Source organism: Bufo gargarizans, chromosome 3 (assembly GCF_014858855.1).
Source record: "Bufo gargarizans isolate SCDJY-AF-19 chromosome 3, ASM1485885v1, whole genome shotgun sequence".
NCBI lineage: Eukaryota > Metazoa > Chordata > Amphibia > Anura > Bufonidae > Bufo > Bufo gargarizans.
Genome location: NC_058082.1, coordinates 163,612,925 through 163,678,202, shown reverse-complemented (window position 1 = coordinate 163,678,202; position 65,278 = coordinate 163,612,925). Strand labels below are relative to the sequence as shown.

The 65,278-nt window shown below is 43.2% G+C and overlaps 1 protein-coding gene across 1 annotated transcript; it reads left to right on the top strand.

Moving 5' to 3' along the window:
* Positions 1–4,920: 4,920 nt before the first annotated feature.
* TEX49 (testis expressed 49) lies at positions 4,921–32,681 on the top strand. Its single transcript, XM_044287567.1, has 4 exons — positions 4,921–5,034; positions 11,016–11,114; positions 16,211–16,355; positions 31,787–32,681. Exons 1-4 carry the CDS (start codon positions 4,956–4,958, stop codon positions 31,833–31,835), a joined length of 372 nt encoding a protein of 123 aa, XP_044143502.1. The 5' UTR covers positions 4,921–4,955; the 3' UTR covers positions 31,836–32,681.
* Positions 32,682–65,278: the final 32,597 nt, after the last annotated feature.

Here is a 65,278-nt window from a genome sequence, read left to right as displayed (position 1 = left end):
ATATTAATGTTCTAGCCAGTGCAGTAAAGTGTGTTTTTAGTGCAGTTTTCATGTGGTATGTGGTGCAGAAAAATGTCATATTAAGGCCTCATGCACACGGCCGTTGTTTTGGTCCGCATCCGAGCCGCCCACTTCAATGGGGCCGCAAAAGATGCTGACAGCACTCCGTGTGCTGTCCGCATCCGTTGCTCCGTTCCGTGGTCCACCCAAAAAAATATAACATGTCCTATTCTTGTCTGCGCTTTGCGGACAAGAATAAGCAGTTATATTAAAGGCTGTCTGTGCTGTTCTGCAAATTGCAGAACGCACACGGGCGCCATCCGCGGTTTGCGGACCTCAAAACATACAACGGTCGTGTGCATGAGGCCTAACAGGTGTGAATGTGATAATTGAATACTACACTCCACTATCTTCACATCCCCTTCCAGGTTTACACTAGGAAGAAAGCATGAATATACACGCAAAACATGAAGAAAGAAAATATGGATCAACACACAATTAATGAAATACATACTATATATAACATGACAATGGGGGAGAATGGTGCATCTAACCATTTCTCAATATTACATTTGATTACCTTAGATTTCACTAAAAATAAACCGCACCAAGAAACGCACAGCACAGTATAACACATATCACTACTACAAGACCCTGTAGTATTCAATTATCACATTCATCACATTCACACCAGTAAATATAAAATATTCCTGCACCATATTATTTTTGATTCCATTACAACAAACACCGCAAAAGTAAAACCGCACCAAGAAACCCACAGCACGATATAAAACATTATTATAAAAACCTGTAGTATTCAATTATCACATTTATCACATTCACACCAGTTAATATAAAATTTATCGGTGCATTTATTGGTAGATACAAAAGTTTTGGATCCAAACCATAGCACCTTCCTATTACTCAAGCAGCAATCGGCTGAAACCTCACATGAATCTTATAATAGGATTATTAATTATACCAATATAGGAGGACTTTACTATTCAACACCAGTCAATTAAGGATCAATATGAATTAATACCTACAATCAGATGTCATGTTATTCCAACCACTTCACACCCTTCGATTTGAGAGCTACAGCGCCATCTACTGAACATAAGTAAAAAGACCATTATCCCATAGTATCAGCGGAAGGGAAATTCCCATGAAGTGGCTTCTTTATGAAATGACTTTTTCTCCAAATCAATAATTCATCTATTTTTTAAAATATTTTTTTATCTTTTTACATTTTTTTCATTTTACTATTAAGGAAATAGGTTTTAATTTTTTTCATAACAATTATAATTGTACCTTTTGATGATATGCGCATGGCACCTTTTTTTTAGCAGCTTGAAAAATAAATTTATATTGTATTAAGACATATCTCTATTGTCATATACAATTCTAGTTTGTACTATATACACCGTTATCATCACATACAGCCAGGGATATCAGAGTGCCCCCCACATCCATTATCAATTATTGCCAATTCTGTTTTGCGACATTGGGGTGAATCGCGGGGAGAGCACCGAACTATAGTTTCACAAATTGGTGCAGACACAAAAACAGAAATTCTGTCATTGTTTTTAACATTATTTTTTTATGGCGGGATTAGTAACATGATACCTTTTAATGATCAGGTCATTACGGACGCAGCGATACCAATTATGTGTATTTTTTTTTATATGACTGAAATGAAATTTGAGTAGATTGAGTAGTAATGGTGATTTTGGTTAAAACTTAACTTTTAATTCTTAAGGATAGAATATGTCCCTAGGTGTGATATTAGATACAAGGAATGTGTACAATAGCACAAGGGATGCAAAATATACTTGGTGCACGGCGGCACCTTTTAGATTCACAATAACTTAGTGCACGGCGGCACCTTAAATAACCGGTGGTCTTACCGTTACCGCCACGGTCTTCTGGTTTTTGGTGATGTCCAACGCTAGCAGGTGTGCTATGGAAAAAGTGCGATTGGGGCCCGGCAGGGGTGTTATATATTGGAGGGTTCCTAGACAGCCCTAACTAGTGGGTGCTATCTTGGCCCTAGCGTCCTATTACGGAGCACCCGTTCTAATAAGAACGACCCCGTCCGGAACCTAACCCTTTCGCTACTTGGCCCTATTGTGCCCTAGTGCAGCTAGTCCCTACACGCATGTTTCGTTTTATGCATGCATCATCACAGCCTCTGGACATGCCGCTGAGCTCCATACGAGGGAACGGGCCACCATCAGGCAACCCCCTCCACTTTGCCTGCACATCACTAAGGCAAGTACCCAGCCCTGATACACGAATGGAGCCCGAACCGAAAGGCTGCCACTTCTAAGTATCAAACTGTGTCATTTTGTGCATTATCTAAACTGCATTTACATATGTGTTGCTAATCGATTAAGGATACCAATACTATATGTCGCCACATTACACTGCCCCCCTCTATGTGCCTAAATTCCCCTGAAGAGTTCTTAAAACGAAACATGCGTGTAGGGACTAGCTGCACTAGGGCACAATAGGGCCAAGTAGCGAAAGGGTTAGGTTCCGGACGGGGTCGTTCTTATTAGAACGGGTGCTCCGTAATAGGACGCTAGGGCCAAGATAGCACCCACTAGTTAGGGCTGTCTAGGAACCCTCCAATATATAACACCCCTGCCGGGCCCCAATCGCACTTTTTCCACAGCACACCTGCTAGCGTTGGACATCACCAAAAACCAGAAGACCGTGGCGGTAACGGTAAGACCACCGGTTATTTAAGGTGCCGCCGTGCACTAAGTTATTGTGAATCTAAAAGGTGCCGCCGTGCACCACGTATATTTTGCATCCCTTGTGCTATTGTACACATTCCTTGTATCTAATATCACACCTAGGGACATATTCTATCCTTAAGAATTAAAAGTTACGTTTTAACCAAAATCACCATTACTACTCAATCTACTCAAATTTCTAAACATATTGGTGATTAAGTCATCATTTCAGCATATAGCTCCCCCTAGCTATGACTGAAATGAACAGATATGAGAAAAAACTATTTTTAGTTTATTTTAATTAAAATTTTTAGTTTTTTTTTTTGACACTTTTTTTTTTATTAAGACCCATCTGGATCTTGAAGATCCAGTGGGCCTGATGGCTATACAGTGCATTGCAATAGTCATCTATTGCAATGCACTGTATAGTCAGTGCTACAATTACACTGAGGCCTCATGCACACGGCCGTTCTGTGCATTGAGACCGCAATTTGCAGTCCCCAATGCACGGGCAACCTCTGTGCGGTGGCCGGGACGGATCGAGACCCATTTAACTTGAATGGGTCCGTGATCAGTCCGCACCGCAAAAAAATAGAACATGTTCTATTTTTTGCGGTCCAGAGGCACAGACAGAAACACCATGGAAGCACCAATGGCAGGTGGGGAAGGGCCTCGTCCCCATCTGCCATTGGCTGCTCCCCCACCCCCGACACTGGATGTTTTTATCCCTGTGCAGGGAGAAACGGCAGTGCCAGGACCAGCGCCGGGAGCGGGTTAAGAATATTACCAGTGAGGGGCCCGGCACATGTGGGGGGGATTTTGAGAAATTGGATAATCCCTTTAAGCCACGATCCCTTATTACTGCCGCAGACTCCCATTATTGTGGAAGCATGCCCCTCAATGTACGTTTAATTACTTGGCACCCTGGCATCACATGCCATTTCCTGGAGACAGCAGCGCTCCATGGGGAGCCTGGGAGTTATGGCCGCTCTTCCAGGAGGCTTGGCCATAGACCGTACAGGGAAAATGTCCAGGGGGCTGCCCGAGCCCTCCCCGTGGCTGCCGGCCAGGAACATAATGATCTGATGCTCTCAGCTTTAAGTAATGCTAGGAGCATCAGATACAGCAGCCGCAGGTTTCCTCCCAAACTCAACTGTATCGCCATCCCCAGGACAGTGATATAGTTGAATACTGAGGCAAGGGCGGCAGTATTTTGTACTGCACTGTGGTGTTTGGTTCTGCTGGGGCGGTATTATGTGCTGATCTAAGGTGTTGCTGGCCCCGCGACCCTTCTAGAACATGGGACCACATATTTTTTTCTTCTCCAGGGCCACTATAGGTTCCCAGTCCACCCCTGCCAGGAGGTCTCCCATTTTCCCCAGACCTTCGGAGAGAGTTGAAATGTGAGTGACAGAAATGTGATCGTATCCTAACTGTATATAAAATCCACTGTCCTGCATGTACGTTGCCAACAGTCCCTGCAAATTCGGGCTGCCACTGCCCAAATGGTTTCGGGCTTTCTAAAGGGCAGGGCAGATTTGTCCAAAGTTAGTAAGTCCGCATCCCCCCCATTAAATCTTGAGGGTATGGTCACACGGCAGAAATCCACCGCAGAAAACTGACTTTTCGACAGTATAATCCCCGATCAAAATGCCAACAGCTTCCAGTCGACTACCATGTGCACTCGGTGATGGCGGTGTTCTTATTCACCGCTGATTTGCCGTCCATTGTACTTCTTCATCATTGCCGTCAGTAGGGAGCGGCTAACGGATGGAGTTTTTGTGCATGTATTTGGCAGTGTTTCTGCTGCCCAAAACCTACCGGAAGTTTTTTTAACCTGTAGATTTTTGTGATGTGAACATATCCTGCGGATTGTAGTGCGGATTTCCTACTGTGGCATTTTCTCAGGATTCTGCAAAATCTTCTGGTGGAAAAAAAAGCACAGCATTTCCATCTTGTGTGAATTTACCCTTATGTGGTTGCGTTTTTTGTTTTACCATGATGGCATTGATAAAGCACACACTGTGAGGAGGATAATTTGCCTCGGGAGCTCCGCTCGGCCCTGATGCCAGACTATACTTCTAGCTACAGCCATGAGCAGGCGCCGTATCCTATGGACTGCTCCTCGGTCTCCATGGTTACGGCTCTTTCCCGCGTTTGCGCGCCTCCCGCGCTCACCATGGCAACCGGCGACGCTTCCTTGTTGCTCTCGGCATGGCGTTCTTCGGAATCACGGGCCTCGGTTATCAGGCTCCTCTGCGGGCCGCCCAGATCCCCAGAGATGAGATCGCAGGTGAGAGGCACACGGTCCTCATAGTTGTGGTAACTTGTGCGGATCCATCTGCATGTCAGTGCTGTTTTGTGCTGGCGTTCCTTCATGCTTTCCAGGGGGTAACAGCACAGCCACTAGCTGATCTCCAATGTGATCATTATCACACCTGCTGGGTATTAATCTGATCACTATTAACCCTCCAGGCCTTGTTCACACTGCAGCTTCGGTGCCGTTATTTAGCCAAAAGCAGGAAAGGCTTCTAAAGAGACCAGTGGATTTAAAGGGAGTCAGTCAATAGGAAATTCACTGATAAACCTGGCTCAGCTGTATGTAATTATACCTTTCCCTTGCTTCATTTTGGAGAAAAAATAATTTTTATCTTCATGCAAATGAGCAGTTAAGTGCACTGAGGGCGGGGCCAAGCCACTCTGCATCCTTGCTCCTCCAGATTCCTCTTCCAGACCTTACCTCTCTTGATTCACAGAACCAGGAGAGCTCACTGTAAGGGAACCTTGCCCTGTCAATCAAGAAGGAGGGGGAGGGGCCAGCAGAGGACCAATGGGTGTATAGAATGTCTTGGCACCGCCCTCAGTGCACTTAGCTGCTCACTTCCAGGCTTCTTACCTGCATCCTCAGCCTAGCTGAAAGATACTGAGCTGCAATTCTTATTTTGGACATTAGGTGGCAGGCCAACATAAGAAATGATCAATCCTAAGCAATGGAGGTTAAAAATCCATGATTGTTCAGAATAAAAACATTTTGGGGGATTTTGTAGGCTCAAATACAAGCTTCAAAATCATTACAAAAAAGTAAAAAAAACGTATATAAAAAATATATATATTTTTATATAAAACTTTATATTAAATCACCCGCCTTTCCATATAATAAAAAAAAAATACATACATAAAAAATAAACATCATGGCTATCACCGTGACCGAAAATGCCCATACTATTAAAATATAAAAATATTTTTCCAATACAGTGAATAGCGTAACGGAAAAAAGGGTCAAAATGGCCAATTTGCAATTTTTTTCATTGCTTCTCTTACCTCAAAAAATTTAATAAAATGTGACCAAAAAGTCACACACACTCCAAAATGGTATCACTAAAGATTGTCCCGCAAAAAATTAGCCCCCACACAGCTCAGTAGATATAACTAAAAAAAAGTTATGGGGGGTCAGAAAATGGTTGGGGAATAGCGTTTCCCCCCCCCCCCCCCCCATTCCATCCCATTTTGAATTTTTTTACCGCTTCCCACTACATTGTGTGCCATAGTAAATGGTGGCGTTAGAAAGTACAACTTGTTCCTCAAAATTAAGCCCTCATATGGATATGTGAACGGAAAAATTAAAAAGTTATGTCTCAAGGAAGAAAAATGAAAAAACGTCCGTAATCCTAAGGGTTAAATGAACATTTTCTCCACAATGAAGCAATAGATCACAAAGTGCAAGGTATCATTACATTCAGCTGAGCTAACCCTACAAGACACTGTGGCAAGTTTATCAGTGAATTTCCTGATATGCAGCATGTGAATACAGCCTTAGGCCTCCTGCACATAAACGTCGGCACCCAGTGGTTGTGCTGCGGCCCGCAATGCATGAACACCGTCCGTGGGGCAGCCGTAGCGGATCGCGGACCCATCCACTTTAATGGGTCTGCTATCCGGCTGTTCTGCAAAAAGATAGGACATGTTCTATCTTTTTGCGGAACTGAAGTACGGGATAAAACCCCACGGAAGCACTCCGTAGTGATGCCGTAGGGTTCTGTTCTGTGCTTCCATTCTGCACCATTCCGCAGCTCCGGATTTGCGGACCCATTGAAGTGAATATGTCCGCATCCGTGATGCGGAATGCACACGGAACTGTCCCCTGTGTATTGCGGATACGCAAATGTGGTCCGCAATATGGCAACGGGAAGCACACGTTCGTGTGCATGAGGCCTTATGGATAGACTTAGGATACATTCACATGAGTGGTTTGTAAGTGCATCTTCTGGACCAGTCCTGACTTTGGGGGGAAAAAATGAATAACAGATAAATTTTGTAAACTGGAATTCATAAAACGTAACATTTACTAGATCATTTAAAATAATGTTTCACACTGGGTGAGAGACGACAATAACAACAAACTACCTCCATTATATCAAATCATCTACTCTTGAATGAATGAAAAAGGGTGGATCTCACCTCATCTGAGCAGGATCCACGACTGTGGAGGAAGGTCCTGGCAGTTGGTAGTACCTGGGACCGGTGTGACCAGGGTGCTTGTGTCGTGGTTGGCACCAAATACGCTCCTAATACACCCTATTATGGCTTTCCTACCTTCCTAGGGGTAAGGGGCTGTTCTTATAGCCTGCCTACCACACATGGAGCACCCGCCCCCACAGGGGCGACCCCACACCGAACCTTTCCCTCAGTATGGGTCTAGTGTTCTATATAGCCCTAATTACAACGCCCTACATGCCATGTTTCTGTCTTTCTTTCCAGACATCATCAGGGCAGGGCCGGATTAACGTAGGGGCTGATGGAGCTGCAGCTCCAGGCCCCTATCATAAAATAGGCCCGTCCGCCAGCCAAAAGGCCGTCGGGAACGGCCGGCGCTAAAAGTCCTCTGTTAGTTTGTACACAGCGCAGTGTGCAGGAGGGATAACCGCGGGCGCACTGAGTTCATATCCGCCGGGCCGCGGCATTACAGGAACAGCACCAGCTGCTCTGACGTCCTGCCGCCGGATATACGTCACAGGATATCCGGCGGCAGGACGTCAGAGCAGCTGGTGCGGTTCCTGTAATGCCGGCCCACCAGATATGAACTCAGTGCGCCCACAGTTATCCCTCCTGCACCACAGCAGTTTCGACCAGGCCAACACATGGACGGTGACGGCCCACAGCGCTCGGCCACACGGAGACAGGCAGCAGCAGGAGCTTCTAGAGGCTGCAGGTATCAGACAAACTCATCTAGTTGGAAGGGAGGGAAATCATAGTGCTGTTATGATTTATGGACACAGCTCTCAGCATGCTTAGCCAGCCTTCTATCTGGCTTTGCATCTTGAGAGTCACAGTCCACAGGCTGTTTCTGAGCCTGTGGACTATGACTCTCAAGAAGCACAGCCAGATAGAAGGCTGGCTAAGCATGCTGAGAGCTGTGTCCATAAATCATAACAGCACTATGAAAATTACTGACTGGCTAAGCATGCTGAGAGCTCAGTCTAAATAACATAACACATAAAGAAATTACTGTTTCTAGCTGCTAGTCCACAGCAGCTAGAAACAGTAATTTCTTTAAAGGGATTCTGTCACCAGGTTTCACCCCTCAGCTAAAAATATGCTGATGTTAAGGGCATCTTCACGATTTCTAATGTGGGCTTATAAATGTCATCTGTGGGCTTATTTAGCTAAGAAAAACAGCTACTACTAACCTGTCAGTCAAACAAATAAGGTGCCCAAGGGGATGTAAACGGATGCAAGGTGCCATCTGCACCCGCCGCCGTTTGTGCCCATCGCCGCCTTTCCGGACTTCTGCGCCGCCTCCTAATCCTCTGTGCCGCCTCTCGACCTCCCTCCCCTCTCCTTCTGCTGTAAGATTTTGCGCACAGGGCTCTGCCTGATGCGCCGTGCGGACTTCTCCATTTGGCTTCTTACAGCGAAGTGCTCATGCGCCGGCACTTCGCTCAACCCCTGTATGCGTGAGATCTTACAGCAGGAGGAGGGGGGAGGGAGGGAGGGCGAGAGGCGGCACAGAAGTCTGGAAAGGCGGCGCTGGGCACGAACGGCGGAGGGTGCAGACGGCACCTTGCATCCATTAACATCCCCTTGGGCACCTTATTTGTTTGACTGACAGGTTAGTAAAAGCTGTTTTTTAGCTAAATAAGCCCACAGATGACATTTATAAGCCCACATTAGGAATCGTGAAGACGCCCTGAACATCAGCATATTTTTAGCTGACAGGGGTGAAACCTGGTGACAGAATCCCTTTAATGTGTTATGTTATTTAAACACAGCTCTCAGCCTTCTATCTGACTGGCTAAGCATGCTGAGTGCTGTGTCCATAAATCATAACACAGCTCTATGAAAATTACTGTTTCTAGCTGCTGTTGTCCACAGTCCACAGCAGCTAGAAAACAGTAATCTTCATAGTCATGTTAAATGATCACTATAGTGTCAGGAAAACAAAGTGATTTTCCTGACACTATAGTGCCCTGAGGGTGGCCCCACCCTCAGGGTCGTCCTCCCGTGGTCCCCCTCCATGTTGCCAAGATAGACGCCAAATGAAGGGGTAGTTGCAGGAACCAAATACTTTAATGGCATTGATAAAATATATATGTAATTAAGACACTGAGTGCGGTTCCATAAAAAGGCCCAGCAAAATCCTCAGCACCAGGCCCATGATGCTCTTAATCCGGCCCTGCATCAGGGGACTTCGCACATTTATTCAAGGGCAACTACAAATAAAAATTACAGACATACACTAAATACAGGTCACATATATTTCTGAGTACCGCATGTACAATAGCTTATCAACAGACTCAGTGTACTTACTAGAGATCAAGGTGGTTCTTGGCCTCGTATCATCAATCAGGATAGTGGGTAATTCTTATCCTCTCTGTAGCATGGGAAGTGTCCCATGTCAGTCAGTGTCTCACCACAAATGGCAGTGATTTGGGTGAGCCATTTACTGCCATTTGTGGTGAGACACTGACTGACATGGGACACTTCCCATGCTACAGAGAGGATAAGAATTACCCACTATCCTGATTGATGATACGAGGCTAAAACCACCTTGATCTCTATTGCCCTTGAATACATGTGCGAAGTCCCCTGATGATGTCTGGAAAGAAAGACAGAAACATGGCATGTAGGGTGTTGTAATTAGGGCTATATAGAACACTAGACCCATACTGAGGGAAAGGTTCGGTGTGGGGTCTTCCCTGTCGGGGCGGGTGCTCCTTGTGTGGTAGGCAGGCTATAAGAACAGCCCCTTGCCCCTAGGAAGGTAGGAAAGCCATAATAGGGTGTATTAGGAGCGTATTTGGTGCCAACCACGACACAAGCACCCTGGTCACACCGGTCCCAGGTACTACCAACTGCCAGGACCTTCCTCCACGGTCGTGGATCCTGCTCAGATGAGGTGAGATCCACCCTTTTTCATTCATTCAAGAGTAGATGATTTGATATAATGGAGGTAGTTTGTTGTTATTGTCGCTCTCTCACCCAGTGTGAAACATTATTTTAAATGACCTAGTAAATGTTACGTTTTAGGAATCCCAGTTTACAAAATGTATCTGTTATATTTGGGTGTAACTAGATACCACTGCACACATACCTGAAGTGGTATAACTAATATTATTATTGGAAAAAATGAATACACAGTGCATATAAGGCTACTTTCACACCTTCTCTGAGATCTGACTGAGGGTCTCAAAACCGGAGGAAAACGCTTCCGTTTTGTCTCCATTTACTGGCAATGCGGAAAAAAATGAACAGACCGGAGCGGAGTGCACCAGAATGCATTCCGTTCCGGTTTGTTGCGGTCTGTGACTGGACACAAAACTGCTGCAAACTGCGCTTTTGTGTCCGGCTCTCAAAACTAAACAAGCCGCATCCGGTACTAAAACCATGTAAGTCAATGGTGCCAGATCCATTTTTTTCTGGGCAGGAAAAAACCACATCCAGCGCCCATTGACTTATGATAGTGTTAGGGCCGGATCTGGTTTGTTCACTAACGGAACGGATGCAGCCGGTTCTATTAAATCAAACTGACGCGTATCCTCAAAACTGAAAGGAAATCGCATATGTGAAAGTAGCTTTATATGTGGTTGTCTGCATTATTACCGCCCATGTGAATGTACCTTTACATGCCTTTTTCAACCCCAAACTGTCCTATGTGAAGAACGCCCTCTGGATTCATAGAGGATAGGGTTAATAAAAATACCTGCGCATGTGAATTCTGTAAATGTAACCTGTGGTTCTACCGTTTATATTGATAGCTTACCATTGATTTTGTAGGAGAAAATGGAACCAGTCTTCCTCCGCTTGTTCCCGCTTCTCCATATATCAGTTATGGGAAGTATCAAGATATAGTAAGACGTCACCAACGCCTAAGAAGTAAGTATTTAATGAGAGGTGCGGCAGATGGCTGGGGAGGCGCATAACGGATATATCCCACATCTGCTGAGGATGTCCCCTATAACGTAACGTTTTTACGTTATAAATTTTACGGCGTCCATTTTTCGGTATAAATAACATAATATCTTCTCTGGGTCAGTACGATTACAGTGATACCAAATACATATAGTATTTTTTTTTACATTTTACAACTTTTTTGCAAAAAAAACCTTTTTTTTAAAGAAAAAAATGTTTTTTGCATTGCTGCTTCTCAAGACCCATAACTTTTTATTTTTCTTTCTATGGAGTTGTATGAGGGCTTGATTTTTGCGGGATGACTTGTATTTTTCATTGGTTTCATTTTGGAGTAAATGGAGCTTTTTGATCGCTTGTTATTATGTTTTTTTCGTGGCAACTAAGAATAAAATAGCAATTCTGTCTGTTTTTTTTTTTTTACGGCGTTCACTGTATGGGATAATTTACATGATATTTATGTAGTCCGAGTGGTTACGAACGCGGCAATACCAAATATATGGTAAATTTATTGTAATTTTTTTCATTGAAAAAAAGCGTCATTTTTTTAATGGGATTTTTTGATTGAATGAATTAGTTTTCTTTTTTTTTTTTACCACTTAATAGTCCCACAAGGGGACTATAACAGACAGCTTTTCGATTTCTTTTAAAATGCAATGCACTATTCCTATAGTGCATTGCATTTTAATGGCAATTCTATTCTAACATTGACCAGCAGGCTGCGCCAGAGAGGCACAGCCTGCTGGAAATTGCTGAAGGCTGGTCTGGGGCCTACATCAGACCCCGGGAAGCCTTCACACACATTGGCACCCCACAATCACATTTGCGGGGTGTGATGGGAGACAGAGGTAGTCCGCTCCCTCTGTCAACACTTTATATCCGGCAGGCACCATTGTCCGCGGCATGTAAAGTGTTAAAAAGCCCGGATCGGCACTCCTGCCGGTCCGGGCTGTTAGAGCAGAGCCACGGCTCTCATGTGAGAGCCGCTTAGACTGGGCCACCGTAAAAAAGCGGTGGCCCAGTCTAAGGCCCCTTAGTGACCGCCGTAAAAACACGTATGGGTGGTCACTAAGGGGTTAAATGGGTTTTCTGGGTGTACAATATTGATGACCTAGCCTCAAGATCTGTTTGTTTTCTGAAGAAGCTGCGCCACTCCGGTCATCTTTACCGGTCATTGGTGAATGGGCTTTGGCTGCAATACCAAGCACAGCTGTTATATAATGTATGGGCCTCTTCATACAGCTGATCGGCGGGGGTGCCAGGAGTCGGACCCCTACTGTTTAGATATTGATGACTTGTCCTGAGTAGAGTGTATGCAATATATCGATCGGCACTGCGGAAAATAGAGTGGCAGTGCGCGTGTCCCAGGGCAGGCGTCCCATGTAGATAGAAGGAAAAAAGGACCGGTGGAAACGTCATATCCGGTGCAGCGGGAAGTGACGAGGGTAGGGAAATTTTATAGAACACCGGCACTCGCTGTTAGTATAAAATCTTGATGTGAATTATTGTCACGTTCCAGTGACGCATTTCGGCATACAATCTGCTTCATCAAACAGTTGACAGACCGAACTGGATGGACAAATGTCTTTTTTTGGCCTTATGTTACTATGTTACCTACTACACAGTGGACAGAGCCTTCAGCCTCCAGCTCCATCCACTGTTTTGTTCCGGACGCCGGAGGCTGCTTAGAACAGCTGATCAGTGGGGGGTGCCGGGCTTCGGACCCCCACCATTCTGATATTGATGACCTATCCTGAGGCTAGGTCTTCAATATCTACAGACTGAAAGACCCTTAAAGGGGAGGTCTGCCTTTTGTTATATTGATGATCTATCCACAGGATAGGTCATCATTATCAGATCTGCGGTGGGCCCAACCGCTGCCACCCCCACTGATCAGCTGAATGCAGTGCTCATATGAGTGCTGTTCTCTTCTCTGTTTACCTGCTACCCATCGACATTGCAGTGGCGATCAGGTGTAATGTTACAGCTTCTCTGTCCCAAGTGAATAGGATGGAGTCATCTGATTGAAGTGAATGGCACGGCGGAGTTGTAATTACACCTGCTCACCACTGCAATGTCGACAGGCAGCAGGTAAACAGAGAAGAGGACACAGCGCTCTTCAAACAGCTGATCGGCGGAAGTGCCGGCAGTCGGACCCCCGCCGATCTGATATTGATATCTTATTCTAAGGACAGGTCATCAATATAACAAAAGTGGACAACCCCTTTAAAGCATGCACCCTGGGCATATTGAATTTTAACTAGTGCCAGTGTAAATAGACAGTTTTTGCTGTCGCAGGCACCATTGTGACTGTCACGTTTTTTTGCATCATTGACCTAAGGACACTTGTTAAAACTGTTTTATAGATTAATATTGAGGCTGTCATACCTATTACCCAAAAGAAGGTGTATGCAGCCTGCATTCAGGGAGAAGCTACATTCCCTTTTCTACAGTGAACTTAAGATCAGAGCGGGAAAGGGAACGAGTCAGTGACTGCGTTTTGAACAGAACGCATTATTGTGATTGGGAATACACAATGTCAGACTGGGGAGCCTAGGACCACCAGAAAAAAAATCATTCTTGGGGCCCAGTGTACAGCTACATGCAAATACTAACTGCTGACATAGTGGGAGGCATCAGCCGGACGCTCAAGATTATGGCGTCCCTGCAGCGACTTCGGGAAGGCATGGAGGACACTGTCTGGCCTGCCTCTGTACCTAGAAGTCATCTCAGCCGCCCGATGTAATAATTACCCGGATAGTTTGCTAAATAATCTACCCAGGTTTTTTTTTTAAGAACATAGGCTGGTTGAGGTCTGGTATGCTGCCTGTCTATATGTAGTGCAGTCAGTCTACACTGCCTTGTGTCACCTGTGCAGAGGGTGGGTGGACTTTATAGTGATTGTTAAATTCCATTCTAAAAGACCCCTATATATTGATTTTATTGGATCAAGTCTGTTAAAGGCTACATTCATAAAACTGTTAAAAAAAAATGGCAGTTAAAAATGGCCCATTTTTAAAGGCCGTTTTTCTAATGGGTGGTTTTTTAAATATGGCCATTAAAAATGTCCCCCTTCAATCATATGGGGGCCATCGATTTGTGAAAATTGGCAAAATTGGGCATGTTGTAATTTTTGACTTTGCCATTTTTCACAGGCTATTAAGAAAACACAAGTTAATAGGCCAATAGGCCCCAATGGCTCGGAAAACGTCCGCCATGTCGTGTGAATGTAGCCTTAGTGTACATAGGCGCTTGAGCTCCTGTCAGCTTCTCCCAGCTATACTGGTGACAGCTTAACATGGTCAGTGGACTATAGTGCAAATCTATCAGTCATTTCAACACTAAAGTTTTCTGCTATTTGACATGTTCAGTGGAGGGGGCATTAGAACTACTGGGGGTATTGTACTTAGTGGGAGAACAATAGGGGGTCATTAGAACTACTATGGGGATATTAACTACTGGGGGTATTGTACTTACTGGGAGAACAATAGGGGGCATTATATCTACTGGTGATACTAGAGCAGGTATATCTACTGGTGGCACTAGAGGGGGCATTGTATCTACTAGTGGTACTACAGCAGGCATTATATTTACTGCTGGTACTAGAGGGGTATTATATATATTAGTGGCACTATATGGGGCAGTGTATCTATTAGTGGTACTACAGCAGGCAGTGTATCTACTGCTGGTACTAGAGGGGTATTATATCTATTAGTGGCACTATATGGGGCATTGTATCTGTTAGTGGTACTAGAGCATGCATTATATCTACTGCTGGTACTAGAGGGGTATTATATCTATTAGTGGCACTATATGGGGCTTGTATCTGTTAGTGGTACTAGAGCATGCATTATATCTACTGCTGGTACTAGAGGGGTATTATATCTATTAGTGGCACTATATGGGGCATTGTATCTGTTAGTGGTACTAGAGCATGCATTATATCTACTGCTGGTACTAGAGGGGTATTATATCTATTAGTGGCACTATATGGGGCAGTGTATCTATTAGTGGTACTAGAGCAGGCATTATATCTACTGCTGGTACTAAAGGGGGAGTTATATCTATTAGTGGCACTATATGGGTCAGTGTATCTACTAGTGGTACTAGAGTTTTCATTATAACCACTGGGATGACTATAGGGGACATTATAACCACTGGGAGCACTATAGGGGGTACTATCACTGCTGGGGGCACTACAAGGTAATCTGGATTTCAGCCATCAAAATATTAAGTTAGTCTACTTTCACACTGGCTTTTTGGCTTTCCATTTGAGATCCGTTCAGGGCTCTCACAAGCCGTCCAAAACGGATCAGTTTGCATTCTAATGCATTCTGAATGGAAAAGGATCCTCTCAGAATGCATCAGTTGAGTCTCCATTCCGCTTTGGAGACAGACACCAAAATGCTGCTTGCAGCGTTTTGGTGTCCGTCTGATGAAACTGAGCCAAACTGATCCGTCCTGGCACACAATGTAAGTCAATGGGGATAGATCCATTTTCACTGGCACAATAGAAAACTGATCCGTCCTCCATTGACTTTTAATTGTGTTCAAGACGGATCCGTCTTGGCTATGTTACAGATAATACAAACGGATCTGTTCTGAACGGATGCAGACGGCTCTATTATCTGAACGGATCCGTCCGTGACAGATCCGCACAAAACACGAGTGTGAAAGTAGCCTGGGTGACTTCATGCAAATGGCTGTCACTAACGATAATCCAGATTTTGAAAGACTAGCAGAAAATATGCAGCGCCAAGTCTCTCACTGGACTCCATTATTATTTGGGACCGTTTCCTATTGGTTATATGGCTTCTACCATCTATCATGTCCAGGCTCGTGACCATCTCTCAGCACTGAATGTGGCTCTCAAGGTAAGAAAGGTTGGGGACCACTGATGTAGACACTTTTGTCTTGCACAGGTGTCTATCTTTGTAAGGACAGAAGCACAAACATCAGAGAGGACAGATTGTGTCTTCAGCACACATCCTAGTTAGTTTGTGTCACTACTCTTGTAATTAGAGTGTTACTGTATTATAAGAAAATAAAAATTTATGTTTCAGCCCCCAAACAAACTCAGAGAATCCCACTGACCGCCGCTCAACAGTATGGCTGGTGGCTGCCGCAAGACCCCAAGGAAAAACTTGAAAATGTTTATCCTTGGATACAGAGCACCCGATACCCCATGATCAACAGTCCTATGACAAGGTAAGTCACGGTTTGTCCTGTCATAAAGATAGAGGGAAAAAAAAGAAAATAAATAGTCCTTATATGTGTGAAAGATCTCTGATCGGAAATGTCACCCATGGTGGGTAGGGCAAGTTGTCAATCCTCTGTTCCAGTGCCAATGTTATCTGTCATAACAAGTGCCACCCACTGATGTCAGTAGTCTCATCTTCCAAGTATGCATCTTTCCCAAATCAACTAGAATGGAGCAGCGACTGTTCTGCTGAGGCATTCATTCCCTGAACTTTATTTACTCAGTGGTGGACGACCTGACATGTCGTGGAGCTTTAAATGCAGCTCTGACTTCATGAAAGGGTCACACATCACATTCAGGCTGGTCAGATGGTAGGCACACACACCCCTGGGCATGTATTACACAGCTTTATTTTTCTCCCAAAAACTGATTTTGAGAGATTTTTTTTTCTTGTTTTTGGTAAAATACATATAGCGAGAACATAGACTTCAGCCACATAAAAAGCCCACTCATAAATACAAATACATAAAACATAAAGACAACCCTGCACTGCTTTAGAAAGGCTTCTGCACTTATTTGGGCCTAAGGCTGAGGCTACGCAACAGCGACCAAATACATTTGTACGACTTGTCTGCATCTTGCATATTAAAAAAAACTAAACGAGGATGACAGGCAAATTTACAAGATTAGGCATAGAGAGGCCAAACAAGTTATAAGAGCTTCTAAAGCACAGGCAGAAGAGAAATTAGCTCAGTCAGTGAAAAAAGGCGATAAGGCATTCTTCAGATACAAAATGAAAAAAGGAAACTAAAACAAGGAATTACCAAATTAAAAACAAAAGAAGGAAGGTATATGGAAGAAGACAAAGAACTAGCTGACTGCCTCAATGAATACTTCTGTTCAGTTTTTGCAAAGGAAAATGAAGGAAAAGGACCTCAGTTAGGAAAGAAGACTAATGAATCTTTTGATGCATGTGTCTTTACAGAGGAAGAGGTTCTAAGTCAGCTGTCTAAAATTAATACAAATAAGTCACAGGGGCCTGATGGGATACACCCAAAGCTATTAAAAGAGCTCAGCGGTGAACTAGCAGAACCATTAACAGATTTATTTAACCAATCACTGGCAACAGGAGTCGTCCTAGAAGATTGGAAATTGGCAAATGTTGTGCCCATTCACAAGAAAGGTAGTAGAGGGGAATCGGGCAACTATAGGCCAGTAAGCCTGACATCAATAGTGGGGAAATTAATGGAAACCATACTTAAGGAGAGGATTGTGGACCATCTAAAATCCCATGGATTGAAAGATGAAAAACAGCATGGGTTTACTCAGGGCCGGCGTCACCACCTGGCATACCCGGGCAAGTGCCGGGGCCCGCTGTGGAAGCCACTGCTTCGGGCCCTGAGGGCAGAAAGGGCCCGGGAGCAGTAGCAGGGCCTCAGCGTCAGAATGGAGCAAGGGAGCTTTAACAGCATGCAGAAGCCGGCTGCTGCTGTCCCCCTTACAAGCTCCTGTGCTGCGGAGCTTCAGACAGGTCCCCTCTTCACTCCGTTCAGCAGAGCAGGACATTTAGACACGCCCCCTCTACACAGGAGAGAGACCGCAGGGCTGCAGCAGCAGTGTGAAGACAGTCTGTGAGTGAGTCTGTACTGTGACTGTCTCTTCTCTGTGACTGTCTCTTCTCTGTGGGGGGGATGAGGGGGGAGCAGCGGTCAGGGAAGTCTTCAAGCTGCTGCTGGATGCTGTAGACCAGCAGCTTCATACTATTTAGTTGTTTTACTGCCTCAGTAAGCAGTTTGCTTCATGACACCTGCCCCCCATATCCTGTCCTATTTCATCCTCATGAAGCCCTTGTGCCCTCTTACCATACCCTGTACATTGCCCATCCTCATTCCCTGTACTGTGCCCCCTTATACCCTTTTATCCAGTCACTGTATGGTGGTGCTATCCAATTACTGCATAGCAGTGTTATTGTATGGCGGTTTTATCCGGTCACTGTATGGTGGTGTTATCCAATAACTGTATCCCCTTCCCTGCCCACGCCACCTTTTTCAGACCTGGCATAAGTGGGGAAAAGTTGCAGATTGCGGCACAAAGGACCCTTGTGCCACAATTATTGTCAGAAATACGCCTAAAATAGGTGTAATGGGATGTGAAACCACCAGGGGAGCGGGGGGTTTGTACAAAAATTAGCTTTGGGGGGCCAGTCAGTTCTAGCTATTGAGGACCTCTTATACAGTATAATGACCCCAGTGACCCCATACAGTATAATGAGCCCCAGTGCCCCTCCATACAGTATCACCCCCAGTGTGGGGGCCACTGGGCGGTCATTATACTGAATGGAGGGCCACTGTGGGGTCATTATACTGTGTGTGGGGGCAATAGGGGGGTCATTATACTGCATGGGGGCCACTGGGGGTCTTTATATGGTGTGGGAGCCACAGGGGTACATGTAAAAGTAAAAAATGCCACAAGGGGGCCGACATGAATCTGGAGCCGGCCCTGGGTTTACGTCAGGGAGATCATGTCAAACTAATTTTATAGATTTTTTTGATTGGGTGACTAAAATAATAGATGCCGGAGATGCAGTAGACATCGCTTTTTAGACTTTAGTAAGGCTTTTGATACTGTCCCACATAGAAGGCTTATCAATAAATTGCAGTCTTTGTGCTTGGACTCTCATATTGTTAAATGGATTAGGCAGCGGCTGAGGGACAGACAACAGAGGTTCCTTACCAGGAAAGATTAAAGGACCTTAACATGTATAGCGAGACTGAGGGGATATGATAGAAACTTTTAAATACATAAAGGGAATCAACAAGCTAAAAGAGGAGAGAATATTTAAAAGAAGAAAAACTGTAACTTGCAAATTGTGTTGTGGTCTACGTTGGCAAAGTCATATGTGGCTTGCAGCCTGTGAACAGAAATACAGCAGTGTTGGATTCTTTTCTTCGGCGTCTCCCAGTTGGAGCATGTTGCATCATGACCCCATTGACAATTGTGCGGAAATGTGATCTTCATGTCACCGTGTAGTCCCAGCCTTAGGTCATTGGTTTCCCTTTATGCTTCTGCCCATTTTGTGCTGAGTCCTCTGGTACATGACCTACTCTCTGGTTTCAATAACCGAGTTTCTGCACAAGTATCACATAATACATCGTATTCTCTACTTTTCTGATCACAACTACTGTTTTAATGTTACTTTAAGCCAGGGATTTCCTAGACCCCATGCCCAGTATAGCCAGCACAACCTGTGGCACAGTGGGTTCACAACCAGGTGTGATAAGAGCGAACTCAGACCGTGGATCCCTCTCCAATTACATTGCTGCCAAATATGCAGATGAATGTTAGAAGATGAGCAGATTGATTAGATCAGGGATGGTAAACCTGAGGCTCTCCAGCTGTTGCAAAACTACAACTCCCATCATGCCTGGACAGTCTACAGCGATCAGCCTACAGCAGGGCATGGTGGTAGTTGTAGTTTAACAACAGCTGGAGAGCCACAGGTTGGCCATGCCTGGATTAGATAATCATAGAACACAACCCACTGCTGTGGATTTCACATATTTTTATCATCTCTGTTGTATGCCTGTATTCTCCAAATTGGACCTCCAGAACGCTTACAGTCTGACCAGGATTAAGGTGGCAACTTAATGAAAAATGGCCTTCAACACATGAGAGGGCATTATGCCCTTAGCTAGCAAAGATTTTCTTTACTCATCAATGCTCTACCACATATAGTTTCTATTGTGTTATCTGGTTTATCACGAAGGGGGTCAATTACTAGAAATACGGCTAATTGTGCCGCAATCTGCAACTATTTCTTGCTCACCCCACGTCTAGAAAGGTGGTCGTGGCGGGGAAGGGGACAGGCTCATTCGTCATTTTCTACGCTTGTTTTAGGCCTAGAAAATGGTCTAAGTGTAAGACAGCAAGGAAGCTATCTTACATTTAGACTGGCGCAAGATATGTCAAAGTTATGGAGAGGCCTGTGCCTCTTCATAACTTCGACGGCTCCACAGTCGGCTATAGGGGTTATTAAGTCTAAAAATGCCAGTCTTAAAAAATGACCCCCTAAGTTCTTGAGGTCTCTGTGTCAGTGCCTTAGCATCCTGTAGGACTTCTCTTTAAGATACCATTATTAAACCAATCGGGAGTCTGATCCTTGGATAATATGGATAATTTTCACACTTATTAGACATTCCCCACAGTCAGGTCTGTGAGACCTGGGGTAGTATTCAGACAGTGGACAATATCTGGCTTTTTATTAGGGACAGACTAATAGTTCCACCAAATAAGGTGGCTCAATGTGTGTCTGAACCTTTTCAGGTTTTGGACTTTATAGATTCTGTTGCATTCCACTTCCAGTTTTCTAGATTGCCAAAGTCTAGCTCCCTTTCAGCTTTAGGCAGGATACATAAGAAGGACTGTCTTACACGCTCTTAGATGTGGCCACCAGTGGATTGTTTTCAGCCATTTCTATGAGACTAGACTTTGGCACTGGACCTGCTTCCACGTTCAGTTTGCATCAGCAAGAGAGTCGCAGGTGTAAATCTCTGCTTTTTAAATTCAGATTCGAGTTTTCTAGTCAATATAGATAATTTGTTACTGTTTTTTGGGGCCAGAATGTTATAGAAAATTTTAAAAGCTTTCTTGAATATTTGGTCTAAGCTGTTACATGACCGCAAAGTCTATGGGGGAGATTTTTGTTGTTGGTTGTACACTGGTGCATATGATAAGGTGCAAACTTCTTTATAAATGAAAGGGTACCAAAACCTTTGGGAGAAAGCACAATTGGGCAGCAGCGCTTCTCGGAACGCACTGCACTGTCAGCTTTCATCAGCTATGGTCGGTGTTTCGAGCCTGCAGAGTACGGATTCCATATACTTTATGTGGTTCTGTACTCTGCATGCTGAATAGCGCCAAAGAAATCCAACAGTGTAGAGCGCTCTGAGTAGCGCTGCTGCACAATCACACTTTCTAGGTTTAAGTATCCGTTAAGTGCATCTTCCCGTAGTCCGTGCACCTATGATAAAATCTACATAGATTTCAGTCATCATTTATACCAGAAAGCTGGTCTAAATGATGATAGATCTGCCATGAGTGATTATCCCACCCATGCTACTCCCCTTTTTCATAATGTGTTGAGGGCGGCGTAGAAACATGGGTTTTGTGCAGTTTTTTACACTAGTTTTCCGGCATATGTGGAAGATAAATCTCCCCATAGTGTATAATATGAGCATTACCAGTGGGATCAGTTGGTAATTGCACAGGTCCATCTGGACATGAGACCACAAGAAAGACAATTATCCACTGTCTTAAGGCTCATGCACACGACCGTGTTTTTTTCCGTATCCGTTCCACATTTTTTGCGGGTCGGATGCAGACCCATTCACTCCAGTGGGGCTGCAAAAGATGTGGACACCACACAATGTGATGTCCGCATCCGTAAGTCCGTTGTACTGCACCCACAAAAATATAGAACATGTCCTATACTTATCCCCTTTACAAGGATAAGACAGTCCTATAGATGGCAGGAAGTTCCATAAAATGTGAAATGCACACGGCTGGTATCTACGACATTTTGCGGATCCACATTTTGCGGGCCGCAAAAACTGCTACGGCCATGTGCATGAGCCCTTGTTGTTAACACATGGCCATGGATTTGGTACATCACTTTCCGGTGGCATAATTGGTACACACATATTGGTAAACTGAGCTGCAAAATCACTATTAAACTAACCACGGTGCGTCATAGGGGTGTCTTGTTTTGCTGCCAAAAGTGATCATGCAGCAGTGGTGTGCCCAGGGTAAGGGGCCTTTCTCTGGCACCAATCTTTCCCCCACATACCTCTTACATCCGGAGACATCTCCTGTCATGTAGACCTTCTCTTTCCTCTTCTCCTCCGTTAGACCGCCATGACAAATTCTTTCAGCCGCATCTCTCTCGTCTCTACAGAGTTTGTAACACAGACACGTTAGATTTCTCAGTTTTTCCATCAACCTCCCCATCCTGGTGTCCCTTGCTATGGGCAGATACGCCAGTTCTACTTTACACCAGTTTTATAAATGACCCCAAATGTCTCAATAGTGTCTACAGCAGTTATAATGTCCCCTATAGTGCCCCCAGTAATAATAACACCCTATATTGTGCTCCAGACAATAATCCCTGTATAGTGTCCCCAGAAATAATAGAATTGCCCCTACAGTGCCTCCCCACACAGTAATTTTTCCCACACTGCCCTCACACAGTAATTTCCCCCACACTCCCCCTATACAGTAGTTTCCCCCACAGTAATTTCCCCCACATTGCCTCATACAGTAATTTCCCCATACAGTAGTTTCCCCCCCACACAGTAGTTTCCCCCCCCACACAGTAGTTTCTCCCACACTGCACCATACAGTAAATTCCCCCGCACAGTAATTTCCCCTACATTGCCCCCACACAGTAATTTCCCCCACACAGTAGTTTCCCCCCACACTGCCCCCACACAGTAATTTCCCCCACACAGTAGTTTCCCACACACTGCCCCCACACAGTAATTTCCCACACACAGTAGTTTCCCACACACTGCCCCCACACAGTAATTTCCCACACACAGTAGTTTCCCCTACACAGTAGTTTCCCGCACACTGCCTCATATAGTAATTTGCCCCCCCCCCCCCACGGTAGTTTCTCCCCACACTGCCCCCACACCGTAATTCCCCACACCGTAATTCCCCCCACACAGCCCCCATATAGTAATTTGCCCCCACACCGTAATTCCCCCACACAGTAGTTTCCCCCACACTGCCCCCACACAGTAGTTTCCCCCACACTGCCCCCACACAGTAGTTTCCCCCACACTGCCCCCACACAGTAGTTTCCCCCACACTGTCCCCACACAGTAGTTTCCCCCACACTGTCCCCACACAGTAGTTTCCCCCACACTGTCCCCACACAGTAGTTTCCCCCACACTGTCCCCACACAGTAGTTTCCCCCACACTGTCCCCACACAGTAGTTTCCCCCACACTGTCCCCACACAGTAGTTTCCCCCACACTGTCCCCACACAGTAGTTTCCCCCACACTGCCCCCACACAGTAGTTTCCCCCACACTGCCCCCACACAGTAGTTTCTCCCACACAGTAAATTCCCCCACACAGTAATTTCCCCTACATTGCCCCCACACAGTAATTTCCCACACACAGTAGTTTCCCCCACACTGCCCCATATAGTAATTTGCCCCACACAGTAGTTTTCCCCACACTGCTCCCACACAGTAATTTCCCCCACACTGCCCCCATATACTAGTTTGCCCCACACTGCCCACAAACAGTAGTTTCCCCCATACGGTAGTTTCCCCCATACTGTAGTTTCCCCCACACTGCCTTCCCCACAATAATTTCCCCCACACTTCCCCCATATAGTAATTTGCCCCCACACAGTAGTTTTCCCCACACTGCTCCCACACTGCCCCCATATACTAGTTTGCCCCACACACCACACAGTAGTTTCCCCCACATTGCCCCATATAGTAATTTGCCCCACACAGTAGTTCCCCCCCCCTACACTGTCCCCACACGGTAGTTACCCCCCCCCCCCCACACACTGCCCCCATATACTAGTTTGCCCCACACAGTAATTTCCCCCACACTGCCCACACACAGTAGTTTCCCCCATACGGTAATTTCCCCCACACTGCCCCCATATAGTAATTTTCCCCACACAGTAATTTTCCCCACACTGCCCCCATACAGTAGTTTCCTCCACACTCCCCCACACCACCCACACACAGTAATTTCCCCCATACATTAGTTTTCCCCCCACAGTAGTTTCCACCACACTGCCCCCACACAGTAAATTCCTCCCCCACAGTAGTTTCCCCTACGTTGCCCCCACACAGTAATTTCCCACACACAGTAGTTTCCCTTCCCCCACATTGCCCCATATAGTAATTTGCCCCCCCACATAGTAATCCCACCATAATAATTTGCCCCCACATAGTAATCCCTCCCATAATAATTTGCCCCCACATAGTAATCCCTCCCATAATAATTTGCCCCCACATAGTAATCCCTCCCATAATAATTTGCCCCCACATAGTAATCCCTCCCATAATAATTTACCCCCACATAGTAATTCCTGCCATAATAATTTACCCCCACATAGTAATCCCTGCCATAATTTACCCCCACATAGTAATCCCTCCCATAATAATTTGCCCCCACATAGTAATCCCTCCCATAATAATTTGCCCCCACATAGTAATCCCTCCCATAATAATTTGCCCCCACATAGTAATCCCTCCCATAATAATTTGCCCCCACATAGTAATCCCTCCCATAATAATTTACCCCCACATAGTAATCCCTCCCATAATAATTTACCCCCACATAGTAATTCCTGCCATAATAATTTACCCCCACATAGTAATCCCTGCCATAATTTACCCCCACATAGTAATCCCTCCCATAATAATTTGCCCCCACACAGTATCCCACCATGATATTTTTCCCCCACATGTCCTCCTGTGTCACGTTACCCCCCCCCCCATGTCCCCGAAGTTGGCACATAAAAAACAAACAAAAAAACTGTGCTGCTGAGTTCCGGTACAGGTGCGCACTATGACGTCATCACACACGCGCCGGTATTTCACTACCGCATAGGCCTCAGGCCTATGGTGGTAATCTGCGGCAGGGCAGGGAAGTATGCTCTCCCGTGCCCCGCCGCAGTATGTGGGCGTCAGCTCTCCAGCAATAAGCGCTTCCATCTGTATTGATGGAAGCACTCATTGCTTCTGGCACCCCCCTGAGAGCCGTCACCCGGGGCGGACCGCACCCCCTGCCCTCCCCTAGGCACGACACTGTCCTGCAGTCTGGGGAAATTCACCAGTGATTAGGTATTCAGTGCACCATGGGCGGGTCCTATCCACTTAGCTCCACTGCCTTTACCTACAAGCACCTCCTACTCTTTCTTGATTGACAGGGCCAGGCATCCTCATCGTCACTGTAGCTGGCCCTGAACTCTAGTGCCATTGCTTCTAACCTCAGCACATCCACAGTATATCACTCTGTGGCAACCTCATTGGATAGCACTACGCTTGCGCTGAGGTTGGAAGCCAAGGCTCAGGATTTCAGGGCCAGGCATGATGGCAATGAGGAAGCTTGACGATATCAATCTGTGTACTCCTGCTCTAGAACATACTGCCTGCAGATTGCACAGCACTCTAATAGTGCTCGTCCCGCCTTATACCCACTCTGTACAATCTAGTGTCACCAATGTTATCCCATTAGCTTGAAGGCTGCATTACACTGGCAAACATTTTGGCGGACAATTGTGATTTTTAAAGTGGTTATCCGACCCCTGAAATTGGCAAACACACACACTCACACACTCACACACTCACTCACTCCTGACGCCGGATGTTTTCATCCATGTGAGAGGGAGATGCATCAGCGGTGGCCATGCGCGGAGCAGGAGAGATGCAGGTGCTGGGGAGCCAGGTAAGTACATTGAGGGGCCTAGGCATATGGGGGGCTTTTCAGGGGTCGGATAACCACTTGCTGATCTGCCTGTCTAATACAGGCTTTAGGTCTACCAATCTGAAAGGGTGGAGCTGGGGCAAATTAGCATGTAGCTCCACAATATCCATGAAATAGATGTAAAATCCCACATATTCCATGTATGATGTGGGCAAGTTGCCTTTGTTACAGTCGATTTGCCATGCCCTGTCTCTAATAAGCATCTTCAATGCAGTATGTCACGCTCATACAGGCAGTGCACTGGTTAATATTGCCTGCCTACGCCCTTGCTGAATATGTATTCATTAACGGCCGTCCACTCTGTTCCAGCTTTGCCACTGATCTGACACCCGGAACTCTAAATAATTCATTCCTTGTGAACTATATTCATGAATTATAGAACAACTCTGTGGGTGAATGCCGTGTGTGAGGCCCGGTGAATATTATTCAAATGCAATGGTCTCTGCCAATGAACCTCGGCTCCAATGAATATAATAGAAGTTCAGACAGTAGGGTTGGGCGATATCCAAAATATTCCCACGATAACGATATTAAGAAATTTATATATATATTATATATATTGTAATAACTACAGATTTAGAAAAAAAAAACTTGGGGCCACAAGTAAACGTTATACTGTATGGGGGCAGCAACAAGGAGACGTTATACTGTATGGGGGCAGCCACAAGGAGATGTTATACTGTATGGGGGCAGCCACAAGGAGACGTTATACTGTATGGGGGCAGCCACAAGGAGACGTTATACTGTATGGGGGCAGCAACAAGGAGACGTTATACTGTATGGGGGCAGCCACAAGGGGACGTTATACTGTATGGGGCAGCCACAAGGAGGCGTTATACTGTATGAGGGCAGCAACAAGGAGACGTTATACTGTATGGGGGCAGCAACAAGGAGACGTTATACTGTATGGGGCAGCCACTAGGAGGCGTTATACTGTATGAGGGCAGCAACAAGGAGACGTTATACTGTATGGGGGCAGCCACAAGGAGATGTTATACTGTATGGGGGCAGCAACAAGGAGACGTTATACTGTATGGGGGCAGCCACAAGGAGATGTTATACTGTATGGGGCAGCCACAAGGAGGCGTTATACTGTATGAGGGCAGCAACAAGGAGACGTTATACTGTATGGGGGCAGCAACTTGGAGACGTTATACTGTATGGGGGCAGCAACAAGGAGACGTTACACTGTGTGGGGGCAGCCACAAGGAGACGTTACACTGTGTGGGGGCAGCCACAAGGAGACGTTACACTGTGTGGGGGCAGCCACAAGGAGACGTTACACTGTGTGGGGGCAGCCACAAGGAGACGTTATACTGTGTGGGGGCAGCCACAAGGAGATGTTATACTGTATGGGGGCAGCCACAAGGAGACGTTATACTGTATGGGGGCAGCAACAAGGATACGTTATACTGTATGGGGGCAGTCACAAGGAGATGTTATACTGTATGGGGGCAGCCACAAGGAGATGTTATACTGTATGGGGCAGCCACAAGTAGACATTATATACTGTGTGGGCAGGCAGCGGGGCACAAGGAGACATTATATACTGTGTGGGCAGGCAGCTGGGCACATGGAGATATTATATACTGTGTGGGCAGGCAGCAGGGCACAAGGAGACATTATATACTATGGCAAGCTGGCAGCTCGGCAGGCAGTGAGCCACAAGAGTCGCTATACTGCATGGGGCCACCAGGAGACATTATATACTGTATGGGCAGGCAGCGGGGAACAAGGAGACATTATATACTGTATGGGCAGGCAGCAGGGCACAAGGAGACATTATATACTATGGCAGGCTGGCAGCTCGGCAGGCAGTGAGCCACAAGAGTCGCTATACTGCATGGGGCCACCAGGAGACATTATACTGTATGGTATAACAAAAACCGAGAGAGTATATATGATTCCTTCAATATAAAATATATGTTTATTGGTAATTAAAAAAAAAAAGTGTACAAGACACTATCATGAACAACATATAATACGAGTTTCCAAAATTATAATGCCACATCTATAACGCCCAATTACTTGTGCAATAAAACCACATATATGATGGATCAGTATGGAAAGGACACGCAATATGCGTGACTGAATGAACTGCAGGATATAATGATCCTTGCTGAATTAGACCGCGCCTGTGTCCATATATCTATCTGATGGAAGTAAAGTGACTAATGCATGTAGATAGACAACAAGTAAGGTTTGTCTATACCTATCTACATGCATTAGTCACTTTACTTCCATCAGATAGATATATGGACACAGGCGCGGTCTAATTCAGCAAGGATCATTATATCCTGCAGTTCATTCAGTCACGCATATTGCGTGTCCTTTCCATACTGATCCATCATATATGTGGTTTTATTGCACAAGTAATTGGGCGTTATAGATGTGGCATTATAATTTTGGAAACTCGTATTATATGTTGTTCATGATAGTGTCTTGTACACTTTTTTTTTTTAATTACCAATAAACATATATTTTATATTGAAGGAATCATATATACTCTCTCGGTTGTTGTTATATTGAATAATTGAGTATTCCGGTCACGTTAGATTATACTAGCTGTAGACCTCGTTGTATAGGGATTTTACTGTATGGGGCAACAATTTGTAACCCCTCTGCCATCAGTATAATGTCTTGTGGCCCCCATACAGTAATGTCTTCATGTTGCTCCTGTATGGGGGCAATAGGGAGACATAATAGTTTATCAAGTGCCATCACCATTTGCAGTGCAACTTGGAGGCAGGGCCCGGGCCGCAGAAGACATAGACAGTACAACCTTTATTTCCGACACCTGGGTCTCTCATTCCTCTTCCCCCAACTTGGCTTGGACACGGACTGCTGACTGACTTTGCGCGCCTCGCTCCTGTGCTCAGCCTCAAGAGAATTTTGCGCGCCTCGCTCCTGTGCTTGGCCTCAAGAGAATTTTCAAAGAGAAAAGCATTTAGCAAGCCAGGTGAAGGGGGTAATAACAGGAGAACTAGACCTCTCTGTCTGCTAAGATATATTACAAAGTTTCTTATGGTTGCTTGTACTATTGATTTATGCAAAGTTGTGTGAAAGGTTAGTGACAGGTGTGTATGCCAGCTGGACCCCCTGATGAAGTCTCCTGTCGGCAGATGTTGGGGAGAAAAGCGTTTGGCATGTTGGATTTCAGCATGCCCAGTTCTTTTGTTCTCGAAGAGATAAGCCATCTGCCAGAGATGTCTGGCAGCTTCTTTTCTTCCCTCTCCCATTCACAGCTCATGTGTGTGAGAGGATAACTTTCTGATTACTAGGGGTCTGACTGCTGGGACCTACTGCATTCTCATAGGGTGCCCTATGAGAAATGAGTGGTAGTATGCATGTGAGACCACTGGTCCATTAAATTCTATAGGACTGCCAGAAATTGCAAAGGGCACTGTATTCCACAGAAGTCAATAGAGCAGTGATAACGGGTGCACACCTGCTCATTTTCTTAGGGCACTCTGGAACCTTGCTTCTCGTGATAGGTCATAAGTGTCATTTGTGGGTAAAACCCTATAAAGGGGAAATACTCTGTAAAACGCATTGTATTTAAGGTGTTTTTCAACCTCAAAAAATGATTGACAGACAGGAAATAAAAAATAAAAAAATAAATGAAAAAAACTGTCTTTTGAAAACATCTCTATTCCAGCACTGAGGCTTCCATCAACACTGCTTCGGATCCCTGGCAGACCAAAAATGATGACGTCCTGTCCATGATCATGTGACCAAAATAGCAGATATGTGTCTGAATGGCATGTGACCTCTGAGTCTCTGCAGTGACCACAGATGGACTGTCATCTCTTCAGGTCCAGGAGCTTCTATGCTGGAATGGGGGTGGGGGCTTTCCAAAGCTTTTTCTGTAAAGTTTCCCAGCTGTCAATGATTTTTTTTAGAGGTCCAAAAACACTCTGTCTGAGGGCAGTTTCACACGAGCGGATGCCGAGCGTGACATCCGCTGCGTGAAAGAGTGCCAAGACCCGATGCGGACAGCAGAAGCACGGAGCATTAACATGACTGATAACACTCCGTGCCGCTCTGTGACCTCTTTACTACGAAATCACAGTGACAACTTTATCTCACTGTGATTTCGTAGTAAAGAGATCACTGAGAGGTACGGAGCATTATCAGTCATATTAATGCTCCGTGCCTCTGCAGTCTGCATCGGGTCTTGGCACTCTTTCACGCAGCGGATGTCACGCACGGCATCCGCTCGTGTGAAACAGCCCTAACAGAAAATTGAATCCACTGATATAACTGTGCTTTGTGATTTAACCATCTAACCCATCATCCCCTGACGAAGCTTCACTCTGCGGTGCAACATGTCGGGATGGGTGTACAAGTTAATGTTTCAGACTTTGACCCTTAATACCCAGTATTATAGTTACTAGAGGCGACGGGCATGGGATTTATGGAGCTGTATTAGGGCTCTTTCACACGAGCGGATGCCGTGCGGGTAATCCGCTGCGTGAAAGAGAGCCAAGCCGCACTCTGGACAGCAGAGACACAGAGCAGTAACATGATTGATAACGCTCCGTGCCGCTCTCTGATCTTTTTACTACAAAATCACAGTGAGATAAAGTTGTCACCGTGATTGTGTAGTAAAAAGGTCACAGAGAGGCAAAGAGCATTATCAATCATGTTACTGCTCCGTGTCTCTGCTGTCCGGAACGCGGCTTGTCTCTCTTTTATGCAGCGGATTACCCGCGCGACATCTGCTCGTGTGAAAGAGCCCTTAGAGTTGATAGAGAGGCAGAGCAGGGCTATTCTGACCGCTACTGACCTAGGGTCAAAATTAGAAGGCAGGGAAAGCCAGCATATCTACAGCTAAAATAATAAGTGATGAGACAGTCTGCGGCCGCAGATATATGCTTGTAGTTTACCGTTGATTTAAACAGCGACTGCTTTCATAGCTAACCACAAGTGAGGTAATCACTTTCCTCCATTGTTATCATCACCTCTCTAAGGCATCCTGCACGTGGCCGTTGTCCCGTTTAACATGTTTTTCTGCGGTCCCATTGACTTTCAATGGGTCCGTGGAAAAATCGGAAACTGTACCGTTTGGCAGCCGCGTCCGTGATCCGTGTTTCCTGGCCTTGGAAAATATATGACCTGTCCTATTTTTTTCACGGCCAACGGTTCACGGACCCATTCAAGTCAATGGGTCCGTGAAAATCACGAATGCACACAAGATTGTCATCCGCGTCCGTGATCCGTGTCTGTTTTTTCCTATCATTTCAATGGCAAACTTGACTTAGATTTTATTTTCATTTTTCATGTCTGTGGATCCTCCAAAAATCACGGAAGACCCACGGAAGAAAAAACGGACACGGATCACGGTACAACGGAACCACGTTTTGCGGGACGTTAAAAAATACTGTCGTGTGCAGGAGGCCTAACGCTTATGCTAATGCTTCATCCGCCGACAAGCTGATAACCATGTGCGATTATTAGTTTAGGATCAGGATACACATACGGGTCAGCTGATAGTTTTAATCTTTTCTTTTTCCTTATTCTCTGACACTTTTGCACTTTTTTGCTTTTGTATATCTCTAAATAAAGGTCAAGCTTTATACCGGACCTTTGCGATCTAACAGATGGTTGGTCTTTCAGTGTTGTTTATCCCTAGGATCCCCCATAGGGGTAATAGTGGTTCTGCTTTGTGATTTCCTTCACTCCCCCCCCCCCCCCGACCTAAAGGAGTTGTCCAGGAGTGGAAAAATGTGTCTGCTCTTTTACTCATGAGTTGCAACATAAGCAAAGACTTTTAATTATAACCTGATTTTTTTAAATACATGTCATTATCATTAGTAATCAGTGTAACTTCCTGTGGCTTACGCAAATAGTTCTTTAAAGAGCACAGATTTAAACTGTTTATCGTGTGTTGTACTCATCTCGTTTTATCTTTTTCCAGGTTTGTGGATCAAATGGCAGTAACTAATAAAGAATTCCGCTTGTTCTGAACACCCCCTTGATGTATGGCTGGCCATAGCACCCAATACTTTTTCCAAGATATCCCTAGAGTGCCATCTGATCTAAATGGATTTTAAATTTTGGCCAATGCTTAGTGTTTAATGTATAGTGATTATCTCTTGAATCAATGGAAAGTATGTATTTTCTTTTCGTATACTTATATTTACTCTCTGACTTATGTGGCCTTGGAGATAACAACCCCTGGGCTCCTTCCCGAACATAAAAAACAACAACTAACCTGTGGTCACCTCGCTGCTCCGTTCCCTGGAATAACAGGAAGCGGTTTGGTCCCGTGACCGCTGTGGCCAATCACAGGCCCCAGTGGTGATGTACTGTTCAAGCCTCTATGACCCCTGAGATCTGCGGGGACCAGGAACGGAACAGCATCAAGACCGCCGAACTGGATGGACAAATGTCTTTTTTCGGCCTTATATACTATGTTACCGCGGACAGGTGAGCTATTTTTTTTTTAAGTTTGGGAGGTGCGGACAAGGGTTGTTGACTCCAAGGCCAGATAACTACTATAAAGCGGTTCTCCAAGAATTTTATACTGATGGCCGATCCATAGAATAGGTCACCAATATTAGCGCAGTGGGGGACTGACACCCTGTGCCTCTGCAGATCAGCTGTCCCGCGGTAGCTCCTGTGCCAGAACTACACAGCTTCATCTAATGTGCACTGGACAGAGGCGGTTAATACTGCGCTCCTCCCACTGAAGTTCAAAATGATGGAAGTATAAATATATGGAAGTGTCCCTTTAAATCCATTATTCACAAAGCCGTTATCAGGCATTCTTGTCATTCAGCAGAAAGTAATAAAGTAACTTGTACTATCAAGCTGTCAGTCGTCCTAATTATTCTCTTATTGTAGCAGCATACTGGGTATATCATAATGATGACTATTATTATCAGCCATTGAATGGATTTCAAGAGTTGGTTAATCCTCCCGCGGGTTCAGATATTTGTTATGTGCAAACACACGTGTTCACTTGTTTAACTCACACCTGACATTAACGTATCATCAGAGGTGTCAGGAATGGGGTGCCGTATAATAGCTGTTCCCCTGAGAAGACACGGTGCTTGTCTTTTACTTACAGCCTTTGTGGAACTTCACATCAGACTTGCAAATATTTTCACATTTATGGTTTTTGGCCACTCTTCACCGTAAGGCCTCATGCACACGGCCGTAGTTTCAGTCTGCATCCAACCCGGGGTTTTTTCAAACTGGATGCTCAACCGTTTATCTCATCCCACAAAATCAGAGCATTCCCTATTATTGTCAGTTTTGCGGAGGTTAAAAAAATAAATAAAAAGTGGCATGCTCACAGCAGGGATCCGTGTCTTGCGGATCCACGATTTACGGACTGCAAAACACTAACGGCTGTGTGTATGAGGCCTAACCATGCAGTGATTTCAAGCAGCCGCACCATGCTCTGAAATCATTTATGTATAGCACGTGGGAGATTCATCAATAGTGCTGTAAAATAGACACAAAACGGCCGACATTGTGCACATTTTACAACTTCTCGTAGTTAAGCCCTTTTTTAGAGTTTTGAAATGTGGTCTATTTTTTTGGCACATATATCTTTAAAGGTGAAGACCATATTCTATAGTGAAGATGAACCAACACTTATGGGTAGAATAGCTAGGTCCCATTCCATGTTTTACTCAAAATATATTTAATTCTGGAAAAAAAGCAGCATAGTAGTCCTTTGGCTAATAGAGTCAAAAGAAGACTATGGCAGACTGCTATGTATCTGCATGTGACATGGCAGCCTGTTGGATAAGGTGAACTATGACACTCTTAAATGGGCCATCCCATGATTAATGTAAAAAATGAAAATCCTATATCGTATAGTACATGGCAATATCTTTCTAACAAAGCTAGAACCAGCCCTGTACCTTGCATGGGTCCAGAGATCTCCCCATCCATTGCTTCTATTGCTCTGCTAGATTTATTTTAAGATGGCAGCTCAGGGTGGGTTGGTGGGGGGGGTTGACCTGTCAATCTCAGTGAGCAGGACACAGAAATTACAAAAAGAGCAAACAGCAGGTGGCGCTAATAAAGTAGAAAAAACAACCCATGGGCAAGAATAGTGCAGACATTTTTATTTATTTTCCTAATCTGGATAATCCCATTTAAATCTTTGGTTTTTTAAAGAAGTTGTGCAGTGGTTTAGTACTGATTGATCTTCAGGATAGGTCATAAATATCAGATCGGCGGAGGTCCGACTCCCGCACCCCCACCAATCAGCTGTTTGAAGTGGTAGCAGTGCTTGTGCTTCCTTTTTAAAATTACCTGCACATGGTCTCTTTTGTAGACGTGGAACGGTGTAATTACAACTGTTCCTCCAATTCAAGTGAATGGAATGAGCAGATCGGTGCAGGTGCCAGGACCCTGGCCAACATATTGATGACCTATCCTTGGGATAGGTCACGAATGTTAAAGGGATTCTGTCACCAGTTTTTGACCCCCACATTCAAAAATATGGTTATGTGCATGGAGCCCTTGTGATTCCTAATGTGGTCTTATAAGCTAAATCTGTAGGCTCATTTAGTGTAAAAAACGTTTTATCTAACCTGTCATTCATCAGATTAAGGTGCCCAGTAGGATGCTCATGTCTCCAAGATGCCGCCCGCCGCGCCGCCGTTCGTGCCCAGCTCCTCCTTTGCTGTCATCAGCAATGTGCCCAGCTCCTCCTTTGCTGTCATCAGCGCCGCCTTAGAATCCTTTTCAACGCCTCCGGCTCTCCCTCACTTCCCCCCTCCTTCTTCTCAAACATCCCGCGCGTGCGCACAGGCCTGTGCCTGATGCGCCCGTGCGGACTTCTCCGTTCAGCTTCATTGAGCGAAGTGCGCATGCGCCGGCACTTCGCTCAACCTCCCGATGACCTGAGCCTTCAGGTCATCGGGAGGTTGAGCGAAGTGCCGGCGCATGCGCACTTCACTCAATGAAGCTGAACGGAGAAGCCTTCAGGTCATCGGGAGGTTGAGCGAAGTGCCGGCGCATGCGCACTTCGCTCAATGAAGCTGAACGGAGAATATTTTTGAATGTGGGGGTCAAAAACTGGTGACAGAATCCCTTTAAGCCACCGCACAACCCCTTTAATACAAAAATCTGGAACAATATACTGGTTCCAATCTGGAACATATTCAAATAATTTACTATGCAAAACCACCTTGTGGACCACACATAAAAACTGAAATTACCACTATTTACATCTATGTACCACAATCTTAAAGGGAATGTGTCTTAAAGGGAATGTTTAAATCATATTTTTCTGGTAAACATATTTCAAAAGAATTTTTTGTGATGTTGTTTTTAATTTTCCATGTAACTAAATATATTTTAAAAAAATAAACAACAAACCATAAAATCCTGCAGTTTTCGCACTAAGCCTAATAACAGGTCTTGGTCTGTACAGATCACTTTACTGCAGCTATCTGTTTATCATTACAGACAGGATTGCAATGACAGATATCACTTATATATAGATAACATAGAATCTATCACTCTCAATAGGTGATATCACAGCTTATCTACGCCCCTCGGACCTTTGCATAGAACATGCCTAGAAAACTCTCCCAAAGAAGTTAATTAAGTCTCTTTGTGTCCATGGCTCATGGTGGCTGCTGTAAAGCTTATCTCTAAATGCAGTTAATAACAGCTCAGGCAAGATGGCCACCACCATAATCATGTTCATAAAATAAAAATCTATCAAAAAAGTAAAAGAAATTAGAAAAAAGGATATGTGTCGCCATCTGGTTTTAAGATGTTTAAAACTTGATTTTAAAAAAATCTTTATTAGTGATTTTTTTTTACTGTTGGCTCTAATTGTACAGGGCTAGGTGTCTACATGTCGCGTACAATGGTGTACAATTTCCTGCTATCAACATGCACATTGCTCCTTTCATAAGAAGGTGACTGTTGTTGACCAGACCGATGTTGATTAATGGCAGCTCCTCTGCTCTGGACACTGTAATGATAGGCTGGGTCTATAAAGGATCCCTGTAATTGAAGATCTTCTGACATATGTGTTGAGAAATACAACTCTGCTGTTGTCTTTTAGGGTTTCCTTTCTGTTAGATGTGGAGTAACGGAACATTACTTTTATGTTTATGTTACATCCAAAATCTTTCAGGGATTTTTTCCAGTGCATTTTTGTGTGAATAATAATAATTATTTCGTGATGAACACATATCCCACTAGGGCAGATAGTTATATTAACCCCTTCACGTCTGCAATCTGTATATATATACACGTGATAGCTGCACATACCCCGTGCAGCTACCACGTATATAAACGTTCTGGCAGCTCTTTAATCCAAGCTTCTGCCCCTGCCCTGTATGCTGTCAGGGACAGCATACAGTGCAGTAATGCCGGCAAGGGACCAATCAGAGTGGCCTCTTGCCAGCAATCGATCCGATTGGTTAGTCTGTGCAGAGGATAGGGGAGGGCAGAGGTCGGCTGCGCTCTGCCCTGATGCCAGCTCTTCTGCTGGGGTGAGGGGGGTACAAGCCAGTCCTGTAACAAGGGGGTCGGTGGAGCAGGGGCTAGCGGCGCTCTGCCCGGATGCCAGCTCTTCCGCTGGGAAGGGATCAGTGGGTATCGCAGGCTTATCCCCTGCCCCCAGAACTCGGTTGGGAGTAGCTGGGAAGGGGAGGGCTCGCTTACCTCCTCCTCCTGGTATCCCTGCGGAGATGGATGGGGATCTGGACCGACCGTCCAGCATCCCTGTAGGACTGGCACCGAGCCCGCGGTCTCATCTGCGCCCATGCAGAGGGGCTTGTGTTCCCCTTTTCCCGGTATCTCCGGCTGCTGGTGGAAGGTGAGGCCGGTTGCCTCTCCTCCCCAGGACTCTGGTTGCTGTAGGGCAGAGGGACCCCGCATCTCCTCCCCCTGGAACTCAGGTTGCTGCTGGGGAGAGAGACCGGTTGTCTCCTCTCCCTGTGATATGCACTGCCGTTGGAGATCTGGGCAGGCGGCCCAGCATCCCTGTAGGGCCAGTAGAGAGACCTCGGTCCCATCTCCACCTGCCATCTGTGGGTCCTCCAAGGACCAGTCTGTGAGGTCCCTCAACATTTGCGAGTAAGGACCACCTGCGTCCACACCTGGCAACTTCGGCTGCTGCTGAGGGTCTGGGCCAGCTGCCTAGCATCCCGGTGGAGAGCCCTCGGTCCCGTCTCCACCTGCCTGTTGTGGTTCCTCACAGGACCAGTCTATGAGGACCCCTACTTCGGGTTCCTCTGGTCGCCTCAGGGGGAGACTGCTAACCTCCTCGGATGCAGCCTCTGCTCGGCTGCTGTAACACTCCTTCCGCTGGGCAATTTCTCTCTCTTTCGCCAGTCGGAATTCTCGTTCCATCCTTGCGTGTCGCTTGGCTGTGACCTGGTTCCAGATGGTCTGGCATATATCCATGGACACATTATCTCCATACTGGGCCACTCGCTGCCTCACCTCAGCCCGCCAGTCATCTTCAGAGCCTTCCATACTTGTCTGCTCCAAGTTGCTGGATACCTCTGCTCCCAGGGGCGCTGCACGAGTGCTAGCGTTGCCCTCAATTTGTAACTCCGAACATTACCGGTGTCTCTGAGCTGCTTCTCCTCGCACTAGGATGCCATCCCACTGCTGCCACCAATGTAACGGATCAAGCAGATAAATCCTCTTCAAACATATGAATGCTGTAGACAGTGGAATAGGAAACCATACGAATAGGTTTACGCTCCTAGCAGTCAAACTGGAACAGCATACCATAAATCCTCCCCCCAAGAATGAGACGACACTTCACTTTGAGGGTTAAAACAGGAACTGACTGTACTTCACGTCCAGCCTCTTTTATTCACAAACCAAAAACATAGTACTGCCCACAGAGTTTTGAAATACAACCAATCAATATAGTACAACACATACAATGTAAGTACAGCAACCAATCGGACACGCCCCTTGGGGACCAGAAGGGAGACTGCGACACAGGACAGATACAACACATCCCCACAATGCATCATGGTTTCCTCCTCTCTGCCCTGGAGACAACCGAGGAGCAATCCAATTATCTCTCAGGACAAAGGGAAATCGCCAATACACATTTGGAGACAACAGGACAGACATCACCATTTAAACACACAATGGGACAATAGAAACACACCCAGCATTCCTCCCCTCTGTATCCACTCAACTATCTCCCAAGCTGACAAGTTATACTTATTATAAATTGTTACAACTTTGTGAGTTTACATTGTACATACATATAACTTACATCAATGTAACCAGTATAACTTGGGGACAAACCTATCCAAAATTCACTTGAATAGGTTTAGGGGTTTAAAAGTTAGCAAAAGTATCTCAAAGCGCCGTAATCCTGGGGCAGGAGGCTGGCAAACAGCCCCCTCCAAATCACTGTGGCGAGGTTGGTTTCGTCACAGTGAATATACCCCAAAATAGTACCAATCAAACCGTTACCTCATCCCGCAAAAAATGAGCCCATATTTAAGACAATCGCCCAAAAAATAAAAAAGCTATGGCTCTCAGACTATGGAGACACTAAAACATCATTTTTTTTGGTTTCAGAAATGCTATTATTGTGTAAAACTTAAATAAATAAGAAAAAGTATACATATTGGGTATTGCCATGTCCGTAACGATCTGCTCTATAAAACTGTCACATGACCTAACCCCTCAGATGAACGCTGTAAAAAAAAAAAAAAGACAATTTTTGGGCCACCTTGTCCCATAAAGTGTAATAATGAATGATCAAAAAAAAAAATCCTATGTACCCAAAAATGGTACCAATAAAAACCTCAACTCTTTCTGCAAAAAAGTGAGCCCCTGCATAAGACGATCGGTAGAAAAATAAAAAACATATGGCGTTCAGAAAACCAATCCAGCAAAATCTGCCTTCCAAAAACCATACAGTGTTCCTTTCCTTCTGCGCCCTGCCGTGCGCCCTTACATCAGTTTACTACCACATGTGGGGTGTTTCTGTAAACCGCAGAATCAGAGTAATAAATATTGAGTTTTGTTTGGCTGTTAACCCTTAATGTGTTAAAGAAAAAAATTTAATAAAATAGAAAATCTGCTAAAAAAAAGTCAAATTTAGACATTTCATCTCCATTTTCCTTTAATTCTTGTGGAACACCTAAAGGGTTAATAACGTTTGTAAAATTGGTTTTAAGTAACTTGAGGGGTGTAGTTTCTACAATGGGGTCATTTATGGGGGGTTTCCACTATGTAAGCCCCACAAAGTGACTTCAGACCTGAACTAGTCCTTAAAAAGTGGGTTTTGGAAATTTTCTTAAAAATTGTAAGAATTGCTTCTAAACTTCTAAGCCTTGTAATGTCCTAAAAAAATAAAATAACATTTCCAAAATGATGCCAACATAAAGTAGACATGTGGGGAATGTTATGTAATAAATATTTTATGAGGTATCACTTTCTGTTTTAGAAGCAGAGAAATTGAAATTTAGAAAATTGCAAATTTTTAAAATTTTTGGGTAAATTTGGGATTTTTTCATAAATAAAGGTGATATTGTATTGATATACAAATTTATGACTGTCATGAAGTACAATGTGTCACGAGAAAACAATCTCAGAATGGCGTGGATAAGTAAAAGTGTTCCAAAGCTATTACCACTTAAAGTGACGCATGTCAGATTTGTAAATTTTGACCTGGACACTGGGGCATCAATGACCTTTGGTCATGAAAGGGTTAAAGGAGGTTACATAGACATATATATTTCCAGTTCAACCACTGCAAAGGGGTAAAGGGATAAAATAATAGTAAACATAAAAAAAACAGTTAAGATGCCTTTGGGGGGGTTCGACAACATGTGAATTCTGAATCTGATCGCTGATCTCAAAGGTACCCTGTTGAAGAGAGTGATGGCAGAGGTCATGTGTTGTTGACTTGACATCATCACTGCAGCCCTGTAAACAAAGACTGACGGCGAGGACTGGAACCACAGTGCCGGAGCATCAGGTGTTTCTGCGGGCAAGTACCACTTATTTTATATTACGCTATTCCCTTCCTGTGCCACCATTTTTATATCAAATCTCAGATAACCTTTTTACACTCTGCACTGTACAGTTTTGGTTAAGTGGGAAAGTACTTAACATTTACAGTTGTCCATCTGCAGCTCTGGCATAGCACGGGCCCAGTAGGTGAACCCGTGCCATCTACAGCAGGAGCAAGCTGTAATATACAGCCAGTCACCTGCTGCAATGGCTAACATCAGAGCTAGGGACTAATGGAGACTGTTTAACCCCTTAGGCTACTTTCACACTAGCGGCACGGACCTCTGGTAGGCTGTTTCGTCGGGTGAACAGCCTGTTGGATCCGTCCTGCCGCTAGTGAACGTGTGCCCCCGGACTGTCGCTCTGTCCCCATTGACTATAATGGGGGCGGGGAGGAGACACGGCAGCGCACGGCGAGAGGCTGCCGGAATAAATGTCGTAGTTGCCTCTCGCCGTGTCTCCGCCGGAACTCCGACCCCGTTATAGTCAATGGGGACGGAGCGGCAGTCCGGGGGACACACACGTTCACTAGCGGCAGGACGGATCCGACAGGCTGTTCACCTGACCGAACAGCCTGCTGGAGGTCCGTGCCGCTAGTGTGAAAGTAGCCTTAGATGCTGTGTTCAACAGTGACTGTGGCTTCTAAGTGATTATTATTTTTATATGCAACCTTATTACTAAACCTGACTAAAGTCAGCTTAAAACTTATACCCCGGTGTTTGATCTGAATTGGATGGAACAGACAAGTGTCCTTTGACCCCAGCAAAGGCGATCCCGAGCATAACCCCTCACAATATATATAAAGATATAGCAGCACGCTTTGAATGCCAGGTGCTCAATCCTTGTATAGATCCTGGATGAAGAATCCCCAAACGATTGCACAGGTAAGTGACAAGGCAGCACTCCAGACTTTAAAGAAAACAGTGGATCCTTTTATTACACCAACCAAATGCAACGTTTCAGCTCATCTCAATAGAGCCTTTGTCAAGCAGTGATAACAGTGCTCAATGTGAGTTTAAATAGGTGAACAACAATGTGTACATGATTATGAGTTCAATCAAACAATAGACATGATTAAATTTAAAGTACATTGTGAATTCCTGTCATGCCCTGCTCTGACTATGTGCGGAGGTCGGCCAGAATAGCAGCACGTGTTTAGTGTTTGTTTTGGAGTCGTGCTGGATCTGCCTCCCATCAGGTGCACTGGGTGGGGTCATTAGTTTAAATGGCTCTCAATTCCAGTGCTCTGAGCGGGTTATAGAAATCAGTCTGGCCTTGGAAGCAAGCAAGGAAGGAAGGTTGTTTTTGTTGTTTGCTGTCTAGGTTGTGTTTGTGTCATCTCTCCCATCCAGGTTCTGTGTGAGCAGGCTGCTCCTATTTCCCCTTTTCACCATCTCAGGGAATCTAGGGTATTTTAGCCCAGGCCTGGGGACACATCATTCCTATCACCAAGGTCTGAATGTGGGCTGAGCAGTGCAGGGAGAGAGGTCAGGGATTAGCTAGGAGGTGACCCTTCCCCTGCTTCTCGCCTAGAGCCTGGTTGTTGGTTTATCTGTGTGTCTGAGTGCTCGTCCGCCGTGACAATTCCATATAAATATTTAAAAGTTCCATAGTTCATCAATAATTAGTGATGGATGATAAAGTGATCATGATCACGACCGTGCCGTTTTTTGCGGTCCGCAAACCGCGGATCCCCAAAAAATGAAAGCCACCCATGTGCCTTCCACAATTTGCGGAACGGGCGGCCCATTGTAGAAATACCTATTCTTGTCCGCAAAACAGACAAGAATAGGACATGCTATATTTTTGGGGGAGGGCCACGGAACGGTGCAACGGATGCGGACAGCATACGGAGTGCTGTCCGCATCTTTTGCTGCCCCATTGAAGTGAATGGGTCCGCACCCGAGCCTTCAATCAGGATTCCATGTGTCTCAAAGTCGGCGTACTAGGGTTACCAGTGCGAATACAAATCTCGCAAGACCAGCGCTCTGCTAACAAAGCTATTTCTCTATGCAAGGTATGTTAAAGTTTGCCACATTCAAAGTATGCCAACATGTCAGGGCGGAACTTAATCCGCAACACTAGTAGTCATGGTAAAGAGGTAAACCAACATGCTAGTGGTGCATACTAGCGCAAATTATGTACGATACGATCTGCGTATAGCGCTAGGATGCGCAAAAGAACACTAGCAAATGGCTCAACTTGTCTACATCTGAGGGAGACCAGGGCGTTCCGGAGGGTCCCAGATCTCTGGTATGAGCCGGGGTCAGTTCCCACTCCGCTGTAGGAATGAAGACATGGGAATGTTTTGTGTCACCGTCTCCAATCCAAAACATCCTTAAGTCTCGTCAGAGAAGATCAAAAGGTTATTGCCCAAAACATTAGCCCAGAGGGGAAAGAACCCTCGCTGGCAGCTGGGGACCTTTCCCCGAAATACCAGAGTGGGAGGTAGGCAGCCAAATTAAGCGTCGCCCCCTCTCTTACCGGTTGGGGAAATGTTGGATCTAATATGGAGAGCAATGATTCACAATTATTTGCACAGTGTTAAAGGGGATAGGCAAACTACTATTATTAATATGAAATTTAAAAAAGAACTATATATATAAAAAAAAAAAAATATTAACCAATAAGGTAGGAATAGGGGTGGGCGATATGGCCTAAAATCTATATTGCGATATAATTTTAAGCATGTGCGATATGCGATATATATTGCCACATATTGTTTTCTATATTTGAGGGGGGGTTTAAACTTTTTATTTAATAACTATTAGCCCCCTTAAGGGCTAGAACCCTTGTCATATTCACCCTAATAGAGCTCTATTAGGGTGAATAGGACTTTACACTCTCCCTGCTGCCCTGTGCTTTGTGCACACAACAGCAGGGAGCTGACCATGGCAGCCAGCCTCTCATGTGCCCCCCAGCCTCTGATCAGCCCCCCAGCCTCTCCCTCTTATCAGCCCCCTCTGGTAACTCAAACCCACCCCTTCTCCCTCCCTCCCCAGTATTAATCATTGGTGGCAGTGGCCACAGGGTCCCCCCCCCCATCATTGGTGGCAGTGGGCCCCTCCCTCCCCAGTATTGATCATTGGTGGCAGGGGCCCCCTTCCCCCCCAGATCATTGGTGGCAGCAGCAGTTCCGATTCGGAGTCCCAGCAGTGTAATGCTGGGGCTCCAATCGGTTACCATGGCAGCCAGGAGTCACGCTACTGAAGTCCTGGCTGCCATGGTATGTCAGTGAGCAGCATTATACTCACGTGCGCCGTGGCCGCGGGGCGCTCCTTCTTCTGTCTGTGCGGCGCATTGCTAATGCTTATAGCATTAGCAAAGCGCCGCACAGACCTATGAGAAGGAGCGCCCGGCGGCCATGGTGCCCCTTGGATCTCACAGGCCCCGGAAGCTGTATGAGTAATACACAGTATTACTCATACAGCCAATGCATTCCAGAAGTATTGGAATGCATTGTAAAGGAATATACCCCCCAAAGTTCAAGTCCCAAAGTGGGACAAAAAATAAAGTGAAAAAAAAAAAGTTTAAAAATAAAGTTTTCCCCCCAAAAAATTTAAAGTTTCAAGTAAAAATAAACAAAAACGTCATTTTCCCCAAATAAAGTAAAAAAAAATTAGTAAAAAATAGGGTGGGGGGGGAGTATACACATCCGCAAAAAATGAGCCCCTATCTGAGACAATTGCCCAAAAAATAAAAAAAAACTATGGCTCAGAATATGGAGTCATATGCACCCCAAAATAGTGCCAATCAAGTGCCAGTCATCTGATCCCGCAAAAAATGAGACCCTACCTAAGGTAACCGCCCAAAAACTGAAAAAAACTATGGCTCTCAGAATATGGAGACACTAAAACATGATTTTTTTTTGTTTCAAAAATTATATTAGTGTAAAACTTACATTAATTTAAAAAAAAAAGTATACATATTAGGTATCGCCACGTCCGTATCGACCGGCTCTATAAAAATATCACATGACCTCTATAAAAATATCACATGAACACCGTAAAAAATGTAAAATAAAAACTGTGCTAAATAAACCATTTTTTGTCACCTTACATCACTAAAAGTGTAATAGCAAGCGATCAAAAAGTCACAGGCACCCCAAAATAGTGCCAATAAAACCTTCATCTCATCCCGCAAAAATCATACCCTAAGGTAATCTCTCAAAAACTGAAAAAATTATGGCTCTCAGACTATGGAAACACTAAAACATTATTATTTTTTGCTTCAAAAAAGAAATCATTGTGTAAAACTTACATAAATAAAAAAAAGTATACATATTAGGTATCGCCGCATCCGTGACAACCTGGTCTATAAAAATATCACATGATCTAACCTGTCAGATGAATGTTGTAAATAACAAAAAATAAAAACGGTGGAAAAACAGCTATTTCTTGTTATCTTGCCTCACAAAAAATGTAATATAGAGCAACCAAAAATTATATGTACCCTAAACTACAGGCTGGGCCATTTATATGGATACACCTTAAAATAATGGGAATGGTTTATGATATCAACTTCCTGTTTGTGGCACATTAGTATATGTGTGGGGTGGGGGGGGGGGAACTTTTCAAGATGGGTGGTGACCATGGCAGCCATTTTGAATCCAACTTTTGTTTTTTCAATAGGAAGAGGGTAATCTGACACATCAGACTTATTGGGAATTTCACAAGAAAAACAATGGTGTTTATTCTTTTATGAGTTATTTACAAGTTTCTGACCACTTATAAAATGTGTTCAATGTGCTGCCCATTGTGTTGGATTGTCAATGCAACCCTCTTCTCCCACTGATAGCAACACCGCAGGAGAAATGCTAGCACAGGCTTCCAGTATCCATCGTTTCAGGTGCTGCACATCTCGTATCTTCACAGCATTATTAGCTTGATAATAGGTGGGACGCCACCCAGAGCTGAACTCCTGAATAACTTAAAATTTCGATCAGCCTACGAACTGTTGCATAATGATTCTTATGCAACAGTTGGTAGGCTGATCAAAATTTTAAGTTATTCGGGAGTTCAGCTCTGGGTGGCGTCCCACCTATTATCGAGTGCGGCTGGTAAGGGAATAGTACAGCTCGATAATAGGTGGGACGCCACCCAGAGCTGAACTCCCAAATAACTTAAAATTTCGATCAGCCTACGAACTGTTGCATAATAATCATTACTATAAAATATTGACTCTTTCAGCCGCTCGAACTAATAATTGAATTGAAAAGTATATAGGTGCATCATACTATTGAGAATCGACGATTATATTAATCGAATATTTGGTGACTAATCGAGAACTTTGCTTCGGTGAATTATCAATAACCAGATTTTATCGTGGTGGATATGTCAAGCACCTATATGCTGTCTGACCTATGTGATAATTAGTTAATCTATACCTCAAGAGATTTTTATCTTTACCGTCATTTTTGTGATGTTTTATTCATTTGTTTTTTAATTTCTGTACAATTTACGTATCTTGTATGACTTTTTAATATAATGATTTTTTAATATTGCGAATTATTAACAGTTGAACTTAAATAAAGAAGTTTGTTTGAGCAGTTCTCCAGATATACGAGTGCCATATCTTTTATTACTATTATTTTTTTAACCCCCTGGTGTTTTGGAGTTAACACATAGATATTGAGCACCATCTCTTCCTACTGATTGGTAGAGCCACCCCATCTTGCGAACAAGTCACAAATTGTGTATCCTGACTGAGTCTGCTCTTAAACCAGTACCACACCATGTAGAGAATCCAGTGCCTGCCCCTCCCACAGCAGGAACGGCAACTGAAACAGACGGTTCTGATCCTGATGATGAAGAAGATTATGTTGATTGTCACAATGTATTTTCTGATCTAGAACAACTGGAGAGTCAGCCGCACTTGCTGAGCCAATCAGGTTTAGATGATCTGGTAAGAGATTTGTCGTTATCTAAAGAAAAGTCAGAACAGCTAGCTTCTAGACTTCAGGAATGGAATTTGCTACGAGGCACCACAACTTCACACATTCATCATCAACACACCAAGTTAGATGCATACTATGCAATGGAAAGTGATGTCTGTTTCTGTACTGATGTAAATGGTCTTATGATGGATTTAGATGGTACACATGTTCCCGATGAATGGAGGCTATTCAAAGACTCTAGCAAAACAAGTTTGAAAGCTGTCTTGTTGCACAATAGTATCGAAAAAAAACATCTGTTCGTTTGGCTCATGCGGTTGGCATGAAAGAGACCCATGCTTCTATGGAGTTAATTTTGAAAATGATCAAATACTCAGAACATAAATGGAAAATCTGTGCTGACCTGAAAGTGGTAGCACTGCTGCTTGGCCTACAGTTAGGGTACACAAAGCATATGTGTTTATTGTGGCTATACGTGCAGTAAAAAAAGAAAATTCCGACCATTCTTGGTGGCGCTGGTGCAGAAAAAGCTCAATACTCCAATGTTACCAATAAAGGTAGTCTTTTATTCAAAAGTCTACGCGTTTAAGCCAAACAGCCCCCTTCATCAGGACAATAAAACTATTATCGTAATAATTTTATTGTCCTGATGAAAGGGGCTGTTTGCCCCTGAAACGAGTAGACTTTTGAATTAAAGATTACCTTTATTGGTAACATTGGAGTATTGAGCTTTTTCTGCACCAGCGCCACCAAGAATGGTCCAAATTTCTTCTTTTTTTACTGCACGTATTCTTATCCCGCCAACTGTTGTCACGGCAAGGGACACAGACCAGGGCAGCAGATGCAGTTTTTCTTCCCGTATGCTGGACGGGTGATATCCAGCAATACAATTCGGAGGCGTTGTGACCCATCACAACCCCATTCGGTAAGCATAATCAGTGTATTTTCTTACACTCATTACTGTAAGGTTATACACACGAGGCGCTGCCTCCTCTCCTCTTTCTTTCTTTTATTTCTTGTGGCTATGGAACTGTCGTGATGACAACAATCATTACAAAATGACAGTGGACTCTCAGAGTCGAGCACACAGTTGGTCAGTACAATGTACAACACAAATCACTACTAATGCATGATGACACATTCAGAACAAAACTCAACCCTCTGGAATTTACAGCTTGGGATGCATTTGTGCCAGTAGTGCAGAACTTCCTTGGGAACAGACGACCTGCAAACTATGCTGAATTAGTAGACAACATGCTTGCATAAAAATGTAATCACAATAGGTGGTTGGCTCTCACCTGGTGACCTATGATGGGTGCTACTAGCTCACAACTTGGGTGCCCGACCCAAAATGAAGGTATATGGAAAAAGAAGGGGAGTGAGCACTCACAACACTTGGACCATGGGATACACAATAGATTTAATAGAGTAGGACCTGCTGTGTCCAATAAGTAAAATACATAACATATACTAAAATACAAATAGCATAGAATAACAATAGCATAACATAACAAATTGGTACCAATGAAAAAATACCCTATTGGTGGGGTGAATCACTTGATGGTACGTCCTGCACACAAGTGTTACTTATAGGCACATAGCATTCATGGTGCCACCATCCGCAGTTTGATATTTAATTTCAGGGATTACTGTGGTTAGTAACAGTTCACAGTGTAACTGGAGATGTCCCAAAAATATCTGTGGTAAACCTCTTCAAGTGCTAGTTTAATAGCTAACTTGACAGTGCATGTAAAATTCCAGTACTGTAACACGATGAATACCTCCAATGGTTCTCCTCATGCAGCTCTAAATATAACCGCCTCCGCCGGTAAGTTTATGTCGCCACTGTTCCAGATAGTGATACAGGTTCCTACCCGAGTCCCGGCACTGCATCCCGCTGCTGTGTCAGCCGGCCAATCCTTCCACGAGGAGCGTGAACTGTCGATTCCTTCGGCGTCCTGTCACGCACGTCTCAGCTGGATGACGTCACGCTTGCCGGACTGAATAGACGAGACTGGTGCCTTGGTAGTAGCGTATGTTGCTGTATGATAATACAGTAATTCAAGCTGAAGGTTTTATTGTCGCATGGCCATGCGATTTTAAATAGAGGTTCCGCAGGTTAGGTGGGCACTTCCTCCTATCATCAGACGCGTTTCGGGGTGTCTGCACCCCTTCCTCAGTGGTTGAAGCGCTCAACATCCCACTCCACCTTTTATAGCGCATTTGATATTCCAAATTGGGTATACAAATGTAACATCACATTTAAATGTGATGTTACATTTATATACCCAATTTGGTACAATTTGCAATATGTTATTTGCATAATTATGAAAAATGCACATAAACCGCAATCATACTGCATTAAAATCGCATCTAAATCACAATGGAAATCTAGTATCCAAATGATCCAGAATCCAGGATTTCCGGAATATCAAATGCGCTATAAAAGGTGGAGTGGGATGTTGAGCGCTTCAACCACTGAGGAAGGGGTGCAGACACCCAGAAACGCGTCTGGTGATAGGAGGAAGCGCCCACTTAACCTGCGGAACCTCCATTTAAAATCGCATGGCCATGCGACAATAAAACCTTCAGCTTGAATTACTGTATTATCATACAGCAACATACGCTACTACCAAGGCACCAGTCTCGTCTATTCAGTCCGGCAAGCGTGACGTCATCCAGCTGAGACGTGCGTGACAGGACGCCGAAGGAATCGACAGTTCACGCTCCTCGTGGAAGGATTGGCCGGCTGACACAGCAGCGGGACGCAGTGCCGGGACTCGGGTAGGAACCTGTATCTCTATCTGGAACAGTGGCGACATAAACTTACCGGCGGAGGCGGTTATATTTAGAGCTGTATGAGGAGAACCATTGGAGGTATTCATCGTGTTACAGTACTGGAATTTTACATGCACTGTCAAGTTAGCTATTAAACTAGCACTTGAAGAGGTTTACCACAGATATTTTTGGGACATCTCCAGTTACACTGTGAACTGTTACTAACCACAGTAATCCCTGAAATGAAATATCGAACTGCGGATGGTGGCACCATGAATGCTATGTGCCTATAAGTAACACTTGTGTGCAGGACGTACCATCAAGTGATTCACCCCACCAATAGGGTATTGTTTCATTGGTACCAATTTGTTATTTTATGCTATTGTTATTCTATGCTATTTGTATTTTAGTATATGTTATGTATTTTACTTATTGGACACAGCAGGTCCTACTCTATTAAATCTATTGTGTATCCCATGGTCCAAGTGTTGTGAGTGCTCACTCCCCTTCTTTTTTCAACATGCTTACAGCATATGAACAACGTGGCTTCCGAATGTCATTGAAAGTGCATTTCTTACATTCCCATCTTGACTTTTTCCCACCCAATTTGGGACATGTAAGTGACGAACATGGAGAGCGGTTCCATAAAGATATTTCTACAATGGAGAATAGGTATCAAGGCCGCTGGAATCTCAACATGATGGGGGACTACTGCTGGTTTTTGCAACGGGAAAATATGACCGTTCACATAATCAGATGCCTGAGGCACTTTTAACAGTACTGGGCCTTGATCAAGTAAGACTTTTAAACTGAAAAACTTGTATTATTCCATTACATTTTCATACACTGTTTACTACACAAACTTTGATGTAGATCAGGTAATTGTTGGAGTAAAACCTGTTCTGGTCAAAATTATTCAATGCTTTCCAAGTGCTTAATTCATTTAGGCATACTTATGCACAGCAACATTTTGTGACGTGTTACAACAATTCTGACTTCGGATTTGTAATCTGCACACTCTATTTAGTATAGGACAAATGGCTTTTGCCCACTAGCAGACGAAATTATTATTTTTTTGTTGCGTAGTGTAATCACTTTTAAAGGGGTTGTCCAGGTTCAGAGCTGAACCCGGACAAACCTCTATTTTCACCCAGGCAGCCCCCCTGACTTGAGCATCAGAGCGGTTCATGCTCCGATGCTCTCCTTTGCGCTGCCCTAAATCTCGCAGGGCAAAGGCTCTTTTGTTTACAATAACACACTGCCCGTTTTACTGGCTAGAGCAGCGCTAAAGCCCGCCCATCAGTGCCGGTGACGTCACTGAGCAGCCGGAAGAAGAGGCTTCAGCGCTCCTGTAAGGGACCCGGTAAGTCACAGAATCTAAAAAAAGTTTACTTCCGGCGAAGAATTTCCTATAAGAAAACGGGGCTTGAGAAACATTTGGAAAAGGTAGGACATGGATGTATGTTGTATGTTTCTGTCTTGTACTAATGTAACAAAGTTCTCAATCCCGGACAACCCCTTTAACAAACAGTTGTACATTTTCCAATTTAAGCTCAGTGTCACTTAATATAGCAGGGGTTGATTGTAGCTTATCAAACATTATCTTCAGTTTTATAGATCTTAATAGCCTATGTAGGTCAAGTTCTAATTGAAACCAATCAGGGTTTTTAAAGGGGCAAAATAACCATCCTTTTTCAAGTACTGCAGTCTTTTTTTAATTCCAGAAAATTCTGAAGAATTATTAAGAAAATGTTGGATTAATAATAGTGGTTTGCCTATCCCCTTTAACACTTTGCGAATAATTGTGAATCATTGCTCTCCATCTTAGGTCCAAACATTTAACCAAACGGGGAGGGAGGGGGGCGACACTTACGGTAATTGGGCCGCTGACCTCCCACTCTGGTATTTCGGGGAAAGGTCCCCCGCCACCAGCGAGGGTTATTTCCCCCCCTGGGCTAATGTTTTGGGCAATAACCTTTTGATCTTCTCTGACGAGACTTAAGGATGTTTTGGATTGGAGACTGTGACACAAAACGTGCCCTTGTCTTCATTCCTACAGTGGAGTGGGAACTGCCCCTGGCTCATACCGGGGATATGGGGCCCCCTGGAATGCCCTGGTCTCCCTCAGATGTAGACAAGTTGAGCTATTTGCTAGTGTTCTTTTGCACATCCTAGCACTATACGCAGATCGTATTGTGCATAATTTGCGCTAGTACACACTACTAGCATGTTTGTTTACCTCATTACAATGACTACTAGTGTAGCGGATTGAGTTCAGCCCTGACATGCGCAGTGGATACTTTGGATGTGGCAAACTTGCCCCACGGATATTATTACCTTATTTTACATTTCTTTGATCAATTATATTCCCACATGTGCACTTAAAATATTTGTTAGGGACATTCACATGATTTTTTTTTTACACTTTTATCACTTTATCATCTACCACTAAATATTGATGAACTATTGAACTTTGAAATATATATATGGAATGTTTATATGGAATTCACAATGTACTTTTAATTTAATCATGTCTATTGTTTGAAATCATAATCATGTACACATTGTTGTTCACCTATTTAAACTCACATTGAACACTGTTATCACTGCTTGACAAAGGCTCCATTGAGATGAGCTAAAACGTTGCATTTGGTGTAATAAAAGGATCCACTGTTTTCTTTAAAGTCCGGAGTGCTACCTTGTCACTTACTTGTGATATATATATATATATATATATATATACACACACACACACACACACACACACATATGTATTGTGGGGCTTTGCTCTGGTAGACAGGATTAGCGGACGCAGTATAGAGACAACAAGTTCTTTGGATCAAACAGTTCAGTGTTTTATTCACACTTTAGGCAAGTGACAAAACAAGCAGTCATATTCAAACAAAAAGTCACCTTGTGGTGTTGGTGGTAATTCACACCATACAGCAATTCTGCCTCAGAGTCCTTGACCATAGCAGCATCAACCTGTTTTCACACCAAACAGGTAGCAAGCCTTCATCCAGGCATAAGGCTCTCAGATCCCAACACAGAGACCTGGCTTCTGAGGCAAGCTGCCTATTTAAGGACAGCCAGGTGCTGCCAAAACCCAGACCGGCATTTAAAATCTGGTCCGGTATTTGACCTCACCTGGCTGTAAATCAACCCAGCAGCACATGCTGGGAGGAAAATACCTGTTTGCCCAGACAAAACCTCTCACTGTGTCACAATATATATTGTGAGAGATTAGCTCTATCTCTGGGGGTTTCGGTCACAGATATCTAGCTGAAAATAGTGTTGCAGTCCAAACAGTGCATTTATTTTGGCGCACCAGCAATATCAGAACAACGAAACAGTAAATAAACACCTGCCCAGCTGGGCTCTAACTAAACATACAATACAATCCCTGACTCTCCTACACAGTGCTGTTCATATACGTGTCAGATCCGGCTTCCTTAGGGCTCTTTCACACCTGCGTTATTGTCTTCCGGCATAGAGTTCCGTCGTCGGGGCTCTATGCCGGAAGAATCCTGATCAGTTTTATCCCCATGCATTCTGAATGGAGAGAAATCCGTTCAGGATGCATCAGGATGTCTTCAGTTCCGGAACGGAAACGTTTTTTGGCCAAAGAAAATACTGCAGCATGCTGCGCTTTTTGCTCCGGCCAAAAATCCTGAAGACTTGCCGCAAGGCCTGATCCGGAATGAATGCCCATTGAAAGGCATTGATCCGGATCCGGCCTTAAGCTAAACGTCGTTTCGGCGCATTGCCGGATGCGACGTTTAGCTTTTTCTCAATGGTTACCATGGCTGCCGGGACGCTAAAGTCCTGGCAGCCATGGTAAAGTGTAGCGGGGAGCAGTATACTTACCATCCGTGCGGCTCCTGGGGCGCTCCAGAGTGACGTCAGGGCGCCCCAAGCGCATGGATCACGTGATCGCATGGCACGTCATCCATGCGCATGGGGCGCCCTGACGTCATTCTGGAGCGCCCCGGGAGCTGCGCGGACTGTAAGTATACCGCTCCCCAGCTCCTACTATGGCAACCAGGACTTTAATAGCGTCCTGGCTGCCATAGTAACACTGAAAGCATTTTGAAGACGCTTTCAAATGCTTTCAGTACACTTGCGTTTTTCCGGATCCGGCGTGTAATTCCGGCAAGTGGAGTACACGCCGGATCCGGACAACGCAAGTGTGAAAGAGCCCTAAGCCAAGCGTATACCAGGCCCCAGGCTGTAACACGGTCAGTCCAGGCTATTTCCCAGCCTCATGGTTTCTCAGCCAACCCCGGCTGAAAACCACACATCCAGAACCTCACAAAATATATATGTATGGAATTATTGTTTTGGGCCTCTGATAAAAGGAAACAAAGAGCAATCATTTTCACACAGTAAAATCACTGAAAAAATGTACACTTCATTTACACCACATGGTGAACCTCATAAAAAAATAAAAAAATAAAAGTAAGCCTGCGTTCACATCATGATTTCCTCCTGCATTTAACATATATGCTGTTTATGACCACATATGGGATGTTGCCATAGTAGGGAGAAATTGTGTAAATTTGTGGGGAGCTTTTTCTCCTATTATGTATTGACCAAAGTTTGAGCTAAAACTACATATTGTTGGAAAAATTAAATTTTTAATTTTCATGGCCCAATTTTAATAAATTCTATGGAATTACTGCGTTGCTAAAATCTTCACAACACCCCTAGATTAATTCCAGGATGGGTGCACTTTCCAAAATGGGTCTTCAGGGGTGTGTTTCTTATGTTTTCCGAGCACCTCAAAGCCCCCACAAACCTAAAATGATGCCTGAAATATATACAATTAAAAAATGCCCCAAAATTTACAAGGTGCTGCCTTATTTTTGAGTTTTGTGTTTGAGCCAACTAGGATGACATAAAACTGCAGAATCAGGGTAAAAGATATTCAAGGTTATTTATCTGGTCTCGTCATAAATTAAAAGCATCCTCCAGCAGTCGGTGTGTCTAGATTGTGTCTGTACGTCTAGATTGAAATCTACTCCAGCTTGTAGCAGGAGTAGGTTTCAACTGGCATTTATGCCAGGAAACTGGCGTAAATGATAGTAAGTGTGCCAGGGGTGATGGCCCCACCCACACCACTGACGAGGACAGCATAGAAACGCCACTTGGACCTAAAATTAGTTGTAATGGCATTTTAAAAGTGGCTGTGAGTTAGCGATTTTTTTACACCAGTTTCTGGTCTAGGGAGTCATATAATAAATGACCCCCATTGAGTTTTCATTCTCTGTTAACGCCTGCTGTGTTATAGACAAAAAAAAATGGATAAAAATTCTGAAATTCTGCTGTTTTAAAAACTTTGAAGGGCGTAGTTTTTCAAATGGGGCAATTTATGGGGGTTGGGTTTTAATATATAGGCACCTCAAAGCCACTTCAGAACTGAACTGGTCCCTAAAAAATGTTATTTTTCAAATTTTCTTGAACATGAGAGAAATTGCTAAATTTATTTGACTTACAATATCCTAAAAAAATTAAAAGGGCAGTTATAAAATCCTGGTAAGATAAACTAAATATGTGGTAAATGTAAATTATTAATTTTGAAATTGCTAATCTTTCTAATTTTCTGTAAATTTTGGAGTTTGAAATATATAGATGAACACTAAATATACTGACCAAATTTTACCAGTAACAAAGTACAATGTGTCATGAAAAACTGCCATGGAAATAACTGGATAATTAAAAGCGATCTAAAGTTATTACCACATTATTTTGTACAGTGTTCACAAAGTGGGATAAGTAACGAGATCACTTTATAGATCAGGTCATTATGGACATGGTGATGCCAATTATGTATAGTATTTTTCTTTTCTTTTCAAGAATACATTATATAAAAAAAAGGGTATTTTTTTAAATCTTTTTTAGTTTTTCACTTTTTTTTGTCTCTCTAGTGGACTTGAACTTTCAGTGTCCTGATTTAAAATAAAATACCCTGCAATACTTATGCATGACCAGGGGCAGACTGGCCATAGACCTTATAGTGATATCACCGGTTGGCTACATAATGATCTGATTTCTAAGCATTAATTAATGCTAGGAGCATCAGGTACTTATACACCTGGCCAATAGGCATAGCTGCCCTCCTGAACTTGTGCATCACCGTCCTCAGGACGGTGATACAGTTGAATACTGTGATAAAGGAGGGATTATTTTGTGCTGCACAGTGGTATTTGCTTTTGCTGAGGCAGTATTTTGTGCTGCACTGTGCTATTTGGTTCTGCTGGGGTGGTATTCTGTGCTGCACTACAGTATTGCAGGACATGCCAACTTCTATTGTCCCTGCCTACTTCTGTTGTCTCTGCCTACTTCTGTTGCTCCGTCTTCTGTCAATTTGGAACAGCCTACATGGGGGCCATTTTAAGTTTTTTTCCAGGGCCGCCTTAAGTTCCCAGTCCACCCATGTGCATGAGAGTGTATTAAATACATGACACTGTTCTACGCTGATGGTTAGTCTATGGCAGGGTCTAATCGGCTTCAGTAGCTGGCAGACCTATAGGTCAGTGTATTACATACATTACACTGTTTCACAAAGGATATATCTGCTGACAGTGTCCATGATCACGGAATCTTCTTCAGGATGTAACTTTTGTCTTAGAATTTTGCTTGTGATCTTGGTTACAGTTTATTTCGGAGCATACTCTACTTCAACAGATAAATGAATAAATACTGCACAATTTAAAAATAAACAACAAGCTATCATTGTTACAAATATTTAAATCTTTATTCATACTTAAATATATTAAATATTTCAAGGAAATACATGGTGATTTGCTTTTTTTTTGTTTTAGCAATTATATTACAAAAATGCTCAGATTTCATAGAAAGCTTTGTTATCGAAAAAAAAACACAAGAGCAGATATTTTTTTTTTTTATAGATGGTATATATAGAGATATATATTGTTTTTGTTTTTACCATGTTTGGTTGACAGGTAAAAAAAAAAAGTGAGGCCAGAAATTTCTGAGAAGACCTAAAAGCCAAACCCAGAATTAACACTTTAATTCTTGTGAAATAAAACATATACACAGGGCTGGTGTTTACAATACACTCTGACATCACAGGCGCAGAATGAGTTATTTTTTGCAGGTTGTTCCCCCCCTCCGTTAAGATACAAATATACATGTTAATTATCTGTAGCAAGTTTTAGGTACAGATACAGAGGAACATAAAATCTCCATATCAACATCCTGAGGCCATGGGACTTTAATTTTTCAAACACCATTGTCATCTATAGTGTTTTCTGTACAATATTACAGACACCTTGTCTTCAAAATATAGGCCATTTGTTCAAAAATACTACGTAGGGGCTTCACAAACATAAGTAGACAAAGAAGATGTCATTCTTGTATTAAAAATAATTTCTGTTTGTCCCTATAAGAAAGATAGTGAGTAGTCTCCAAGTACATACATTATAACATTTGGCAAACAAGGGGTTGGATATTTACTAACCCGCTATTGTTACATAAGACAGATAACATTTTTTCAGGTTGTAAACTTTTCAGCAGCAGACCAGGACTAAAGTACCTTAAAGTCATATTGGGACACGGTGGCTTTGGCCATAAATGTTATACTTCAAGAAGAATCATTAGCAAAAACACAAAGGCTATTTGGACAAAAAAAATAGGCATGTTATGTCCCTGTTTCATTTGATTTGCACATAGTTACTTACAAGTTTCACTAGTTATAATATTTACTAAGGCAAATTCAAAAATCTAGTCCCGATGTGGCACTATTATTAATGAGAAGACCTAAGAATGATTGTGCTATTTATGGGCTGCGAGTATATAGTAGTGTCTGAGGTGCAGGAAGAGTTCGTAGGTAACATAAAACGGATCATACAGTACTAACAAAACAAAACAAAAATATTAAGAAATGGAAACAAGTGCTTATTGTAGAAGGATTGTTCAAAAAAATAATCTTGGTTTCATCCATTCCAAGTCAGTGTAATAAAAGGAATATCAAACCTGATAATACTTTCCACAGCTCTGAGTTCTGGCTATTGGTACCTCATGTACAGTATTTATCACACCAGTAGTAATAGAGGGGAATTTATCACGCCGTGCACTACAGAATTCAGGCTTCAAGAAGTCGCATAATAGTCGCTTTGCAACTTTTGTTGTGATTTTTCCCATTTTACACCATTCCAAAGTAGGTGGAAAAGTGGGCATGGTTTCACTCCATATATGTCATGAGACTTTTTTTTTTTTCTTTTTTAAAGTTGCAAAAAAGTCTTAAATTCACTCCAGTACATGGGTGGCATAGGAAAACTGGAGTAACATTTCTAGACAAAAGAGTTAGGTTTAAAGATGTAATAATATACATATAGCAACTATATTATGAAAAAAACAAAACAAATAATAGAGACAATTAAAATAAGGGGTCTTTGATCTTTAGGTAAAGTTCATTGGATTCTTAACATCAGATTCACTCTGAGTTAGATATTTATGAGATTCCAACCCCCGCCTGATGCATGATCTCTGGAAATTACTGAAAATGACCAAAGGTGAAAAGTAAACCTCAATGGATGCAGAAGTAAAAGTAATGCACAGTACAATTTAAGAATCCACTAGAAAACAAAGATCCAGAAAGTTCTGTATCTTATTATGTATGACCTATTAATACTTTTACATCACAGAACCTGGATCTTAGTTGTTGGGGGCAGGAAGGAGCTGATAAAATGTAGACATTAGTTAACCGTCTCCCACCAACTCAAATCTTTAAATCTGATGAGATAATATGATAAAATGTATGCAATTCTCTTATAACCTGTGTATCAAATCATAACAGATCTCTACTTATAGGCATTTAAAAGGTTTCTCCACGGGGATTAAATTTCCTTAAAATACACCAGAATTTTTTACCCCATTCTAGCCCTAAAAAAACAAATTATTCCTCTAGGACAACCCCTTTAATGGTAATCCTCATTATTTTCCTTCTACCGGATTAAATCTGTGGTGGCCATGTGATGATCCCACAGGAGAGGCTCGTATAGCTATTCTGCAACAAGCTGTGCACCTGCTTGATTATCATATAAACGGGGTAGATCTTAGACCTCTGGATGTAAATATCAGACTTCCATTCAATGACTACAAGTGGGGACACTGAAAACATTCAGGTACGGATATAGAAAGTAGATTAGTAAAAACATAGATTTCTTAGTAAACTCATTATTTGCTAAAACCAGAAAATCTCTTTAGAAGAATACGGGTAACAGATCAACCACAGTACAAGTCATTTATGGGTCGATGCAGTTATTTTCACCTTGCTTTAATATTTAGTGGTGGGATCTACTGTAGTTATGTATGGACAACTCTAAATCAAACTTTCTGGATAAAAAGTAGCTTGTACTCACCACTTCCTCACCATGTGAATAATGCTAGACTGTAGTTGACTATAATGGTTATTACAATAATGTACTTACTGTAATTCACTTAGGCCTCATGCACATGATTGTATCTTTGGTCCTGGTCCAATTTGAATTTTGTGCGGTTCCATTCATTTCTATGGGGCCACAAAAAAATGCAAACAGCACAAGGATCTCCATCTGGTCTGCAATCTATAGTACATGTCCTATTCTAGTTCATTTTGTTGACAATAATAGGCATTTCTATAATAGGGACCAAGGAAAGTGCAGAATGCACACAGCCGGTATCTGCATTTTGCCGATCCATAGTTTGCGGACTGCAAAACGGCAATGGGCATGTCCACGAGTCCTTATAAAAATGTTGTTAATGTAAAAAAAATATATATGCACTGACATTCTTTGTTCCTTCTCAGATGCTGTCATTTCTACGCTAAACCTAGAGCTTAGTAATCTATGACAGGTTTCTATTAGGGCTATGCTTGCAGCTATGACAAACTGGATTGGCACAATGCTGCCAGCAGAAACGAGAAAGACTGGCATGGCCTGGCCTGACTGCTAGAAAGACAGTCTATGGAATGAAACTAATAAAGGAATGGCATGCAAGGTACCATACGTACATTATGGTACCAATTATTTGGCAAAAAAAAACCTCAAACCTATATTTAAAGGATATGAATACCTTCGCTTTTATTTCTGATTGCATTTTTACTAATTTGTGGCTAAAAGTTTTTTTTTTCAATTGGTCTTTTCAGCAGTTTTTGTGATACATGCGGTTAAAAATCTATATGCAGACTGTTCCTCCTGAGTTCCGTCAGCTAACAGCTCATGTGAAGCCTTATCTGTGATCTCCTGACCCCATAAACGTTCAGCACTACACTCTCGAGCTTACATAAGTGTTATTAGGTCAGGAGATCAGAGATAAGGCTGGCCAGGAGATCAGAGATAAGGCTTCACTTGAGCCATCAGCTGATGGAGCTCAGGAGGAAATAGTGTGCAAATACATGCAGTCTATCACAAAAACTGCAGATTATTATTATTATTATTTTTACTAAAGACCAATTAAGAAAAAAGATTTTTAGTCCAAAATCAGTAAAATGCAATCATTAAAAAATTGCTCTGAAAGTGCCCGTAGCCTTTAGGCAGAGAACTCAAGATCTAATTGAGAATGCTTAAATGCATTTTTAACAAATCAATAATAGTACTGTTAACACGACTATGTAAAAGCATTATGTCATTATGGGACACATTAGAAAGATCTTTGTTCTAAATCCTATGGGGTAAGAGACAGAGATTACCTAAAACCACTTCACTCCAGCAACAGATAATCTACGACATTTCATTTATAGTCGTTATTGACTGAGCAATGGTATAAATAACAATTACCCTATGGCTTGTGCATTCCTGTGGCTTGACATACAAATGTCTTATTTTTTTACGGCAGGATGTAAGCAAAGACCTGTCTTCAAAGTTGAAACATACGGGGCCTCGTGTATTACAACTGTTTTACAAATAAAAATCTAGAAGCATTCTGTTTAGTTTTCGGTCATATAAAAAAGAATTAAAACAAGAAAATAAGAATAAAAAAAATTAAAAACCAAACCTGAACTGTGATTGGTTGCTATGGACAAAATGGACGCTTTTCTCCGAAGACAGTATTTTTACGCTGAGGGCCACTGTGCTGAATATCTTATGCTATTCATGTTATTACAGGTTTATGGTTTTAGAATAGTTTTACATGGCGACTTTTGTCACACAATACATTGCACTTGATTCATTCCACATAAATGCTTAACGCATTTAGTTTAGATAACATGTCTCAGAAAGCATGTGTGTTAACTCTACTACATCTGTAATATGCCTGTTATTTCAGTAATTGTGATTTCTACAGTCCTCTGCATGTACTCAAACTAAGGGGGACATTCACCAAGACCGACATTGATTGCCCCAAATTAAAGCAGGGCGCAGGCCTCTCAGATTTGGCACATCCTCCCGCTGGCCGTGCGACAGACTAAAATCTACGGCAGCCTCCTAGCTGCTATAGATTTCGGTCTTAATTTACACTAGAAAACTGGCGTGCTGGGCCCACCTCCTCCCACATTTGCCAGGGGGGAAAAAGATCATAAATTTTGCAGCAAATACGGCATGCTCCAAAACTTCTTTTTAGTGGGGTAAATACCATAATAGATGCCCCCCCCCCCCAAGGCCTTTAAAGGGGATGTCCAGGATTTTGATTAGTAGATGTTCCCTCAAAGATTTTGGAATATAGAAAGAGTGGTTATTACATCAGCTAGTATCTAGAACTAGCACATTATAGCAACCATATCCCAAATTAGCTATTGGTTGATTACTGGTTACGGTGTTTCACTGTAGTTTGCCATGACTGTCCCTGGACCCTCTTACTGCTAGGATTACAGTATAAGGGATTGGGTCTCGTTACCATTGCACACACTCGCTTTTCACTTCTATACTGAATAGAATTTCACTTACTATGCCAGAAAAATTTAAATTATTTACAACATCAGAAATGTTCACAAAGGAAAATAGCAGCCACTTTAAGTGCTGTAGGAGGTGGGCATATTACCAGAGATATCAGTTTTCACCACAGCTAATGAGATGCTGCGGCTTGGCATGTTCTCCACTGTGAGAATACTTTAATGTGTGCCACCCTCTGAGCAGACAGATGGTACATATACCATACAACTAGCAAGTGAAAAAGCCAGTGTAATCTATCTAATGACACACATTTACGGTCTTCTGAATAAACCAGAGGGGAGGTAGTCTTTTTTTTGCACTGACAACATACTTCTGACCAGCATTTAATATACATACAGACGTGGACAAAATTGTTGGTACCCTTTGGTCAATGAAAGAAAAAGTCACAATGGTCACAGAAATAACTTTAATCTGACAAAAGTAATAATAAATTAAAATTCTATAAATGTTAACCAATGAAAGTCAGACATTGTTTTTCAACCATGCTTCAACAGAATTATGTAAAAAAATAAACTCATGAAACAGGCATGGACAAAAATGATGGTACCCCTAACTTAATATTTTGTTGCGCAACCTTTTGAGGCAATCACTGCAATCAAACGCTTCCTGTAACTGTCAATGAGACATCTGCACCTCTCAGCAGGTATTTTGGCCCACTCCTCATGAGCAAACTGCTCCAGTTGTGTCCGGTTTGAAGGGTGCCTTTTCCAGACTGCATGTTTCAGCTCCTTCCAAAGATGCTCAATAGGATTGAGGTCAGGGCTCATAGAAGGCCACTTTAGAATAGTCCAATTTTTTCCTCTTAGCCATTCTTGGGTGTTTTTAGCGGTGTGTTTTGGGTCATTGTCCTGTTGCAAGACCCATGACCTGCGACTGAGACCAAGCTTTCTGACACTGGCTAGTACATTTCTCTCTAGAATTCCTTGATAGTCTTGAGATTTCATTGTACCCTGCACAGATTCAAGACACCCTGTGCCAGACGCAGCAAAGCAGCCCCAGAACATAACAGAGCCTCCTCCATGTTTCACAGTAGGGACAGTGTTCTTTTCTTGATATGCTTCATTTTTTCGTCTGTGAACATACAGCTGATGTGCCTTGGCAAAAACTTTGATTTTTGTCTCATCTGTCCACAGGACATTCTCCCAGAAGCTTTGTGGCTTGTCAACATGTAGTTTGGCATATTCCAGTCTTGCTTTTTTATGATTCGTTTTCAACAATGGTGTCCTCCTTGGTCGTCTCCCATGTAGTCCACTTTGGCTCAAACAACGACGGATGGTGCGATCTGACACTGATGTTCCTTGAGCATGAAGTTCACCTTGAATCTCTTTAGAAGTCTTTCTAGGCTCTTTTGTTACCATTCGGATTATCCGTCTCTTAGATTTGTCATCAATTTTCCTCCTGCGGCCACGTCCAGGGAGGTTGGCTACAGTCCCATGGATCTTAAACTTATGAATAATATGTGCAACTGTACTCACAGGAACATCTAGTTGCTTGGAGATGGTCTTATAGCCTTTACCTTTAACATGCTTGTCTATAATTTTCTTTCTGATCTCTTGAGACAGCTCTTTCCTTTGCTTCCTCTGGTCCATGTCGAGTGTGGTACACACCATATCACCAAACAACACAGTGATTACCTGGAGCCATATATATAGGCCCAATGGCTGATTACAAGGTTGTAGACACCTGTGATGCTAATTAGTGGACACACCTTGAATTAACATGTCCCTTTGGTCACATTATGTTCTGTGTTTTCTAGGGGTACCATCATTTTTGTCCATGCCTGTTTCATGAGTTTATTTTTTTACATAATTCTGTTGAAGCATGGTTGAAAAACAATGTCTGACTTTCATTGGTTAACATTTATAGAATTTTAATTTATTATTACTTTTGTCAGATTAAAGTTATTTCTGTGACCATTGTGACTTTTTCTTTCATTGACCAAAGGGTACCAACAATTTTGTCCACGTCTGTAGGTCCTCACCAGTTTATTTTAACAATTGTTTTTCAAAGTACACATTTTGTTAACAGTTTTAGTAGCTAAAATAGTGTTCATAACAAAATGATACAAATTTCTGAAGAATCATAGAACAGAAGACATAAGAGTCAGATTAAAGCCTGAGAGCAATAGTTATTCAGCATTATTAGAGTTAATGTGACAGGTTCACACTGAACTTTTATTCTTAGAATTACGGTAATCAAAAGATAAAGAAAGTCTTGTGCAAAATATATTTCTCTCTCTCTTTCAGGTCTAAGGAAAATTGATAAGAAAACTGACAAGCCTGGTTTTACATTTAGTATAAAAAAAATAAAAAAAATAAAGGGAAAACAGATTAAACAAGAATAGACGCAAAGTAATGTAAAAATTAATTATTAGTTGTCCGGGATTTGAGAAACATGGTTGCTTTCTTCTAGAAACAGTACTGCACACATCTATCGGTTGTGTCAGGTACTGAAGCTCAGCTCCATCCATTTCAATGGACTATCAGACACAACCCATGGACAGGTGTGGCGCTGTTTCTGGAAGAACGCATTCTCCATGCTTTCCTTACATATAAATACAAAGAATATATTGACAGATCTGTTCCTTCAGCTTCTTTTTGAGAAGAAAATGATGCAGCATACTGGAGACCTACATGTGTAGTGTCTCTATGGCAGGGTATAAAATGTAGTTAGAGGATGACGGACTAAAAACTGCAATAAAGAACAAATACTGAAGGAAAGAAATTTAAAAACTTGACCATCACAAGGCAGACATTCTAGATAAAAGAAGAGGGAATGAAAAAGGCTCACACAATTGACTGTTGTATTCTAAAGTAAGCCATACTCTAAAGAATGCCTCTTATGCAGTCATTTACGTAAGGTCTTGTTTTTTTTATTTTGGGATTTAGATTATTTTTTGATAGAACTATAAGTGTAACAAATGGCTTATGCTAGGCGCACACTGGAGCTGGACTAAGTATCGTTTCGTGGTCCCAAAACTCCCTAAGCTCAAACTGATACTCTTTTCTGCTTTCTAAACACAAAGGTCTAAAGATTAGTTAGGTGCTGTTCACGTGGCAGATTTTGAAGCTGTCAAACCGCAGTGGTTTCTGCAGCAGTTGCTCACTTCAGATTTCACAGACCTGTTGACAGCCGCTGCGGCTTTAAGCGAAGGCTGTCCACACGCTGCGCCACAAATGGACTTGCCTCTTCTTGGAGTGGTACTGGCTGTTAGCAACCAGGATGTGAACTGCAGCGCTGCTTACCACTGAAAACAATGAGAGGCAAACACCACGTGGTCACCACCAGAATTTTGACATGATGTCCGTGCTAAAACTCCAGGGGCAAAATCACACGTGAACCCCTTAAGCTAAAATGGCCAATCGGACTCAAATTCTTACAAACATTTTTTTGTGGAAGTGACCAGATTTTGGTGGTTGGCCCTAAATGGTTGTTTAAATTATCCTGTCTATGGTCAAATACAACAGAGCTGGGAATTATTCAATTGATTGTGTTGAATGAACTATATGTTACCTAACTGGACTTTAAACCCATATCAAAAACGGTCCATATCCAACTACAGCCTGTGCCTCATACACAAACAAGACAGAGCTAGGTCTTATCAATCTCTATACATAATGCACAACCGTTCTAAAATAATTTAAAATACATTTCATTTTTATAAAAATATTCTTCTGGAACTTTAAATAAATATAAACTCTCAGTGACATTGGCTTTATGTGCAGCAGCACATATCTGCAGTCAGGGCGGCTATAGAAATGAGTAGGGAACATTCTCATGCACACCTGGGATTTGGAACAGAGAAGGGCCATCCCACAGAAGTCCATACAAGGATTTGCTTACATGACTTGTAATTCAATTTTCTCAAAGGAATGTTCAATGCAATGTGTTCAAGTATGTAAGGTGTCATTTAACCTCATTAACTGTCTGAAATCATGAAATAATTTTAACTGCATTTTACTTGTCCTAAGGCTTGCCCACCCAAAGATGTGCCAACCGCTGCCATGGACGACTTGCCACACCACTTGCAGAATACCGGCTGAGAATGACCTGAATGTGACTGCCTCTTGCTGTGGCTAATTTCTGAATTAAAGCTAATTTAGTTAAATGGGTGCTTAGGTCTTATTGGTACCCAGTGCCTGTATTTTGCTAATTCCCCAGTGACAACTGGGTTGGTCAGTTACTGCTTGGATTCTTCATATCAGATTTGGCACAGTGTACACACAGAAGCCATGGTGGCAGTGTGAACATAGTCTAAGGGTAGCAGCTTAGAATCTAAACAGCTTAAAGCTAAAACTGATCTCACTTGCACAACAAATAACTCTACGCAATTATTTATAATGCAGTTACATAGTTTAATATTTTAAAATGCCAATTTTTTATTTCTGTTCTGCATTAGTTGGATCCATGTATAGTTATAGTCTTGTATACAAATGAATTTCTGTTATGAACATTAACATACTGCATACAACAATAAAAAAAGGTCTAATATGACTAGTTAAAACAAAAAAGACGAAAGGCAACACATAATACTCTGTAAGGCGTCATACACACAATCATATTAAAGATCTCTGTAGTATGGCACACATATCTATGGGCCCAAACGCCATTGATTCTATAAATAATCATAATGTTTTTTTTCTCCTCCATGGATTTCCATGAAAGGATGTGGCATGTCCCATATGCAGTTTACAGAGATATTATTCTTCATGGGGAAAATGTATTGCTGCTGGGACGCATCATACAGCAACACCCAAGGTGCCTATGTCTCTGGGGCTCCATCTGCAGCCATACATGCACGGTGCATATGACTTTGCTGTGCCCCTGACTTCTTAACACTAATGTCAAAGTACTGTTTTAA

Excerpts from the sequence above, each read along its gene's own strand:
- TEX49 (XM_044287567.1), top strand. The coding sequence starts at position 4,956 with ATGGCGTTCTTCGGAATCACGGGCCTCGGTTATCAGGCTCCTCTGCGG. Across the intron at positions 11,115-16,210 it reads ACGTCACCAACGCCTAAGAA|CCCCCAAACAAACTCAGAGA; the intron begins GTAAGTATTTAA and ends TTTATGTTTCAG. Across the intron at positions 16,356-31,786 it reads ATCAACAGTCCTATGACAAG|GTTTGTGGATCAAATGGCAG; the intron begins GTAAGTCACGGT and ends ATCTTTTTCCAG.